The following is a 68,505-nucleotide window of genomic DNA, read 5'->3' as shown; positions in this document are numbered from 1 at the left end:
TGCCTTAAAGCTGCTTTTCATGTCTCGGTAGCAAAGTCCCCGCAAAAACCCCACAAAGAGGCCCATGGCTACGACTTTTTTTCAATTGGCAGCACACTTGTAGCTGCTGCAGTTTGTGGCTTATACTCGTACTATGGCAGTGGCACAAAAAAAAATGGAAAGACAGAATCAAATCACTGCGTTGGCCGTTGTGCACTTTTTTAAGATTTATTACAGGCGACAGACACATCACATGTGCTGTCAAGTCCTGTCAGGCCCTGCGAGGTGGGCATCGCGTCAGGACTTTCAGTGGGCGTGGTCGTGGTCGTCACAGAAATTTGCTCGTTTGCTGTCACTTAAAAATGCCGCAAGCATAAATCTATTTTTGTTTTGTACACGACATTCGCTGCTGTAACCAAACAAACCTCCGTCGAACAGTGCTTCCAATTCCCCCTCGCAATGCCGTGCCCAATGCCAAACTGGGCTGAAACCAGTTCCAGTTTCCGTTAACAGTCGACAGTGGCTAACCTCTGGCCGGCAAAAAGTGCAATACCAAATACACTTGTGGCAGGGGAGTCGCAAAAAATGGTGAAAATACAAACAGAAGAGTCGAAAATACCTTGATTGCTGCAGATGTCCTCCATAAAAAAGGAATTGTTCAATGTTTGCGTGTGTTCGGGTTCTGCAGCTAGAATCTGTGTATCTAAATTGGAATGGTGATAAAATGACACGTGGTTGAAAAAAAAAATAGTTAAAATATATGTACCAATTTTAATATTATAGAGGTATTCTTTCATACAAGTAACATTTCGGTTTTTTAAAAATGTTATGAAATGTACTAAAAACTATTTAATTTTCAAACTGAATTTTCCCTTTTTTAAGCAAGAACCTTTTTGTAGAGCTTATATCGTTTTTATTCTCCTTAATTATGCTCAAGCCGCTTAATAGAAGGTATTGAACCAGCTTGCATTACAATCCATACCCGTATTCAATCGACTGATAGCCTCTACCAATCGACGATTACCGAGAAATGGAGAACAGAATCCCAGACACAATCTTCCTGTGCGACAATCAAGTCCTTGCCATCATTCCAATTTCGACCCGCACTAATTCCACAAATATTGTCGCAGGACATTTTCCAGGATGCTCTGCCCGCTCTCCCCGCTCTTCCCGCTCTCCCCGGTGGGTGGTGCAATCAATGGCTCGCAACTGTTCGACAATGCTGCCACTTCAACAGTAATCCTCTCGGCCACCATTCAACCCCTTAACGAGGCTTCATTAACGGCTAATTTTCAAGTTGTTTACACTCGCAGTCAGCTCACCTTTTTTCTAGAAAACGTTCTATGGAGTCGGAGGCGGAAAGAAAAGAAAAGAATGTCACTCAATGTCCAGGCCACCGCGTCCCACCTCCCGAGCTAAATTATTGTTGACTCAACGCGAGTCCTTGTGGCACTTAACAGCTGCTTGACTCGACTGCTGGCTTTTCCGGCTTTCCTTTCGCCAATATTGTCGCCACTCAATTGTAATTTAAATCAGTGCTCGAAAGGAGTGGAAGAAGCTGTTATCCCGGACAAATGTTTGTCCTTCCACTTGTCCTTCCAGTCGGCAGTGGGCAGTCGACAGTCGGCACTCGGTCCCAGGTTTCCCTTTTGTGTGGGCAATTAAAATGAATGGAAATAAAGGAAACGACAACTTCAAGGTGCTTTCTGCTTGACTTTCGCTTAAGCTGCGCTCAAAAGTTGTCTTCTGGCGAAAAATGAACAGAAATTATATCAATATGGCATATCTGTGCTGCATACGAAATAAGTGGATGTGAGGGAAATGTTTCGCTTTTGGTTTTTGCCTTGGACGGTTTCCTTTGGATTGGGACAGGTTAAGGGTCGTTTGCAGCATATGTTGCCCTTTTGCCGGCGAACTTTTCCGTTTCTGATTTTGATTCTGTTCCTGTTTCTGTTTCTGTTGCTAGTGCTACAGCTATAGCTGTTTCTGTGCCGGTTGCACAAAGGCAACAAATCAGTATGCAGTCAGAAATATGTACATATAAGAACCAGTCTCACTCTCTCTCTGTCTCCCTCTCTCTCTCTCTCTCTCTCTCTGCCTCGCTCACTCTTCGGAACCGGAAACAGAAACTGAATTTGTTGCTTCCTGCTTGCTAAGCAACGCACGCCACAAAAATAAACGTATGCGTGTGTGGCCCGATGTAAATGTGTGTGTGTCCCAGCCAAAGGACATATGCAAGCTGTCACAGTTGTTTTAACAAATTGTTCGAGCTCTTCCTGTGTGTGTGTGCGAGTGTGTGCAAGTGTGTGCTTCCCCATAAGTTTGAAAAATCAAAGAAAAATCCTCGTGTTTTTATTAAAGAATCTGCCAATCAAAATATTATTGGTAGATTGGGAAATCCAAAGGCAAAGATGGGAAATTGGATTTTCCTTCTCTTCTGTTACTCGTAATTGGTGTGGATAGCCATTTGAGTACCAACTAACCCACTTGACCCAACTCGCTGACAGGCTAATTAAGTTGCTCACTTCGTCACACTTAAGCTTGTTTTGGTAAAAAGGATTATGCCCAGCTCTGATGGCGCTGAGCAGCTCATCAAAAATACAAAAGATCCACGAGATACTTTTCATAAGCGTACAAAAAAGCCAGCAGCTCCGACGCTAATTTGTGTCCAAGCTGATTAAAAATTCAATTGGACCATCGGGCGGAATCCCTTTTCATGCCATTTTCCGTTTGCCTTCAGCTTAATTGCCAACTCTTGGTGGACATAAATCAACAAAAGGTAAAACAGGCAGACAAATGACAAGGCAAAACAAAAAAAATATACCAGAAGAACAGAACATCCATTGTGCCCCTTAATGATGATGAAGATGCCGACGCTGCTGGGATGGTGACAATAATGATAGGAAAACGTAGTGCTCGAGTGTTCATTAGTCCCACTCTCTGCGGCATTTCCCCATTTAATATCTTAATTAAAACTGTGCGCCAAATGCGCCTGAAGTGCGGGAGGTTCTTATGTTTGGTTTCTCGAGGTGGCAAAGGTTGGATTTCCATAGATGTCCTCGCATATAATTGCAAAGGTGCAGGCGGTGCAAGCTGGGAGCCGACTCAAGATGGCAAAAAATTCCGAATAATGCTATTCATAAGATTTCGTTGAAAGAAAATAGTTTCTTTTTTTCGCTTTATGCGAGGCTTTCGAGAACTTTCTCTTGGTGACTCGGTAACTCGGCTTGACTTGCAATTTAAATGAAAATCAGTCTGAGCAGAAAATGCCTGCTTAAATCAAAACTAAAATGGAGTATTTGCATAAACCTAAGAAGGCAGGCCACATACATATATATTAAACATATACATATATACATTTTGGTCTTGAAACTTTGTTGTTTGTCAATAAAAAAAATGGGAAAAAATACTTCCGAACTAACTCAAATGAATTATAGAAAACTTGACCACAAGTTTGCTTCCCAGTTAAGTTTATGAATTTGCTGAGTTGAACTTTTTTGATAACCGAAATGTCCGAGCGGCAGTTGAATGATAGAGAAACGCCAATTAATTGAATGCAGAATTTTAGGTAGGGCTCCTATGGTATCTTAACTATATAAATCTGTATACGATTCGTTTTAGTTCCCCCAATGCTGCTTATACCCCATCAGCTGGTTGGTGCTCCAGAAGGTTTCAACGTCACCATCGAATGCTTCACTGAGGCGCATCCCACATCTCTGAACTATTGGACACGTGGCGAGGGACCAATCATTCACGATTCGCACAAGTACAAGTGAGTAACACCATACAAAATTCGTAAATTATTAAAATAAACTATGCATTTTATCCTGTTAATATGATTTCCATTCATATTTTCCGCCGCAGAGTGGAGGCCACAGTCGGATTGCCAGCTTATAAGACCCATATGAAGTTGACCATCATCAATGTGAGCAGTGGCGATGATGGCATTTACAAGTGTGTGGCCAAGAATCCGAGGGGCGAAACGGATGGCATCATTCGATTGTACGGTAAGTTAAGAGCAGCTAAATAATTTAACTTGAATCAGTTACGTAAAGCAAAGTGCCCATGGCGCAGACGAAAAGAAAATGCATTTCTTTCTTTAAGCCCTTTCATTGCCAGTTCAAACCCAACTAATTAAGCTCTCCAGTGTCCGGTGGGTCCAATTCGGGGACTCGAGGCATTGAAAAACTACCGCATTGGCCTTAACACAAATTGACAAATCTAAGTCATTTAGATGTTTGTCCGTGCCAGGGACAAATCCAAAGCAAAGGCCAAATGAAAGGGGCGTGCAAAAAAACCTCGTCCACATTCGTGGCCCGACTTAATTGCCTGTCTACGAGAACTCACTCTCCTCCTCTTTTTGCACCATGTGCAACTTGGCCCGAATGAACCGAAAGAGCCGCCCAGAAATGTGGTAGTTCCAGCTCGTTGAGCGGCCATAATCAAGCCAGTGAAAAATCAAGTCACGTCCCTATGCCAAGGTGTGGAATTTTTGGCCAGGCTTCTCTGGCTTATCCTCGCCCAGGAGCGCTGAGAAGTTTCGGTCTCATATGAGTCAATGGCGAATCTTGGCCTTAAAGTTGAAATGCGTGTATGCGCCATAGGATTGGTGGCAAGTTAATATCACGTATTTAGTTTAATTACGTGATGGATTCGATGGCAGCGAACGTTTTTAAGTTATCGATTGGGGAATGGTTATTGCTGTTTCTTGGCAGTGGATTGAAAGTCAGACTGAGATTAAAGTCTGCAAAAAAACGAAACAGAAGATGAAGTACACTTCTTTTGACAAGTTTCCAAAAGGTGTAAAAATACAATGTTATTTTTTAAACTGACACGTTATAGCTGTTACATATAACATCCAAAGGGAAATGTCAGCTAATAAAAATGGCCTGGCATAAATTTAAACAGTTCAATTATATTTTCCACAAATTGAAACGGGAAGCGAACGAAGCAATAGCCCTTTATTATTGACGGTATTTATGGCGTTACCCCGCGGCAGACGAAAATATGCATATTGACATATTATTATGAAAATACAAAATAATTAGCATTTCGCATAAACCACTGGGGCGTATGAAGTACTCAGAGAGAGACAACTGCAGAAATTATTCAGAACGATACAAAAAAATCTGTGAAGTGGAACTCCATCAAACCTTAAATAAGTTCAGAACCAAACAGCGCATAAAAATAAAATTGAACGGAACGTGCAGCAAATGCCAAATAAAAAAATGTAAATTATATGAAAACAAGTACAGTTTTCCACAAATAGAATTCTTATGTTTGCCATTGTTCGGCGATGCATTGGACAATGTCAACAAAAAGTCAGTACAATAAAATGTCACAATGAAATAAAAACGTTCTTTGACAGCACATTTTAAAGGATTTCAAAAATGTTGATCCTACTGTTATTTTTAATAAAATTTGTCTACAGATATCAACAGAAATATAGAAACATTCTATTTACTAAAAGTTATAGTTATCCAGTTTAGTTTTTGAGTACGTAATAATACACTTTGTTGCCTTAAATATTTTTCAGTTTCATATCCTCCAACCACTGCCTCATCGGGCATATACTCCACGGATTCGCATTGGGCAGAAAATGGGATCAACAACAATTATGCATATGGTGGCCCCGACTCCACGCGATCGATTTATGCGCAGGATAAAAGTGAGTGTATTAACTATAACTACATACTTTCTATACCCGAGCACCCTACTTATATCACTGAGTCACTCCTTCCAACTCTCACGATTTCTTCGGCTTCTATTTGTGCTCTATTTCATTCCATGCCCACCATTTCATGGCCATCCACTCAGATACGCGATATCAATCGAATTTGAACGAAATCGGCTTATCTGAACAAAAATCCTTCCTAGATAAGACGCAGAATCCGCTGTTGGCCAATGGCAACGCTAACGGGGAGGCGGATGCGGAATCCAGCGGGGTCACCACCCGGGGTCACAACCCTTCGATGGCCATTGCGTGGCTGCTCGTCGTCATCGCGACGTTGTTGTTAACAATCCGATCTGCGGTTGGTTCTAGCCTTAGCCTAAGTCTATGTTAGTTAATGCAAATCTAGCTTATAGTTACCAGATTCAACTATGTACGGGAGTAGCTCTAAGGCTTTACGTAACACGTAACACGTAACGTTCGCGAATAGCATTTACGTACGTACGTACGTACGAAAGATGTATGTGTAATCAACTAGACCCTAGTGTAAGAGACCCTAATTACAATCCGCCCTTTCCCCATATACGTCACAAGGTATACATATATATACCTATATATATATATGAGAGACCAGGTCCGACTGAGCTCGTTGCATATGTATAGCCATCAGCCACCAACCATCAATCACAAGCCCATTCTCGGGGGTCTATGTACACTCATAATCATCTATTTCTAGAAGGTAAGATGAACCAACCAAAGGGTAAATGCAATTCCATTTTGCTTTCCATGCTGTGCTTCAAACTGAGAAAGTTTCATAGTTATCATATCTTATAGCTATGCATCTATACACATCTATATATTCGTGCGTTAAACGCTGCTGACTCACACTTGCATATAAGATTACATACACCTAATTATATTATTATGCATATGCCTTAAGGATTGCAAGCTGAGAAATGCAAATTAAACTAAGAAAAATAAGCCATCACACATATCGATCATGGAAATTGTTTAATTAAGCCAGAAATACCGAAACACGTATACAGTTTTGTAGATATAGGCAAATTGCATTTGGGGTCAAGTTTCGAATGCGTTTAGTTACTTCAAGCTATAATTTGAATGATTTGAAAACCTTAAACTTAATTATAAATAAAATGATATAAAAATCGAGTTAAGTTGAATACAACCCACACTTAACAAGGGGTATAATCTATATATGTCAAAGTATAATTATTTTATTCGATTTATCATTTATTTATATAATTAAACACACCTCGTTTTAATATGGTCCACAAAGTATTTACACCCAGGACCGTCGGATAAGATCTTGTTCGATTATTAAATAGCAAAAAACTAATTACGATGTAACTTATAACAGAATTATTAATGTACTAATGTAAAGGCAAAACGAAATGTTAAACATTTAAGCTAAAATTAAATATATTTAAATTGTGTTGCTTTAAAGAGAAATTAAAGTAGAAGCAAGCAAGCATGTTGAGTGTTGAGAAATATAATTGAATTGAACGCAGAGCTATGGACACAATGGAAAAAGGATATACAAATATATTACATTATATACCATTATAGACTACGTACGTACGTATATACAAAGGAACACACGCATACACGAACCACACTTATGTAACATGTATTTAAGCATAACATATAAAATGAGTTGTAACTGAGGCATTAAATTAAATAAAAATCCCAAAAGGACAAATAAAGCTACTGAATGGCATTCAGGGGGCAGTCACGGAAAGCAATGAAAGTAATGAAAGTGAGCAAATTGAAATAAAAACGAAATGCATCGGCAAGGCACAAGAATGATGTATTAAATGCTTAATTAGCAACCAAATTAAATAATGCCCATGCAAACACCAAACATTCATATTACACAAAATAAAGAAAAAAGAACCCTGCAAAACATTAATAAACAATTAACCTGGTTGATATTTTTTTCCCTCAGTTCTAGCAGACGGCTGCAACAGGAAAGGAGGTCCAGTTCACTCTGACCGCATTTTATTCGTTATGCAATTTTATTGTATCCATTTTTCATACCCATTCCGTGAAAAAAACAGAAACCATAACAACGTTCCTATTCACTCAGATCGATAAGCAGAAGTCCAAATACCCTTGAAGTATTTAAACTAATGAATTAAGACATTACTTCAATGGATTTCAGAATTGTGGTGAAGCTCAAAAAACAGAGTGTGCTGAATATTTGCATTTAATATGTGATTTTTTCAAATGTCTTGCAAAAATCATAATACCCTCTGAGAGGGCAATGAAACATGGGAAATTGCGTAAAATTGCCATATTCAATTTAATTATTACGCGGACGTGTGATGTCTGAGGGTTTAACAGCAGGGATTGCGGGATGGGACTCGGTGTGTCACTTGAATTTCAATGACACAAATGCACCAAACTTTAGCATGCATTTTTCATCACGCTTTTTAATCATTTGAAAGTGCAACCTTTGTTGCCATGGTTAATGAGCCATCCCAGCGGATGTGGACGTTCACGATAATGGTTTACCGAAGCTTACGAATTATTGTCGCCTCCGGATGTCGATTTTATAGATGAATATTATGTCAATAAAAATGGCACTCCAAAAAAATGGTATTAGTTATTAACGAAATTTTGTATTTTCAATTGCAGAAAGGTACTTACAAAGCTTGGAGTAATAATGCAAGTAACACCATTTGTTTATGCCAAAAATTGAGTTTATACTTATAGCAGAGATTAATTGATTTTTATGTGCAGTGATAGGTAAGGGTCAGAAAATGCGAAAATTGAATTGATAGCGAAAACAACGAATGAAGGACAAAGAAGGATATTACAAGTTACTTTTAACCTTAAAAGGAAAATAGAGTGGTTGTGGAGAGTCCCAAATGCCTGATGAGGAAATTCGCAAACTCAGGAAGCATAAAGGAGTGGAACAAAAATGAAATCAGCTTGAAATCGCGACACAAAATGTCAATTTCATTACATAAAAGGACACTGCAAACGGGACTCATCTGCATAAAAGGGAAATTATTTTTCCTATTTTTTGCCGGTTGTTCTCCTTCTCCGTTTTGCAATTGCAATCTGCTTGGACAAAGTTTTCGCCAAGAATGATGGCAAAAACGATGTATAAATTATTCCTAGGAAAAACTGCTGAAATGAAGTATTCAAAACAATTTCCGCAATGCGCTGCTAAAGGCACTGAATTTACGTAAAGTTAATAAACTCAATCAAACAAAATAAGCGCCAGATGAACTAAATTAAGTTCGCAGAAAGTGGAAAAAAAAGGGCCTCTAAGGCCAAAAAATGTTGAAAATATGTGAAATGCTTAAAGAAATCGCAGCCCCATGCCATTATTAACCCATTGCATTGGCTGCGGCATCTTTTTATGCGCCATCCATTGTTGAAAACTTTGAAAAGCCCACGGAATCTGGTTCGAAGTATATGCAGCTGCGACTGCATACTTTTTGGGCTGCCTTGAAACAGAATGGAAAAACGCGAGCAGGCCAAACTGTCTTTGTGGATGCCTTGCGAGCCTAACAACAGAGATAATTCCTTGGATACTACGTGTTTTATGCGCAGGATGGCGCCAACATATGGCAGTCGGCGGCAGTCGGAAAAGTTCTTGTGAAACATGCCTTCCATACTTTTGGTCCCTTTCAAATGGAATGAGCGTGCTTTATTGTGGAGCAAGTACAAAACCAGCCCAAATATGTGGAATCATGGGTGCATAAATGGAACTCATCTTATGTAGACAAATAAAAACAAATAAACTTCCGAAAGGGTTCAGAAAAATTATTCAATTATTCAATATTTGATATATATTTGTCATAGACTTCAACTGAACTTTAAGTAATTCAACTTTCCTTTGTCCCTTTCCCCTTTATCCCTTGTAATTGCCGCAAATGAGCCATATCAAATTTGATTTGATTTCAGCATTTAGGCCACAGTACCGCAATACCACTGAGGATAACAATTGAAGGGCAACACTAAAGGCAAATCAGTGGGAGACGGGGAGAAGTAAAAGTGGAGGAATGATAAAAATATCAACAAGCCAGCAATAAAACATTCAGGCGGTGAAGTGGGAATAAGAGATCTGAGCCGAGGCAGCCAAGTGAGCACTGGCGGAGTATTGTCCAAATGACATCAATAAAATATTTAAAGCCAGCAACAAGGCACGGTTAAGAAGGGAGAATTGCAGCGTCGAATGTCCTTGTGCCACGCCCCCTCGAATGGTATGAGGAAAATATCCAGAAGGGGCAGGCGGCGGATAGGAGGAGGAAAACTCCACTTGAGTGGCGCCGTAGCAAACGAGCTTAACAGGACAAACAGGAATAAGGATGTGCATGAAAACTCACTTGAATCCGGAGCTGGATCTGGAGATGGAGCTCAATCCTGGCTAGAGTCTGTCGTCTCGGTTTCATCTTGACTTTGAAGTGGCAAGACGGAATTTAAATTCAATTGCAAACGCTAACCAATCCCTCTTTTATATTCCCCCCTTGGAACGAACAGCCATAACTGGTTTTTATTGCGGCTTCACCCTTTTATTTGGCCCGAATCACTTGTCGGCACAAACACGCCTTGCAAAAGACTTAACTTGTTGGTTGAATGGAGAGGAGAGGACTCCACAAGGAGGGTGCAAGTTTGTTTTGCCAATGCCTTGATCCGCTCAAGAAACCGCGAACGCCAGGCAAAGGAGGAGCCACTGAAAGGACGCATGATGGGTTCTCGATGATGGGATAGCAATTGAGATGGCAGATAGCAAATGGACAACCCAGTGTAGAGTCCTTTAAGGATGTGCTGCCCTGGTTTCCATTTCTCGTTTCTTGATTTCTCATAATTTGTGCACTGCTATTGGAATTTGTTCCGTTGCTGTAATCATTCCCCTTTGAAGAGCTCGTATCTCGGCGCTTCAGTTTTGCTGCCACAAATTTACATATTTTAATCAGAAATTGTCGATTTCCCAACGGCAATCAATTTGAGGCAACGTTTCTGCTATACTTTCTGCCTCTGATTCAGTCTCGTTTTTAGTTCAGTGGAGATTTGCTCTTTGATTTGGCTGAAGTTCATTTCGTTGGACTGTTGCAAATTGGTTTTTGAGAGTTTCAACTGTAGGCTAAGCCAAAGTGGAATTCAAAGGTGTTTAGAATGTCAGGTGTCCGCCGACCAAAACTCAGAGGTGTCCCCGGAATGATAAATGACCTGGGCGGAAATTCATGCTAAAGTGGATTTCTATTAAATGTCCACCCTCGCAGTGTTCAGAGTCAATAAAGTATCAAATTACCTTTTAATATGCCACATGGCTTAATGAGCCGCTCGTCCTGTCCTTCCAGAACAATCACGTTAAGTGTTTTACAGCATTTTTCCGCATTTTTCCGCATGCCTATGCACGGTTTTTATTGGGTCCACAATCTGTTTGTGGCCTCGTAATGTGTTCAGGAAATTTTACAATTTTAACGCGAATTTAATACAATTAGGCGGCAACACGGAAGCGCCGAGTTTAAAGTGGAAATGGGCGAAACGGAGAGGGAGGGGAGGGAGGCAGAAGGCTGAACACGAGGAAAACCAATAATCAGCCTGAGCAAACTTTCTTTGAGGTTCGTAGAGATAGGGGAAGATAACGAGGGAGGGGGAATGGCGGCAAACCCGAAAATGCAATTGGGACATAAATTTCCATTCCATTTTCGGTTTTATGCCCCCGAGAGTTCGCAGTAATTTAACGCTAAGTTTTCCGCTCCGGCCGCCGCCTGCCCTTGGGGCCACAATAAAATAGTAAACATGAATAAGAAAATAAGTCGCGCAAAAAATGAGAAAAGGAAATTTTTGCTAAGTGTCCTGGCTGTCCTGTCTGACTGGGTCTCCAGTTGACCGCCATCGCCATCGCATTCTGGGAAAACTTTTCCCCTCGAAGGACGGCGGGGGGATCTTCAATTTACGCAGCTGTGAGTGGTTTTTGTTTTCCTATTTATCTTGGCCTGGTTACCAACTCAGCTCTTAGCCCTTTTCCGCTATTTTTTCTCTTTTTTTTGTTTTTGTTTTTGGCCGTAGCGGCAATTTAATGTCATCATAAATACAAATTCCAGTTGCTGAAAGCTTCTGCCTCCATTCGTGTTCTTCAACTTGAACTTCACGGTTAGCCACTCTATTTCTCTGGGCGCCACATCTACTTACTTTCCGCGACTTTAAGCCTTTGTCCGGCTGCAATTCTATTAAGCGCCTTCAGCCGCAAGTTGGCCGACCCTCCGGATTGCCTATAAATTTCAACTGTTATCAAGCTAACCCGTCCACTTATTCATACCCCCAAAGCAGCAGGCAGCTGCTCGGCAACCGGAGCTCCATAGCTCTACTTGCTTGTGACTACATTATTTAGCATTTTATCCCAGCAGCACATAAAACTATCAGGGTGCAAGGAATGGTTAATGACACATGGCAATGCTCTTTATACAAAATCACACAAGATGCCACTTGGATGTGACACACCTCACCCTTATAAATATGAAAAAAAAATATTGGTGAGATTATTACAATTTCAAAAACCGATGAACAAGAGGTAAACGTTTTTACATTTAAATAATATTTGAGAGATTGTACGTTTCTTTTATATGAATGATTTCAAAATACAATTAAATAGAATAAATATTTTGTTGTCTGCTTTGTACCCTGAATTGTCTAGAATTCTGAAAATAAATTTAAATAACCCTAGAAGGGCATTCGCAAACCAGAAATCCCCAGAGGGCAAGCCTCTTTGCGGAAGAGGAAAAACAGACGCACTTGTGCCTGCGCCATGTCCTTGCACTTGAGGAGCACTAACAAATGCAATCAACGGAAAAACTCTGCAACGGCAAAAGGCAGAAGGCAAACCACCAGGGCACGTACCCACACCTACACACACATACATACATATGTATATAGGTGGCACATCCGGAAAGGGGAATCCCCATCGCCGGCAAACTAAAGCGCTACAAGTGCCGACTTTGCCTTTTTGGTTTGACTTCGCCTCGCGTTTTGTTTTACCACTGAGTGCAAATTATTTATGCCACATGGGGGAATAACACACCTCAGACCCTTTTGCACCTGGCAATGCAATCAAAGCGAGCGGTGAGAGGCAAATAACAAAAGCCACAATGCCACAATGCCACATTGCCACATTGCCACTTTCCACTTGCTACTTGCTACTTTCCACTTTCACTCGAGTGCAATTCGGCTACGGCAACGTTTTCCCTCTCTCTCTCTCTCTCTCTCTCTCTCTCTGCCCCCAGACCGGAAGTTGAAGTCTTTTGTTTTCATTTCCGTTATTTAATGCGAGTGCCAGCCAAGGCTGTTTGTTGCTATTGTCCGTGCTGTTTTTAGGTGCCAGCTGCCTTTGCTGCCTTACTGCCTCCGACTAACATAATATATGGGGAAGGCCCCGCGGTGCCTGCACCATCCACCATCCACCATCCCCATGATGAAAGTTGCCCCCTTTCAACAACTTTTAACGCAAACTTGTTGGCACTTACCTAGTTGCCTTCACCACTTGAAAAGAATTTGCATTTTAGTCTCCGCCCGTGTTTGTTTGTTTGTTGGTTTTTTGACTGCATTTTGAAAAATGCTTACCTTCTTCTACCTTCTACCTGGCGAACTTTTCTTTGGCCTGCTCTCATTTTCCCACTATACTTTTCGCGGTTCTTTTCTAAACGAAGTTAACCAGATTTTCATGTGCAGATAATGATTTTGGCTTTATTTGCATGCCATTTTTTCTTCTTCTGCAGCTTCCTCTTTTATGCGGTTTCCCAACCCCCTACTCTCTTTTTTTTAACGATTTTTCACTTTGCTTTGAAGTTGGTTTAGTGGCTGTGCGGAATTTATTGCATACTTTTGTGCGCGCAGCAAACGAACTTGGTCTAGGACTCTGGACTGCAGTTATAAGGTAAAATCTGGATTAGGGAAGTGCAAAACGAAACGGGTTGCTATTGAGACGAAATTTATAATCCCCTTTTTGAATATGAACTTTAGTAATCAGCGACAGAGTTGCGGATCTCATTGATATTGCGATTACGAGGTGTCCATTAAACTAGAAAACTTCGCATTGAAACAGCTTTATAAAGGAGTTTAACTAACATATCAAGCATTCGTTCATAGCATTTTATTGAAAGGCTTAATCACTGGTATGCTCAGATGTATAAATATGTATATTGCTAAATAAGAACTCTTTCTAAGCCTTTTAAAAGTACATTTACCCCTTCCCGGCAATTGATTGGCTCAATTTTGCTGAGCTGCTTACTTAACCCTTTGATGCCCATCTTCGTGCTGGCAAGTTTGCTACTGCAACTTCTTCGCCCAGCTGCTCGCTCAATCTGCTGCCACACACATTCCCAAAACTAGCGACGGCCACAAATTGCTTTTTAATAACTCAACTAAGCCAACTTAAAGCAAGTAAAACAACCGCCGTGTGGCAGCACCCAAAACAACGAGCATCAACCTTCAACGGGAAGTTAAAAGGAGGCAGCAACTATAAAATCAGAGGCAAATTCAAATTACACTAAAAAGAAAGACGAGAAAATCTTTAGCATCTTGCTTCACTGAAATCTGGAGCAAATAAAGAACAGGGAACTCTTTTATTTCAAGTGTAGGCAAATCTGCATTCCCAACCAGAACCGCACCCCACTCCTTCTGTGGCTGCTCCAAATCTCTGTTTCTGAATAGTTTCCCGGCCTGCCCACACACACAAACACCCTTGATCCTGGATGAAGTCCAACCCAGTTGCCGTCCTTATCCCCCCTGTCGAAACTTTAAAACTTGAGCAATTTGTGAATTTAGTGGCAAAGTTTTGCATCAATTCTGTGGTTGCCACTTTTTCATTATCGTTAGTTGTTCATGTTGTTGTCATCATTTCCAATCCTCATTCCGATTGTTGTTTTTCGGCACATTGCGTCTATCCTGATTTCTCGCCAGGCAACCGGAAAATGATAAACTGCTTAGAGAAATATTGCAATCACTTCGGTTCACAATCCCCATCCATTTTGTTGCTGTTGTGCAGAGAAAAGTTTGCTTGTGGCAGCTTGTGAATTAAGATAGGTAAAAGGATAATCAGGATGATCGTGGCAAAAAGAGTTTTGCTCAGTTTGATTCGTATTTTAGGAAATAAACGGACAAAAGAAAGGATTCATAATGAGTACAACGCTGGTGTTAGTACTGGTTACCAGAGGTAAATTAGTTTATAAGCTGAACAGTTAAATTACTTAACTTTATCCCAGAAAAGTCGCCTAATGGTCTCTATCAACGGTACGTATGAGTAATAGGCTTTTAGGCTCATTTCTATTTATCCTTAACAATTTGTTCAAGGATTTCTCAATAAAAGTGTAAGCAGACCCGCCATTCACTACATCAAATAATATTTAAATAGTTGTGAGTGGCAAGGATGTAGTTTTATACTCAAAAGTATGCAACATAAAATGGAACTATTAGGAGCCGCCATCAAATGGAAAGAGAGAGAGAGAGAGAGAGAGAGAGGAAAGTGTCAAAAAGGGACAGAAAACAGCAGACAGCCATGAAAAGTTCCACATGCAACAACAAACATTCTTCCTCCCTTTTTTTGTGCTCAGTTGTGGTAATAAAAACTAATTAAATCTGCACGAAATAACATGGAAAACCCGGAAAGCAAAAGAGCAGATTCTCGCCCCGTCTCTCTCTAACTAGCCATATCCCTCTCTTTCTCTTAACAGTAGCTGCTGGTGTAACATGTTTTAACACTTTGCGTCTAGCCGGAAAACAACAGGCCAAGTGGGTGGTGGTGATGTCGAAGAAGAAGGGGGTTGGGGGGGGCGAAGCGAAGGGATCTGGCTGCTGGAGAGCAATTCAAATTCCCATTGAAAATTTAATAACCGAAAATGTTCGGTGCACAAGTGGATTTTCCTTGAATTTTTTTCACTTCTCCTTTGGATTTTCCCTGCAGCTGCCAAATTGCAAAAGCGAATGGTGGAGTCTATCAGCCTCTGTCTCTGTGTGTCTCTGTCTGCTCTTAGCTGCTAATTGTTGTTGTTATTCATTTATGTTTTATGCCGCGTTTCTCTTCCTCTTTGCATTTTCCTCCTGGTGGCACTTGCTGACAAAAAACTTTTCCCGTCTGGCAGGCAAAGTGTTGCTGCTGTTGTTGCTGCTGCTGTTGCAATTATTATTGTTGGCACTTTCTGCTAAGTAATAAGCAACCGCAACAACTAGCAAAATCAGTGCGGAAGTGTCGACAAACGAAAATGTAATAAAATTGTTGGCAAACTTCCGAGGCGAGACGAGTGCCAAAAAAGCAGGCGGAAAGTGGGGTGGTTTGGAGCCACCCCACTCTCACCCCCACCCTCAAACACTCATATTCAAACACCTCTGTGGTGAGCAGGTGTAATTGAATGGCCTAGACTTCCGCCATTCCCCAGGGAAACTCCACTTCCCACTTTTGGCACGAGACTCGCAATGAGCAGCACATGCCAACGTTGTCTGTCCCTCTCTGCACACCATACTCCGTCTCCCTCTAGCCGTCTGCTGGCGCGGCTTTTCCTCAGGAAATTTCCATATGCATTGTGCACGGGCATTAAATGAGATAATTGTATTAATTGCGCGACGGTTTCCCACAAAAGCCGGGGAAAACAATGTGCCTGGAACGGAACGGAAGGCAACGATTTGGGGGGAAATTCAACTAGCGAAAGTCTGCGGGCAGGAAAAACCTCTCGATGAAGAAGCAGGGCTGGCAAGGAAAATACATTTTAAATTTTGACGTTTATTTATGCTTTAAAGTTGTGCGGCTTTATGATAAATAATGAACGGCACCAAAAGCATTTTTAACAGAGTTTACTTTGATTAATAAAAATGGGATATCTTGTAAGGGAAGTCAATATTTTAATTTTAAAATAGTTATACTTTGAATAGGGTTTAAAGGAGTTTAAATAGGGAAAGTACCTTAAATGTTTATCGATTACCTTTTGTTTTAATTTCAAGTATCCTAAGCACCGCTACCGAAGAGCATTGAAACTAAATTAGCAAAAATTAATAACCCATCCAAAGCGGAGAGCTCAACTTAATTATCGCATAACAACGGCCCTCAAATGAAATTGTAACTAGTTTATGACTTACCCCGAGCCGAGAAGTCACGCCTGCGGGCATTGCGAGGCAGATCAAAGGCTTACAATGGCCCATGGGCTGAAATGCTAATTTGATATTTTATTGACTTGGCCATGGCAACTCAGCCTGCTATTCATACCCCTGGCAAGTAGCCACGGATGCTTTAAAATTAAATGCAAATTTGCCAGCAAGCAACAGACAAACCAACTTTCCACAGTCGTTTATCATTCTGCGTGGACTTCTGTAAGCTTTGGTCGCGACGATGGCGGACAGCTGGCAGCCCGAAAATCCGTGGCGGATATCCAAGGCGTCGACACGGGATTAGATCAGTTTTAAAGCATCCTTGACGCCTTGCAGCCTAGCACATCTAGCACTTTCCAGCACATCTTGCCGCAGGCCACGAAATCAAAGATTAAATCTGCAATAGTCTTAAAAATGGGAGAGAAGCGATGCCATACAAGCAACTAGATTGCCGTTGGGAAATCGAACATTTCTGATTAAAATATGTAAATTTTTGCCCAAAATAAATTGTGCAACGAATCGATTCTTTAAGAGCAATGTTCGGATATACAATTATGGCAAAGCAACCACAGTAGAGCCATATCCACAGTGGACCAAACCATTTCCTGGCTTGTCCAATTGCTATCTACCATCTCAATTGGTATCCTATCATGGGCGACCCATCTATAAGTCCTCTCTGGTGCCCCTTCCCCTTTTGATTGGCCTTCGCGATTTCTTGAGCGGATCAACGCAATGGCAAAACAAACCTAAGTCTCTCCTCTATTCAACCGCCTAAGACCCGTAAACAGCAGAAAGACCTTGCTAACAAGTCTGAGTCCTTGGCAGAGGGCTTCTATCCGCACAAATGACTCAAGCCACAAGGAAGCCGCAATAAAATCTCTGTTATTGCTGGTTAAAGGGGTGGACAGAAGTGAGCAGAGGGGCGAGAGCATAAAAAAGAGGGATTGGTTAGCGATTGCAATTGAATTCAAATTCCTACATCCCACATCCCCTCCACGGCATCAAAATGAAACGGAGACGAGGAGCAAGTGCCTCTGATTGAGCTCCATCTCCATTTCCAGTACCAACTTCAAGTGAGTTTCCATGCACATCCTTATTCCTGTTTATCCCGTTAAGCTCGTTTGCCACGTCGAGTCTCAACCGGAGCTTTCCACCTCCTGCTGCATCCCCCACTTGGGTGTTTCTCAAAACAAGGACTTCTCCTTTTTTAGCCCAGCATTGTTATTGGGTTTAAATGTTTTATTGATGTCATTTGGACAATACTCCTCCAGTGCTCACTTGGCTGCCTCGGCTCACATCTCTTATCCCCACTTCGCCGGCTGAATGTTTTATTGCTGGATTGTTGATATTTTCATCCTTCCTACATCGACTTCTCTCTCATCTGCCTCATCCACCACTTATTGTGTTTTAAGTGCTGTCCTTCGATTGTTGTCTACAGTGTTGTTTTTATTCCAAGCCCTGTTATGGCTTAAATGCTCAAATCAAATTTTATGCGGCTCATTTGTGGCAATTTCAAGGAATGGAAGTGGTGATGGTGATGGTGAAGAGGAAAGTTGGCTTATTCAAATTTCAGTTTACTGTTAACTCGATGAAACTTTGCTGGGGTTAGCCGAGTTGACCAACATCGAAAATATTTATCTTTTCAATTCCATAAAGTTGTTCCTCTGGCCACGTTTCGAGTTTCAATTCTTTGTGTTTATCTCGATAAATTGAACAATTTCCCATTTATGCGAAATGCACTTACAACTTTTTCACCCCTCCCACGTTTGCCCCTTCCACACATTTCGGATTCTTTTGTGCTTTCTCCTTAATAAACTCTCGTCCTTTCCCCCAAAGAAGATAAAGAATATGGCAAGCATGTTCCACAAAAAAAAGTTTTACCCATATGTTCTACGCCCTCTCCATTATATGGCTGCCACGCCCCCTAACCAAAGGGGCCGAACTCGGTTGTTAGGCAGGAATGCATAAAGAATTTTCAACGCTTTTCCGCATTTTCCCGTTTGTTTTTTCTTGGCTAGCGGCGGAAACTATTTTTCCGCATGTGATGGCGAAATTGACACAGAAATTTTAAGGATCCTTGAAATGGTAACGCTATGAATGCAGTTAAATTCCTTTTAAGCCAAAATCTGTTTGCATAACTATGTTACAACTAGAAGAACAAAAGTGGTTCCTGCAAATGCCTTGCCCATATATGTTTCAACTATTTTTGGTAGATTTTTGCAATACTATTTCAGGTCTAGTTAAGACAGTTTTTTCTGATATTACAGTGACTTTTTCAGAAAGCGAGCTATGTAGAATTGACTCACTTCTTCTTTCTATTTCTGTTACCCCTTAAAGGCATTAAAGAGTGCCTTTATAGGCATCTTTTCCACGGGGCTCCACCGCTTTACCCTCTTTTCCTTCTGCTCCTCGATAATCGAAAGCTATTATGCCCACATTAGTCTGACTCGCAGATTTTCCGCTGCTCCCGTTGTTGCTGTCTGTGGGCTGCGATGGTGTCGCCTCTTCGCAAATATTTACATATGCTCAACGACGACATTGGCGGCTGTGGCACACTTCTCTCGTGTCCTTGTCACTTGGGGGGTATTTCTGCACCACCCACCGCCCCCTGCGACATTTATTTTTCGATTGTTTGCCGAGGCTGGCAGCTTTTCTCCATCCCATGCCACATGCCCCATGCCCCAAACGAAGAAAAAATGCCCGTCTCGCTTGTCTCGTATTTTATTGTTATTTTTCCTATTAAATTGCGTCGGCTTATCGCACGTTTAAAACAGCAGCAACAAAAACAGTATCAGCGGCATACTGCAGCCCCGCGGAAACCGTTTGAATTGTAACTTTTAACTCCATTTATTGTAAATTGCTGTCTGTACAATACACCCCCACACGCCCAGCGGGCATGTTGCGTGTGGGCGTGGCATCTATCATTACAGATAAGAAGCGAAATAAAATGGAGCGTGTTCTTTACGGCTTTTCTTGGGGGGATGGGCGGGAAAAGGGGGCGGAGCATTGAAGCTGGAACCACGGCCATCGATTCCGATTTTCCATAAGTGTATATAATTTTCGATTATTTTTTATAGAGGAAACATAATTTATTGCTGCTGTTCTACAAAAGAAATCCCTTTACTTTAGGAAACGTTCATTCTATAAACAATTCATTTTTAATTCCATGTAGGTAAAAGTTAAGAAAAAATGAAAATATATATTTCAGTATATATTATATTATATTAAAGAAAATAAATAACAATCACTAGAAGACTACATCAGTACAGCACACGAAAAGTCACTTTCCTTTCAACCTAATTCTTAGGTCAAGAGCGTAATTATTTTGCATATTTCATTCAACTGCTGAAAGGCTAAGGGGATTGAGTAGTTGGGTGAAAGGCAAACAAGCTGAATGGCTGTCGACTTGTGGCTGACTCCCTAATACCCACTTGAAGGAGTGAGACCCACTCAAGTTCACAACTTGTCTACGTCTTCAGCTGCCCGCCCAGGCATTCGACTCTTTTCAAATTGAATCAACACAATTTTCTTTGCCAGAATTATCATAATCATCATCATTATCATCATCATCCTCGTCGCCGTCTTCGATGTCTTGCGCTCTTGTTGCCAGTACATATACATACATACATATATAAGTGACCAAGGGACTGGAGGCCCTCTGTGCAGAGAAAGCAACTTTTTGAGACAACCACTGTGACAACCACTTAATTACAAAATAATAAAGATTTCGGCTGCAGACGGTGGCGCTTTCATTAACACGATTCCAACGTGTCGCCCCGCCTCCTTCGCGTTATATTCTAATTTCAGACTCGTCGTCGTCCATGATGACCTGGTTACCAGGATCACATCCCCATCTCAACCCGGCCATCTCAACCCGGCCCCTTGCTAATTTCAATTTGAAGAGTCCGCGTACTGACTTCTGGGACTCACGTGGCAGTCGAGGGGTCGAGGTTCGTCCGTGGCCCGTTTGTCTGATTTGATTATTAATTGAAATTATGTTCGCCGCGGCAACGCGCATTGAATTTCTGACAGTTTTGTGGCAGCTCTGTGGCAGGGATTTCCATTTTCCAGTTCCACCCCGAAAATTACCTTCGGGTCGTCGCTGGCAGTAAGCCCATTGTGAGGTTCGGGCCAATGAGAGCCGATTATTACGGCCCTTTTAGGTGAACATTGAGTCTAAACAAAATGTTGGAATCGCGATGTTATATCGATGTTTATGCCTTAATGAAGTATTTCTGTCGTATATCATTCGATATCATATTGATGCAAGTGCCGAAAACAGATATGTTTTTACATTACAAGTTAGCCATGTACCGACACTGGATTCTCGAACAGGAAACTAAAAAGTTAAGACAGAATTTAGATGGTTATCCGAACCACTTAAGCACAATGTATAAATATTAATTATAACTTACTTTTACTTGAAATAAGCAAAGACTTAAACAAAATATTAACCAAAATAAAATGCGGTAAATATCCTGCTATGATATGAGCAAACGGCGATGTTGCATTTTATTGGAAGGCCTATTCCCAAAAACGCCTTTGTCGGATCTCACTTTGATATGCAGGCACATGTCGGATGTCGGAGTAGGTTTCATCTGGCGAAGCGCCGGAGTTGCCCCATCCCATCCGACATTTATGATGACAGGCGGTCATGTTGGGAAGTGTGTGTTGTGTGTGTGTGAGCGTCATTCGTTACCATTCCAACTGATGTTGACACGTGCTACATCATCATAGATGGCGATTCCCCCAGCATTCCCGCCACCACCTCGTCGTGTCTCCTCTGATGCTTTCCTCGGAGGCACGTACAAAACATAAAAGTAACTGCACTGCGCTTTGTTGAAATAGTTGCAAAAGGAAACGGGTAGCAAAGCACCAGAGGACCGGCACAGGGCAGCACGAAAAAAAGCCAGAAAAATTAGAAAATGAAGGGAAAAACGCAAGCCAACACACAGGACGTCCAAATTCGACTGGACTTCAAAGTGTTCAAATTGCAGCGTCACGGAAAGTGCGAGAGAGATTTCCGCCGAGTGCAATGCACCCAGAAAAAATAAAAAAAAGAAAGAACACAAAAAAGGATAGCTTGAGTAAAGACAGACAGCGAGCGATAAGCCTGGGAAAAAAGGCAGAGCCTAATGACGAACACAGGATACCAAGAAAATAGCCCACAAAAGAATCTGGATCTGTTTGAAGTGCGAGCCCATACTCATGCAGGCTAGATCGAAGAATGTCGGCGAAAAAGGCAAAAAACTAGAACCTTAACATCAGGAAAAATTCTTAATAATTCTCTATATTTATTTTGGGCATAATCACCAGCCTATATTGGAACCCTACACTTTGAATGTACACCCTCAAGCAAAAAAACACTTCCCACAATCAAGTGCAATATTTACAAACACTCAGAATTGCTGATTAAATGCGGCTCTTTAAACTCATTTCAACTGCCGTAACCCAATCACATCAGCAGTAAGCCACTTTAGGTAAACATTAGCTTTAGAAAGCAGGATACACAAACTTACATACATGCATGTAGCCAAAAGGTTGCATCTCAATGCTTACAAGGTCTCTGGAACCACCCACAGGATTCGCAGGGGAGCAGGGCGGCAGGGGTGTGGAGGTCCTGGGAGAGAACACCGATGGCAACTCTCACTTGACTGCCCTGAAAGTGCATTTCATGTTCAAATCAAAGTAAAGGTTGCCAGCAGTCAACCCGCTTTACTCGACTCAATCACCCACAAAGTTCAGTTTTGCTGGCAATTTTTCAATGATGATGTGCCAGTGCGACCGTGGAAGCTGGGCTTTAAGAATTTATGAAAATGAAAACGATGGTTGCCATGGCCATCAGATAGGATGAAAGCAACCCAAGGCAAAGGCAAAGGCAAACAAAAGTCGCCGGGTAGGGCGGCAAAGATCCTTTCGCTGGGTTTGTGGGAAAAGGTTGCCAATGCCATTACCACAATGCAGTCATCGTTGTTGTGCTTATATATCCTTGCAATGATTTCCAGCGTTCTGTTTACTCACGTCGCCCCTCCCCCTCCCCCCTACGTGGCAGCCCCCCTTTTCCACTCCTCTGCTGCCCAGTGAACTGAACAGTGCGAGGAACTGGCGGAACTGGCGGCCCTGGCCGGGAATAAATTATTAAATCATACAATGTTTTAGTGCGCCTTAAACCCGGTGATTTGCCTTGTTATCTCTTGGCAGGATTTTCTACGATTAGAAGGGGTATAAATACATACAATTTTAAAACATACATACTTACAAAATAAGACCAGAAGGATGTAAAAAATAAAAATTAATTAAATTATTTAAAAAAGCTCCTGCATACTTTAACAGAAACATGGATATGTGTCTTAAAGTTTTATTTTTTTGCTGAAAAATCTGTGAATATTTTTCAAAGCGCTTTTCGCTTTGCAAAAATCCTCATCCAACTTAAACACAAACGCAGACGAAAAGTAGGAGCATCCTTCGCTCAAGCGCTTAATTGAAGTCGGATAAGGACGCTGAAAGAGAGTGAAAAAGTGTAGCATACCTACGGGGGCTGGGGCCATAAATCCTCGCCAATTCGAAAAGCGAGTGGAGTGAAGACGCCCAAATCGATAAGCGCTTAATTGGCCACACGAAAGACATCTTGATGCAGTCGGAGAGGCTGAGACTGAGGCTGAGACAGCTTGGGCAATTGGCTTAGCCGTGAAATCAGGATCTGAGACCTCGCCAAATAAAGTGGCCCATTGGCAGTGGAATTGTCAGATTATAGGGGTTTTCCTTGAGAGGGTAGCAACGAGCTGCCAGCTCTTTAAATGATTCATTAAAATGTAGCGGGCATGAAACTTTTACGCCTGACCAAAGGACCATAATTGCGGCAAGTTTTTACTCGACACAAGCTGGTTTTCCGCACACATATGCCCCAATTTTATGAGGACAATGAGTGGTGGTAGCGTGGGATCAGATCACATTGTAAATAAAACATTGTAGAAAATGACAGCGAAGCCGTACCGTAAAATGAGCAGCGACCAAGAGTTCCATAAAACAAAATTCCCCCCAAAAAAAAAAAAACTGTGAAAAGGCAAAGGCAAAGTGCCGCGAGTGCCGTCAAGTGCGAAATTTAAATTTGCATAAATTATACAATGGACAAACCCGCGAACAAAAAACTGACAACGGAATCCAACCACAAACACGAGAGACAAAAGCTCGAAAATGTTCCGAACGAATTTTTTGTGTTAAGTCATGAAATATATATGCGATAATCATGGAGGCGTGAGATTTGAGTGGCCATAAAGTGTTTGACAAGGGAGGAAAAAATGGGATGGAATGGATTATGAAGGAAGGAATTAGGGGTCACCATAATGACCAGCGAAAATATTCACGGACGAAGAAATAAATTAATTTTAAATTAAGTTAAATTCGCCATTTGAAGCAGCTGTGTGCATTTATATGGTATATTTTGATATAGATTCAGCTTACTCCTCACAAATAAATTTGAATATCTTGGTTTTTCTCTCTTTTGCTTGGAATTTTATGAAGTAACGAATATAAGCCTTATGATTCACCTGAAATCTTATAATTCCAGCTCAAGAAAGGCATAGCTAACAGAGCTTGCAAAAACATTTACGAAAAGCAACAATTGTCTGGAATATTCGCCAACATTAATCACGATAACTAGCCCCGAGCCAACGGAAATCTGCTGCCCACAGAAACGAAAACAGAAACCCCAAAATCCCCATAAATATGCGCAACAACAGCAAACTATTAAATATAAGCACACACATATGCATACATGACTGACTTATTCCAGGACATTTGGGCAAGGCAAGGGCTTTCCCACAACAAAAACCCAAAACCGCAACTTGTCATAATAAAGAGGAGGGTGGGTGCACGTTTATATTGGCCTAGGAATCAAAAGGGGGAAGGTTGAGGTATATGATGGACACGGGCTAGTCGAGGTCCTGCCAGGACCCCATCTCTGGTTCTGTGGGACGTGACTTTGTGATTTTATGAGCGCCGAGAATGCCACACGTACTCGGCAAGGATTTGCTTTGCCCGGCACTCCGCCCTCCTTTTTCAAATCCCCCGCATTAACACTCAACTAGTGGGGAGTCCTGGCAATGCTTTTTATGGCTGTGTTTAGTGAAAAAAAGGATTCAACTTGATTGCACCCCCAGGAATCTCGGCCTGTGTCGGCATATTGGCCTTATGGCGAGTTTAATTGGTTAAAAGGACTGAGCAAGTGGGCTAATCCCGGCCAATTAGGAACCTTAGACAGGCACTTGAAATGATTCGGCATTACTGGAATGCTGGACCACATTTTTTTATTATTTCGTCGAGCCGAAACGAAAGTAATTCCATTTGTTTGTGGTCAAAAGGCATCAGATCGCAGTCAAGCTATGCAACTAGGGGCAATTTAATGCAAAGTCGTCTGTAAAGTTTCCATTTCTTTCATGCTCTTCGTGCTCCTCTCTGTTCCTCCGCTGGCTGGCTGAATTTTTTAAAGCCCGGCGAAATGTTTCAAGTGCACAGAAACAAAGAGAACAAAATTCCGATACAGAGGCCAAAGCCAGGAAAAAGGCGTTTTTTCAACGAGCACCGAGCCCCAGAGAAAAGAAATTGAAAGACAGCAGTAGCTGGAAACTGGAGCTGGAGCTGGGCTGTCTGGCTGCGGATTTCCTGATGATTTTATTGGGCCGCCAGCAAACATTTTTGAGTGTTGCCCAACAGCGGCGGACTGCGGAATGCGCCAAAGTATTTGGCAACTTTTTTTGTTCCCCCCCGCTGCCATCATTCTTCACCACTCCTCTTGCCCGCGGCCAGCCAAAGGATGCGGCATAAAGGATTAAGCATGGGTAGCCGGCAGGCTTGTAAATTGTTAAGGAACTTTGCGCTGGGTGTTTTTAAATTTCATTTTTTCCTTAGCCGCACACAGCCCAGCACAGCCCAGCGAAACCGAAGACGACACAATAAAATGTGGCAAAATATTGAGCTCTTGTAATGGGCATGAACAGGACAACCACCCACCCAGCCACACATGAGCTGCAAATGCATCCTTGGGATTCTTCTTTCCGTCATTCCCACTACGGTTTAGTTCCCTTATTGCTGCCGACAGCCTGCAGGCTACTTATGGTTGCATATATATAGTGAAAACCAGGCCGGAACCCCCCGCCACCCGCCTGCACCCCCTCCCTTCACGATTCCTGCCTTCAGCACATGTGTGTGCTATATATTTTAGCCAGGGTTCCTGCTCCTGCTTTTGCTCCTCGGGCTTTACGTATCGCTGCTTATAGACTGTGGCATGGCTTCTGGGCAACTTACTTAGCGGTTGAGTGCAAATCTTATGCGAGTGTGTTTGTCTGCACACACGTGTTGTGTGTGTGTGGGAGTGTGTTTCGAAGGGGGGGAGTTTGTGAAGTGGCTGTTTTGTAGGTTTAAGTTGCATTTGCAGCACGGGTATGTTAAACATTTGGTCTGGCTGCAGCGCATTACCTGTATGTGATTGAAATTACCCATAAGGGCGCCGTAATCCACAAATAAGGAACTGTTAGCAGGGGCACTTGATGAGGGAAGTAAGCAAAAGATCAGTTGGCTTTTTTTGAAAAGGTTCAACAGCATTAACGTTAAGCAAATTGACCATAATAACATAAATGCCATTAAATGTTCCAAAGTGTTGGCAAGGTTTTTCTTTTCATCTGATAAATATAAGTCATCACTAGTATTATGAGTAATTAATGCTAATTGTAATACAAAATGTATATCTTTTGCCTAACCTACTATATACTATTGCTACTATACCTAACTATATCAAAGAACTATATGTGGAACTCATTGATCAACCCTTTTTAAGTTCATATCTCATCGAAAATACTTTTTAAAACTTTCAACTTAAGGTGGAAAAACTTTAGCCAATAGCTCCACCAACTGTTTCTCATAATCATCTCACACAAATAGTTTGTAAAGTCTAAGAAGCAAACTTATTTTTTAAATTCTATTGAACTCTTTATTTTAATCATTTTTTTATGCTACACTGTCTACACTTTCTCTTAGCTTTAATGCTCGTTTTAGCGGTCAGACTATTGCCCTGCGAACAAATGCTTCACCCTATTTTAATGTCATGAAGTCATAGACCAGACGAGGCGGCACTTGAATCGTTAATCATTTGCGGCAAGAAATTACGTATACGTCAAGTGTAGCCGGTCAGATAAGCGGCACAAGGAGAGTTTGAAAGAAAGCGGGTAAAGGAGCGAAACAAGGTTAAGGTTTGAGTGGGACAAAAGGGTTTATCGTTTGATAAATGGCCCCAGAAGTTCCCCGACCTCAGAGCACTGCTCCTTCCAGCCAAATTTTCATATGTTTGCGGTTGAGTTCAAGGTGAGTCCGTGAACTGGCTTGTTGCCCAGAAATGGGCAAAGACCTGAGATGAGATGAGATGCGACATTCAGGGATAAAATTATGCAAATGAGCGCCCACGTCCACCTCCACCTCCACCGAGCCGAACAATTTGTCAGTCGTTCGGAGGAGAAGCAGTTGCCAAAAAACTTTCAAGACAATTCAATGGAAGACCTCGATTGCAATTAAAATAGTTGGGCGAAAGTTGTGCCGAACCAAGGACGTGACTGAAAGGGATTTACCCCTTAATTAGACACAGGGGAAAATCAATATAAGCTTTCACCCGCAATCTATGCCACATTTCCACTAATCCAGCTTCGTATCAATCGCATAGACAAATGCAATTTTACAAGCAACTGAAGACAGTCAATGGATTCTCGGCGAAAAAGAAGTGGATTTTCGCAACCCACAAACACAAGTCGCTGCACTTACGTATGTATCTGCGATAAGACGCAGTCAGTTGGCGATATTGCTGAAGTGGGTGTTGCACATTTTTATGCAGCCCTTAGTCTGTCTGGCTTCGCAGCTCGAATCGAGCCACCCTCCACCCCCCAGCGAGCACCCAACCCCTTTGATCAACCCCCAGTGTCATTTAACTGTCAGTTGCGCTGCTTGTTTGTGTCGCCCCGCTGTCGCTTAAACGTCGCCCCAGGAAAATCGCTGGCGGGGGCGGCGGATAGGGACGGGGCGTGGCCGAACTACAAATGGAGGAATTCTTCTGGGCATATGTACAGGCATGCATATATGCGACTCTTTGCGGTGATTATCTCCGCGGCCTGCCGGATATTTTGACTCCAGCATGCGGGAAATTGGCCATCAGATAATTGATAAAGAAGTAAGTAAAGAAAGTAAGTACATGTTGGATAACCCAACTTGAGTAGGCTTTCGAAAGTTGTATGACATTAAGGGAAAATAATACCGATGTATTATCTTCCCATAAATATTTGAACAAATCACTGCACTTCACCTATAAAGTAGTTAAAAATGCTAATAAAATATAGCTACCCTGTAGCATCCGAAAAACTTAAAAATGATTATTTAACAATACAAGTTTCATTCAAAATGCTAAACATTTTGCATTCTCGTTAAGAGCGCTTACATTTTGCAACCAAAAATTCCAAATTCCGGCTCCCTTTCAGGCTAATTGATTTCATTGCAGCCACTTGCAGGCCGAAAAAAGGAGAAATTTAAATAAACTAGTTAGCCAAGAGCCATGAAAAAGTGCATAAAGTAAGGGGATGGACTAAAAGCCAAACGGGAAACATATTTTAGCCATGAAATTTATGCCGCCACACACTAAATGAATTTCGCAGACCAAGGACCTTCAGCACGCCAGGACGAGAACAGCAGCAGCAGCCACAACAACAATAGCAACAACAATAGCAACAACAATAGCAACAACAATAGCAACAACAATAGCAACAACAATAGCAACAACAATAGCAACAACAGTAGCAACAAAGGACAAATGCAAACAATGCAGATAATTTAGTTGGCGGCGGATAGTTTTGCAACAAAACAAAAGCACTACCGGGAAAGAGATCAGGCTGGCCTATAAGCAACCAGAGAGGAGCGCGGCGAGGGGGGAAAGCGCGGAAAATTCGTTTGCCCAACTAGGCCTGCCAACTTGTTTAAATTGGCGCTAGCTCAACGGAAAAGTGGGTGGCAGTGGTGGGTCGGAAAATCCATTGGCACGCCACAAAAATAGTTAACTTTGTGCAGGCAACGTTTAAATTATGCAAGCTCCGCAGGACACTGGACCACGAACCTCGCATGCACCCAACCACCCATCTGCCCACACATCCTCACACATCCTTGCACATCCTCGCACATCCCCAACTCCCCCACCTCATCGTCCACTCATTTGTGAGCGTTCGCTTGTTTGTTCGTTTGTTTGCTAAACGTCTGTCAGGCTTCACAAATGTTTGCGTTTGGCATTCAAAAAGTTCATGCAAAATGAAATTAAGTTGACTCCGCAGTGGCTTTAAGGATTTACAAGTATCTAAGCCTTATCCGTATCCGCATCCGTATCTGTATCTGTATCTGCTTGTGCCTGTGCTTTTATGCTTGTGCCTGTGCCCCGGCAAATGCAGCTCATTTAAACACATGTCACAATACTTTCGCACAGCTGTCACTTTGACAATTTTCTAGATGAGTTTCTTGCGATTTCGTCGCCGCTTCCGCATACCGCGTCCCGTCCCGAATCGGGCAAAAATGCGAATCTTTAAGCCATCTTTTGGGTGATGTCTGCGTAGGTCTGTCAACGTCATCATCTCGCTCGTAATGTGGCTGCTCACAGGACCCCAGAATCCAGAAAACGGTCTTCTAGGACATCCACGCACAGACATCACCAGCCGGCTTCTTTAGCCTCCAGACGCGTAATGAAAACTTATATCACGAGTATTAGAGAAATTGCGAACACATGTGGCTTGCGACTTGGGTTGAATGCCAGATAAGTGGTCTTTAAACGGGATGTGAAAGTGCTTTCAGGTGGATTGAACTATTAGATAATCCATAACCGTTCACAATAAAAGGATTCGCATATTCAAATTGTATATTTGTTCTGAAAACCAAATTGAAAATGCGGAGAAACCATTCTTCGAAAGGTTATTATGAATGTCATTAGATCAACAATTAAAAATATGTACTTACAGCTTAAAACCAAAAACTTTAACATCATTTTAACATTTTAAGTCCCATCAAATATTCCTTTCCCTGACTTTATGTAGTATGAATCCATCAAAGAAGTCCGCTTAGCCACTCGAGATTATCTAATCTTAAAAAATAAATTTAATCACGGGTACACGAGTAAGCCCAAAATATACACGAAAAAATCCCTTCGACTTTCGTTGCATTAGCGAAATTAAAATCCATGACCGAGGAGTGCACACTTCCTGCGCTTCCCTAGTAATCCTATTCCACTAGTTGGGTGGCATAAAATTTCATAACAAGAGTCCTTGCCCCAAATGGGAAGGATGCGCTTTGTGGCACCCACATCCGCATCCCGATCCGCATCCGCGTCCGTATCCGCTCCATCTTCGTGCTCGCGGTTTCGTAGGAAGTAAATTTCGTTATCGTTTATTATTATTATTATGCGCGATGTGTGAAATGTCTAAGTCCGGCGTCTTCCCGCCCACTTGATTCTTTGCCAGCGTCGGTGTTTGTGTTGTGACGTGGGAAATAAATTTATATTCATAACACACAGGACGAGCCAGGAAGCTAAGACCAGGAAAATGGGCGAGGAAGGGGGCTCCCGACATGCATACAAAGTGCTTTATGTGTGCCACAAGATGCTGAAAGATGGGTCCTCCTAGATGTGGCTGTGGCTCTGGCTCTGGCTCCTGTAGCATTCCATCAACAGACTCGGCAAGTTTTTTGATTAAACTCGAGTGCCTCGACTGACTCGGCAGTCAGTGGGTTCTTTTTGGGCCTGTCCCTCCGCTTGGTAGCTTATTAAAGCCACGTCAAGTGCGTGTCGGGAGTAAAGTGCTGGTGTGGAGCATGTGCAGCTAATGGGATTAGCGATGCATCCACAGAAGGAGTCCTTCACAGGAGTATCCGGCCAGGGTTCCTTCAATCTCCTCATATTGATTAGTAATTTACCTGCCACAGCACTCTATCAACTTTCCCCTAAACTTCCCCTACAGTGGAACACCCGATCGTGCCTTTGTTTACTTTTAGTAGCAAGTGTTAGTTTTCGTAAGCCATGAAGTACAACATGTTTTATTTTAGCTAAATTAAAGTGCACCATTTAAGTGGTATATATTTATGTGCTATTGTTCTAATGGTTCAATCCTAGGAGTATTGACTGTACCATCAGACCAGCTGCACGGGCAGACAGACGCAGATAACTCGATTTTAGCTAGCCAAACTTGGCATTAACATGACGACCCGACGACAACGACCAAAGTTGAGACATGCGTCTGGAGTCTGGAGTTTGAAGTCTGGAGTCTGGAGTCTGAAGTCCCGTCGCTGGACAACTTTGGCGTAATATAAAATGTACAAAGCACAGGTAGTACATAGTTTTTCGCTCAGCAGGGGACAGTCTGGATGCATCGAAATCTCGGAGTCACGGGATCCGTTTCCCATCCCAGCAATGCCTTCCAGCCGCATAAGGTCCAACTTCCAACTCAACGGCATTCATGCATAAAGTCAAACGGCAGCCGAACATCGCAGCACAACAATCAAAAAAGCGTTTCTGAAGTCAAAGACGCCGCTGGGCAACTGGAACTACCTAAAAAAGAGGTGGAACTGAACTGGTCATGGAAATGGGCATGGAAATGAGTTGGGAATAGGCGAGCGAATGGGTATTGGCCGTGTGCGGCGCAATAACTTGCCCAAACTGACACCATGTCCTTGGGGCCTCCTTTTTTCGGGATGAGAACGCGTTGTATCGATAACTGCTGGGCTACATCTATAAAGGGTGGTGCTAGGGGCGGTTGAAATAGTGTATCTGTTCATCATATGTACATATGTCGGTGGACATCCAGGGGATTACACAGTGCCAAAATGTCACCAACTTTGAGTTTATTGGAATCACTTTGGGTATTATTTACTATCCCCCTCATCTGGTAACGATATCCTAATTTTAGTTTACTTATAGATTTATATGACAATATGTATGTCAAATATCTTTAGACTAATTGGAAAACTTTTGTTAAAAAAAACTAATTTCTTACAAAATAATTAAATGAGAGTTAAATAATTTATTGATGAAGTAATAACCACTACTAATTGTTAATTAAAAACTCATAAGCTAAAAGAATGAAAATGTATATTAAACCATTGTTGATAGAATAGTAGCACTTTCTGGTGTACAAAAGGGTACTATTTACATTTTCAATGCTAGTTTTCAAACCTTAAATTTCCCAATATTATTTAAAACATAAACGTTAACTAGCACTCTGCATTTCTCGCAGTGCACTTGCCTTGGCAAACAATGAGAAATCATGCACAAATCGAGAAGATTGCATATTTCTTATTTCTACGCTGGCGACTTTTAATTTTTTATGCGAATTGCAGTTGAGACACGACTGCGACTGCGACTGCAGATCCTTACCCGTTTTTCGCCGCCATTTCCATTCCGATGCCCAAAAAATGCATTCCCCGTTGGCCAAAAGAAAAAGATGAGGACCAAAAGTTGAAGCCCAACCACACTCCTTGCCTTTGCCATTTTCCGAGTGCCAGTGCTATGCTATATTTTGTACGCTCGTGTGTGACTTGTAAATTTCCCTTGTCGGACTCTTAGAGGCGCCTGATTGAGCTCACGTCCTCCAACTCCGACTCCTCCGGCTCCAGTTGCAGCTTTTCCGTATCCGTCTTCGGTTTGACTGTCAGACGGAGTGCACACTTCGTTCGACTTTTTATTCAAAATATATGAAATGGAGTGCATACCCGAATAAGCCCTGAAATTAAACCGGGCAGGGAGAAGCGCTCTTCATTTCCCACGTGAATGCGAGATAAGTTTGCCGCAATTTTCGTTTAGTTTTTGGCCTGCGAGTCGGACGTGAGCCCGGAATTCCTGGGGCCCAAATGAGTTTTCAAACTTCGACATCATTGTCTTTAATCAAAGAGCATTAAAATGTGCATGCGTTGAGCAGAACCCTAATCCCGAATCCAACGCGAAGCCCAGAACCCCAATCCCTATTCCACTCTTCCATTCTTCCCATCGAGTTCGTAGCAACATTTTTGCATGTCACACGGCGTATTGCGAAACATGAGTATGTAAATTTTTTGCTCAGTTCCCTCCTGTTCAGCGTGGCATTTCTATAGCGAGCTCTTATGGGTGTTCCCTATGCCATTATACTATATTAAGTACAGAGTTGATTTCACATGTGTCCCTTCAGCAAGGGTGGCTGCTGTGAAAAATGTTGCAAAGATGCAAAACAACTGTTGGCAGTTTGTCAAATTTGATTTGTCATACATCAAATGGCTTTAAAATGACAAGGCGACGTCTGATGTTGTGCTGACAGTGGGTGGAAAACCTTGGCCGGGTTTTTGCCCCGGTTTCCCATTTCTATGCGCTTCTATTCAGGGAACTGCGGAGATGGGATAAAATAGAGTGAGGGCTGAGTGAAATTCTATGGCAGTCTGCTTATTCTGCTGTTGGAAAAAATGTCCTGCAAATAACTGAAGTGTTGATGTGTAAACTCAATTGTGGGTTCTTTTTTGACATGGGACTGGTCAGTCAAAAATGTGCACAAGATAAGGGTTCAGCTAATGAAATGAGTTGTGTTAGCAGAATATTAAATGGTCTAAATGTAACTGGAAACTAAAACTTAGTCAGTTTAAATAAACATGTGTATTAAATATCCTTTAAATATTAAGTCCGTTTCGTTTACTTTCTCTTTCTCATTGAACTGCCATCTATCAGGGTTATTCTGTACTCGGTGAGCTTCTCGACTTAATAGCCAAGTCATCAGTCACAGGGGCAACTCCAAGTGCGGCCAGCTTAAGCCACAAATTGACGCCACTTCACCTCACTTAAGAGCCCTGCTCATTGCCGTAATATTCTAATATAAATTTAACGCTCTCCATCAGGATACGTCAGGATACGAAAACGGGAAGAGGGAAGACGGACTGAGCAGCCGGCGGCAATGAGCTAACTTATGAACAACGACCTGGGTAACCCGACGCCAAAAGGTACTTCAGGCCAACAAGGCAGGCAGGCATTCAAGGAGCAGCTGAAGGACATGGCAACGAAACTCATTTGCCTCATCAGGACTGCGAAGAGAGTAGGGCGCTCCACAGTTGGTTGCCACCAGGACATGGCATGGTCTGCATTTGTGCAGCGTGACAGGCAAATTGCCGGGATACACACCTAGCCACAGACAATGTGGGGTCCTTCACTCCTCTACTCGCGTGTTAAACTTGGCTGAATGGACTTCACTCCACTCCTCTCCTCTCCACCCACAGCCCCACAAACAGCCCAACGCCAAACACTGCTACATAACTGGGCCAAAATAGCTGGGATGGGCATGGAGATGAGGATGAGGATGAGTACTGAATATGGGGCTCACAAAGGGGCTGGGACTGGCCTGTGCGACCATGACTAATTTGTTAGCAATTATGTTGGATTGACGTCCCGGATTGGGCCACATTAGCATAATTGTTGTTATGAGATCGCCCAGGAGTCCACCAGCACAACCGACATTTTGATATGGGGCATGGGCATGGAAAGGGGAGTTCCTACATGCAGTGCACTTGACATTCATTAACATGGCACTCGGAGCTTCATTAGAGGGTGGCTAAAACAACGTGGCTGCAATGTGAGACGAGGCGAAAAATAACCACAGAGGTCCTTAAAGAAACTACTTACAGGCTGCTTGTTTCGCAGTCGCTCTATGGATCATATCTATAGGGAATATTAATTAGATGAACTGGAATAAATATATGTTCAAACTTAAATGGCTACTAGCATAGACCATAGACCTGAATACCCATTAAAGATGAAAATGAATTGCATTAGCCTTGATTACGTTCCTAATGCTATGTTATAAGAGGTTTCAGGTTTCTATGAGCTACATTTTATAAGCTAAAGGTAAATCTAATCCTCATACTACTTGGCTTTTAAGTCAGAAGCGAAAGTGCTTGTTTTGTTTTTCCGACAACATGTTTTTGTTTAGACGAAATTCGAAATTTTCTGTCGTTGGATGGCGGTCCCCTTTGAAGTGACGGTCCCACTTCGTCCACTGGCGCACTTGCAATTCTTGGCTGGCGCATTGTCGGGCTTCATCGAGATCATCTGCTTCCATCCCCTCGATGTGGTGAAGACCCGGATGCAGATACAAGGTACCCGAGCATTGCACGGCGAGGTGGTCTACAGTTCTCCACTGGACGCCTTCGTTAGTATATATCGCTATGAGGGGTTTTCTTCGCTGTGGAAGGGTATTGTGCCGCCGATCTGCGTGGAAACCCCCAAGAGGGGTGGCAAGTTTTTGATGTACGAGCTCTTCAAGCCCTACTTCCACTTTGGCGCCCCCCAACCAACTCCGCTGACCCACGCCGTCTCCGGTTCGGTAGCCGGCATCCTGGAGTCCTTCCTCGTCAATCCCTTCGAGGTGGTAAAGATCACCCAGCAGGCCCATCGGGAGAAGCACCTGAGAACACTGTCGGTGGTCAAGTACATCATCAAGCACGATGGCTACGGCATCAGGGGGTTGTATCGAGGCATCACTGCACTAGTGGCCCGCAATGCCGTCTTTCACTTTGGATTCTTTGGCTTCTACAATGCGATCAAAGACATTGTGCCCAGCCCGGCGAATAGCACATATGACCTCCTTCGCAAGGTCATCATAGCTGGGCTGGCCAGCTCCCTGGCGTGCGTGATGAGTGTTACGTTGGACATGGCCAAGTGCAGGATTCAAGGACCCCAGCCAGTGAAGGGCGAGGTGAAGTACCAGTGGACCATAAGCACGATCAGGACGACCTTCAGGCAGGAGGGCTTTCGGGCGTTGTTCAAGGGTCTGGGGGCCATGATATTGCGGGCAGGTCCCGGGGGCGCCATGCTCCTGGTGTCCTACGAGTACTTATTTGAGTTCCTTAAGAGTAAATATATATGATCTATTTGACCATTTGAACATATCTTCTAGCTGATCTGCTGGTCTGCTTTTAACTCAGCAAACTTTATATATCTCTAATCATTAACTGTTATTAATTGATATAATTAAGTGTCGAAGTACAATACATTAACAGCTTAATAAAACTAGAAATTATTATTGCACACAAATTGCTCAAGTACTCCATACTCCAATCTAGTTACAAAACCCGTTCATAATTACCACCCAAAGAACATAAATTCATCTTCGGCACTCGAAAAACTCCCTTTAATAGTTTTTTTAATCGGTTTGTTACAGTCACAGTTTCTGTTTCAACTTCCGTTTCCGTTTTGGGACTTCCTCACACACACACTTACACACAGGCACACACACACAGGCAGAGACATGACCGCAGACCGCAGCTCAGCATGTTTTACACTTTACACTTAATTGTTTAGCACGACAACAGCAGAGATACCGAAAACAGCAACTGGAACGGGATCAACAAGAACGACAATTATAAGCCAGCCATAACAACAATTACAATTACACGGAGCACTTACACACAGAGAAGGGGAATTATAATTAATTTATGCCGGGTGCTGCGCAAGTGTTTGCTCGGACGCCTCTAAGTGAACTACTGACTTGGTTTTCTTCCTAATTTCCCACAGTTTTTGCGCTCCTCTGTTCGTTTTTTACTCCACTTGACACTCGCACCTAATTGCACGGTAATTGAGGAGTCCTTGCAGGACGTACGGAATGGCAATTAAGAGCCATTACGGTGAGCAAAGTGGTGGAGAGGCGGGAGAAGGATCCTGCATTATCATATCTAAAATCAAGACCCAATTAAGCCGCTTAATTCCTGTAATTCCTATAAATCAAAGTTGAATGCCTGGCAAATTTGGGCGGCTGCAAATCAACATTCGTTGCCATCAATCAAACTCGAACTCCGAACCGAAACTTTTCCCCATCGCAAAGAGCAGGAGAGTGGGTCATCAAATACAGTTTCATGCTTAATTAGTTTTAATGCGTAATAAGCATATTTCGGCTGAATTAGCCAAAAACATCAGCCGTAACTGCGAATGCAACGACATCAGAGCCCAAACATTCAATTGTAATACCAATTTGGGCCTTAAAGTATGCTGTGCACATTTTCAATTATTCATAGCCGAAATTGCAAATGCGTAATGAAATGAAATCAAAAGCAGAATTTCCGATATGTGCACTACAATTTCGATTCCTCCCACCACCCACCAGCCCCAACCCATTCGTTTTCGTCCCCAATGGAGTGGAAATGCCCTTGAGCCGTTTGCCATGTTCATGTCGACGTCATTTTCCATGGTATAGTAATTACACTAATCTATATTTCGAGTATCTGTGTGTATCCCTCTGAGCAAGCGAATGTGTGTGCGTGTGTGTGTGTGTTTGTGTGCGTGTGTGTGTTTGCCTATGTAAATGCATTTGAAATTGACCCTGGAGACATTTTCGTTGGCCAGAAAATGCATTCCAAACAGAGAACTGCATGGGTAGCCTTTTTTGCCACCTTAATCACACTCAACAAATTTGGGTATCGGGTGCCACTCACGCCGGTCACGGCGGGTACTTGCAAACACCCGCTCAAAATATTCGGGTGTCTGCAGGCACCCTGGTGTGCGCGCACCCGAATCAAAGCGGCACTCTAGGTAGCGGGTACCGATCACACTCTCCACTCATAACGAAGGATAGGGAAGGCAAACATGCAGAAAAAGGCAAGTGCCCAAAAAGAATGAGTGGCAAAAACACTCATTTATTTCTCGGAAACACCCGGGTGTCTCGCCAAACACCCGGTGTCTGGTAGACACTCGAGTGCCGGTGGTAGCATAATTCCTGAAAAACGAAATATATTATACCCAAAATCTCCTATTTTTGCATTCTTTTTACAGCAATTTAAACAACACGAAATAGACTTTTCTTTTTTATATATTATATTATATGTTTTGTTAAAATTTTTAGTATCGGCTTCCTATATTTAACTTTATAAATGTATAATTTTAAAATAATAATAAAAAAAATTTATAATAAATAAAATTGTATAATAAAAAAACAAGCGAAAAAACAATAGAAATAGAATAGTGTTAATAATGTATAAATATTATTTAATAATATATAAGATTGTTTTTTGTTAAGACATTAGGTAGATCAAAACGCAAAAACATGTACCCGACCTTTTTCTTGGGTGTTCCCTTTCACCCTTCATTTCTGAGACCGTCTCGCTTCCACCCATACAAATTTTATGCATACAGAAAAGTACCTGCGGCCGATCGTTGCTTGCGCGTCACTCACCCTAAATTTTGTTGCTCAGCAGACACCCGGGTGTTTTTGTGCAAGTAACAAAAGACACCCGGGTGGCAAAACACCCGGGTGTTTGTCTTTGCTGAAAATAGAGTGTCTACAAATACCCGGGTGCTGAAACACCCGGTGTTTACCGGGTGCACTTAGGGTGCCGGTGGCTTGCTGCAGTTCTCTGATTCCAAAACGCATTCATTGTTTTGTGCCCTTGTTTGTTTGTTGTTTGCTTTTTGTTACTCAGCTTGTTTAATTGTTTGCCAGCTTCAAGTGTTTCGAGCTTGTTGGCAATTTGTCAAGCAGTTTAAAATTTATCGTACACTTATGTACATACGAGTATATTGGGCAAATTTAAATGATGGTTTTCGCAAAATGCCTCATTAATTGAGTGAAACATGGCGCAGTTGGTAATTTATAGTGTGCTCACTTACGGCACAACTAACTAATTTGATTATATCGCCAGTGAAGCCATTCAAAATAAAAGCCAGTAACATAATATTGCCAACGAGGGATCATCAACTTTTTCACTCAGTTGCTCAATCAATTGCTAAACAAATTTAGCTTTGAAAAATTTCGAAAAACAAATTGAATTAACACAGAAGTGCACAATACAATTTAATTGCACTGGTCAGAGAGTTGCCAGTCAGTGTTTTCCGTTTTCCTCCCTCTGCTGGTCGGCTCTAGTCAATAAAATATGAATTATTTGAAATATTTAAGCGTCCCAAATAAATCAAATGCCAACACTCAACACCATCAAAGCCAGAGAAGGCAAAATTTACAAGTATTTTTTCGTGTTGCCGAATTGTCGAGAATTGTGTGTTGTTGGCTGCCACAAAAATTTTCCAACTGAGGATAATATTTTTTTTTGTATTTATCAGGAAACAGCAAAAATTTGTGTTGCCGTTGTGGTTGTCTAAATAAATTTTTTATTGACCATGGTTAACGCTCCACTGGCCAATAACCAGAGACAGGCCAGGGGGGCGGGATGCGGGAAGTGGGCGTGGGCGTGGAAAAGGCAAAAACCACTGGAGAATGCCAAATTGTGGGATTTTCCGGGGGGTGCTGGCGGTGCAAAGGAGTGCTCAAAGTTCTGGCTTCCCACACAAACGCCTCAAAGCATGCCACAAGTTATTTCACAGCCCAGCTCACTCACACAACAGGCATTCAAGTGTGTGCGTGGCTGAGTCTGTGTGTGTGTGCGGGTGTGATTGTGTTTGTGTGTGTTGTGTGCGAACGAATAAATGTATGAATGAATGAATGAAATGCTCAAATTACACATGTTATACAATTGTTGGCAGAAAATATGATTATGCTCCGGGGGAAAAAGGCCAGCAAAACCCCGAGCACGCTCAACAAAATTTTGAAATGTCTAAACGTGGGTTCTGTGCGCCTTCTTCGAGGTGTTAATCTGGAAAATGAAAAACGACTCAACTTAAATACCCTTCTCACATGTATAGCTTACTACCTTTGGTACGTAAATATGCAATGTAAAAAAGAAAAACACCAAAAGAAACAAGTGTTGATCAAGTTAAAGGATTGGCTTTATCACAAAATCTATGAAACATGGTTATGTTTCATTTATTGCTAGGACATTCAGCATTCGCTCTCCTCTGGAACGATTCACATTCCATAAATTCATAACACGTCTACCAGTTACCTTATTTCGCCTAGCTATCGACTGTTCGGTCGGATTTTATCCTTCTTGACTGGCTTTTATTCTGGCGTTTTACGTGTCTCATGTGCGCTCATTTTCAACTTTAAGGCAGTCGAAGGACGAGACAGAGGGCTGGTTGAAAATGAAATGAAATTAATATGAAGTTTGACTTAACGCCTCATAAATCATTGTCCAATTTTCAGACGACAACGATACGGGGACAGGGGACACTGGACTCGGTACTGGGAACTCGGGATTCCAGGATTCGTAACTCTGAAGCAGAGCGATGGGGAAAATACGGGCCATCCTGCGGTGGCATCGCTGTCCTGCTGACGTTGTAACACAAACACACTTAAAATGATTGAAATATATGTAGAGTCGCATACATACATATATGTATGCGTAACATGGCACGACATTGCCTCATATATAGTACACATCCCGACTATATATTGGCTGGCTAGCGTCCTAGACGGGCGAAGACTGAAGACTTCCTCATTACACGCTTGTCACGTGCACATTTAACGTTCCGTTGCACACACACACATCCACATAATTATACGCACACACTGGCAGCACCACCAACACCCAGGCATGACAGTCATTCATATTAATATTGTTGGTCAAAAAAAAAACACGAGATATACCACAGAGAAAAAACAACGGCACGCTTTAGAAGCTCTTTAGACGCTAGAACGTCAGACTTGCATACCAATTTTAACATTTTAAAGGTCTTCTTAAAAGTTTAAAATAGCTCAAAATATGTGCAGTCTTACTTTTTTAAAAATAAATGATATTTATATTAATAAATCTTAAAATCTTAAAATGTAGATAGTTATAACCAGTTTCAATAACAAACTATGCACATTTAGAAGCTTAAACTGCTGGACCAAAAAAACTAAACTCTACTCCCTGTGAACAACTTTACGCCATGGAAAAACAAACTGCTGAAAAGAAAAGCCAAGCAGACCATATCAAGTTCTAGTTAAGTTAGTCAAAATGTTCATTCCCACAACTGCTGGGATATGTAAATTTATCCAGTGGACAAACTGAAGAGAACAATATACAGCAGTACGAGTATAAGCAATGCATGGCAAGTGTTTTTCAATTTGCTTTGCAAATTATGCAGCAAAGTGGGAACTCGAAAATGAAAGTTCCCAACCCCAACCAACCCATGAGCGAAGATATTGTTAAAGCTTAAGATTTAAGCCAAGCGAAACTACACAGTTCCACCCTCTAAAATGGACCTAATCAAATTTTCAGTTTGGAGATTTCATTTCATTTCATTTCGAATTTCTGCACTATTTCGAATTGCAGCCAACATGTTCATGTGTAATTTAATGCCAACTAAACAGACCCAGATCCGAGCCGGGTCATTAAGCTTGGACTTGAAACGCTGACCACATGGGCGGCAACCACATGACGCCGTGTTGCCCCACTCGGCCAAATATCCGCATCCAGGCATCCACATTCGAGATAATTAAACATGCTGCGCACGTGCAGCGGCTGCTTTCAACATTTTATGCTCGAGCAAAAATGAAATAAAATGTTTGGGGTCCTGCGGGGGCAGCCCAGAGGATTGGGGCATAGATGGGATGGGGGGGGGACTCATGTCTGGCTCTGTGTTCCACAAATTGAACCGCAAGTAGACGGAGCAACTGCTGACCAACAACAGCAACCATTTTATATATATTAATTAAAAGGAATTTTACGCGCTAATGAAATAAAATGTGAGAGTATGTGTGTGCGAAGGGAAGTTTAATAAGGATATGTGTGTGAGTGTCTGTGGGTGTCTGTTGGTTGTCTGTTGGGTGGCGCATATGCAGTGGAGAATAATTCCACAATTTAATTTGGCAAGAAATTAATGCACACAAGAGGAAATGCACGTTACACATACGCCCCGTGGCACACGTAATTTTTACGTTATCTCCAAGATGCGAAGGAGCGTAGTCCTTGCGGAGTCCTGGCAGTTCCAACAGCAGTTGCCGAGGAACTAAAGGAGTTTTCAGATGGCCAAAGCAGTTCGGCTCGAACATTGAAGCAAGTTGCATGTGAAACAGGTTCGATCGAACCACTGTTAAAGTGGGCGGTATCTGCTAACATTCGCATTCGTAACTGCAGGCGTAATGAAGTGTGGCCATTGGTAATTGAATATGTGCGGAGTTCAGGACAGCAAAAATTAATGGCAGACCCACAAACACTCAGCTTTCGGTGCAGCTTCCCATTCATTATAATTAAGGAAATCATTTTATTTTTGTATTTGGCATTGCATTTGGACAGCAACCTGAAAGCAATCCGAGATCCCATCCGCAAACACTCGCATTCAAGCCATATCCCTTTCCAACTGCCCATCTGCCGCCAATTGCTGACCCATATCGTGCGGTTCTCTCAACATTGGCTGACAAATATTGTGACAGCTGTCACCGAAAGCGAAAGTGACAGGCCAGTGACCCGCACTTCCGGTTCGCTGTGGACTTTCCTGCTTCCCGTCTCCCAGCACAACTGTACATCGATTCTCTCGCTGGGATTCACGTTGACGCATCTTTATAATTGAAAATTAATAGTCGCTAGTTGCTTGTTTATGCATTCTCCGGCGACCAACGGCCGCTTTTTCTGCCCTGCATTCCACTGGCATCCATTCCGCATTTTCGGTGGCCGTGTTGGAATGATGGGTGTGGGTGGCAACCATGGCCATTCCCGGAGACTGGACACGCGTTCAGGCAAACAATACCAATTACCAGGCGCGTAACGGTGCGGCACTGGATATGTGCCAGGTTGGAGGATACGAGGATATGAGAGCTCATACGTGTGTGTGTGTGAGCATTTCCTGGCTGCCCTCACATATTCATATAGATATATATGCACGTGGGTGACCGGGTGTATGTGTGTATGGGTGTGTCAGCCATGGCCAATGCAGATGTCTGCTTGTGTTTGTTTTTTGCTGTTTGTTCGTTTAACTGACATTCGTCCAGTGTTATTTCTCCCCCCGCCCAACGCCCCACAACTTTTTGGGTTTTTTGTTTGGAGTCACTGCCTGACCGAGAGGCCATTGTACAATTTTAATTGGCGTTTCAGTTATTGAAATGTTGCACCCAGATCGATTTATATATGCCCTACGCATCGCGGTATCATCACAAAGTGAAAAGGATATTGAATAATGCTAGAAAAGATCATTACATTAAACAAAATGCTCAGACGATAAAAGTTTTATTTTAATGTTCCATGTTAATATCCTCAAAGCAATCTTTTATTTTATAATACATTTTTATTGAATTGAATAGTCTTTTCATTAAAGCAAAAAGTGAATGCGCTAAACGAGTAAGAGTATTCACACTTCACCAATCAAAAGAACGTTGCCCTCACTGTTTTCCAGGATATTAACAGTCAATAATGTCAGGTTTTTGTCGAACATATGCGGCAGCGATTTTTCATTGTCGCCTCCAATAAAACCGGTTTTTTTCTCCCAGTCTATCTTAATATTTTAATTTTTCCTGCATTTCACTTTTAATACGGTTAAATGCTGCTAAAGAAAAAACAATAACTGTATGAAGTATCACTTTTACGGGTGCAAGTAATGATTGATTTTCAGCTTGGGCGGACATTCTGTAGAGCCTGAAACACATTTTCAGCCTAATTGAAATGCAACCGACTAGTAGTGGGAATTAAATTCGTTGGCCTTTAGTGTCTGCTTTTGTTTATCGTTTTCGAATTTGGTGTTAATAATAATATAAGCAGTGTTTTGCTTCAGCGATTGTTTCCTAATAACAAACACGACACACTCCAATTCCCTGTCCCTGCAAAATCTCTCGGATTTTCTCCCAGAATCTGACAGCTCACGTTGGCGCCTCGCAAGGATTAAGTCATGCTGCTGTCATGCATAAATTCTGCAAGCTGTACAACGAAAAAGGACTCGACTTGGCTGAGAAATAGTTCCGAATTTAATGCAGTGGAGGTATTATACTCGTATAGTGGGGGATTCAAGTCGAACAGAGTAATAAACGAAGTGGAGTTCATCACTGAAGAATGACTAAACCCTTTATTACTACGAATCGCTTATTTATCAGCTGGAAAATGAGAACAATGGTCAGCAAATGAAGTTAGGCCAGCCCAATTAGCAATTTATTAAACTGACTTGAGTTATTTGCTAATTCGAACGAATTCAAGTGTGAATCAATTCTCTGTCAATCAATTCAAATCTCTGTGACCTTCGCACACACACACTGTGCCCAAGATCTGAAAATGATTAGCTTAATCTTGGCTCGGTCCTCACATCATTATTAGCATAATAATAAAGTTGTTGGGTCGACACAAAATCACCAGCATATAAGCCAAATATCTTTTTAATTACTTACAAACAAGTCCGAAACCAAAACCCAACCCGAAAACAAGACTGAGCAAAAGTTACATTGGCAGCAGAAACATGAAGCCATTTGCTAATCTCTCAACAAAACCCCAAATCCAATCCTTTCTCAGCTCGTTATAATGTACTTTACGGCAATGTGATAAACGTTTTGGGCAAATATTACAATTATGATTTTCAGAGAGTTTCGAGGAATTTTAAGTTGCAATAAACCAGATTTTGCCCCACTTATTTCGTTGGGATTTTCGTTTTTATTTACGAATTCTCGGTGTTTATACATTGGCTGATTCTCATAAATTATAAATTCTCCAAATTTATATGATGTCTATTTGTATATACTCGTACTTATAAACAATTGATAATGTATGTGCGCCAAATTCTAAATATACCAAGCGAATGTGTAAATTTGGTCCACTTGTAATTGGAACTGATTTATTTGTTACATGTTGAAATTTTCAATTTATGGGCCTGCAATCCTTGTGCTGATTTTGGGTAACACTTTCGCTCAAAGTGCTCACGCTGTTTTTGAATGTGAAACTGTTGAAATGAATTTAACTGTTTTGTAATAATAATAATTTATACTTCGATTTGTACCGAGTTTTAGCAAACAATTTTAATGTTGAATTCAATCAGATTGTTATAACAATTCACTTAACTGCAGTATTTATGCCAACATAATGGAATTTAAATTTCCATCTTAATCAGTTGCGTAGAAAAATTAATGGGAAATGTGAATAATTCAAACAGGCCCATTTATTCATTGAAAATTAAATGCCCATGCCATCATGGACATAAAGCAAATCGTAAAGCAATTCGAAATTTATGCAAAATATTGCATTGCCTATTTGGTCTTTAGTATCAGCATGTCAAAATTTAATTCAGATTGCAGCATCATTATTCAAATTGCCTTTCTTTGATTTACATACCAAAAATTCACAAAGCATCAAGCAATACCGCAGACATTTTGCGACAATTTAAAATGATAATACATATTTAATTTGCAGCATTTGTTCAGAAAAAAAAATCCAAATACAAAGGAAAATGGAAATGGAAACATTCGAAAATGTCAGGCATTCCGTGTCAAATTAAAATAATAATATAATCACATAGAAAGGGCCAAAACTAACCATGCAAAATTGATAAAAGTTACCAAAGAAGAAGCTGAAAAAACCAAATTAACCGCGAATTACAAATCAATTTAAATGCGCCAAACTTTTTTCCAAAAGCCAAACAATGAATCTCCGCCATCTCGTTATTCTATTTCCGCGCAGAAGGACAAAAACTTTTAATTCAATTCCTGTCTCAGGCATGTCAATGAGTTTGTCTTTGCGGTGGGAGACAAGTGTCGCGTTTCGGGCCTCTTTTGGCCTCTTGAATGCAACATTTTCGCTCGTCGCGAAGAATGGAAATTTGTTTAGTAAATTAAAAGTACTTAAAGTGCAAGTCAAGATCCCAGCTTCCCCCAACTAATACCACGTCTTGTAGTCTTTTAGTCCCCCGTCTCAGCTGTGGCATTATGTATACTTTTTTAAAACATGCAAAATCACGTCTATGCATCTTAATAACTTTTCGTGCTCGTGCAAACAATGCGAACGTGAAAGTTGAATAGGTTTGGCTCAGTTATCAGAGGGTTCCCGTCTACGTTTTCGAAGCAGCAAATTTTCCGGGGTTGCGGGCAGGTTGCTCCATGGTCTCTCAATGCATAAATCAAATGTACATATTGTAGTTGAAGCTAAACTTAATTTAGTTTCCGGGAGTTGCGAACAAGTTTCCGAAATCGAGGGTGGATTTGAAGCACAGATAAGGGAAAAGTAAGAAAATTCCTGGTGGTGCGGATGCTTGATTTTTGAATCTAGGTAAATTTCAAATGTGGCAGTAGCTCGTAATAAACAATTAAAGACTTGATTGCATCATAAGTGGTGACTTCCCATTGTTAACTACTAATATCACACCTTTTATTTTGCGTAACTTGAGGAACCAATAATTTCGGAATCCTGCTTCTCTATAATAAAACTTTGGTATGGTATAGCCCATCCTAAGCCGTGACCATAGCCATAACTTTGTGCAGCAAACACATCCATTCCCATGCCGAGGCACACATGAAACAATTGAATCGAAAAGAAACCAATCAGTCAACAAGGGGATTCCCCACGTAACCCACCGAGGGCGCCAAAAAACCAGTCAAAAAACAAACTAACAATACAAAAATTAATTGATGACGTGCACACACACACACACATACCCACACACACACGCAGCCGCACACAGATGACGCACCAACACTAATTGGCAGCAGGAAAAACGTGGGGCATACTATATGCATGTATGCGAGCACATAGCCAGGAAGTCGATTTGATATCCGTGCAGGATATGAAGGGCGGCATGGATCCCTTCCGTTTTGGTTATGAAATATCCGAAAGGGGACGCTGTAACGGGATTTTGAGAAGGGGGAGGGGTGGGGGGCGTGAACACGGCCAAATCGATGCAGACATAGACGAGCAACAATCAATCAATTAAATGCCTGAATGCAGCTCCAAACAAACGGAGCCAAACCGAGCCACGATAACCATAACATGACCCACCGGATAATGTTCGGCATGCAAAAGTGAGCCTGCCTTTCAGGCCTTTCAGGCAGCCGGCAACACTATTAAAGATTTATTCTTGTTTCTCGGCTCGTTCGAAACTCTGACTCCGACTTTCTCTGGGATAGTTTGCCAATTTTAAGTGACGGAGTGAAACTTTTAGAGCTCCCAGGATGGCTAATGCAGCAAATGGAATTGGCATGTTGCAAGATGTGGCAAAGCACACACTTTCTGTGCACCATTTTTATATTGGCAAGTAATTGCACACTTCCATCTGTTTAATGGGTTAAGTGCGAAATATAACATATGTAAATATTCAAGGCAAATATTTGTGTGTGTATTTGCCAATCCGAATTTATTAATTCTATGAGTTGTGTGTAGGAGTACTTAATGGACATTTATGGCTTATCAGACTTCCATCAACTGCTCAATTAGTCTGGCCATATGAAATTCATTTCAGAAAGCTACGCTAAGCTATGTGAAACTTGATACAATCATAAACTTGAATCATCAACTGATTAGTACTTGTAAAATATTGAGAAAACGTGAACGTCTGGAATGGCCAAGAAGCCAATCTAATCAATGGTGATAAGAAACAAAATTCTATGAGACATACGAAAAAGAAATAATTTATTATGGCATAGCTCCGACTCCGAGCTCATCTATATTAATAGTCGCACTAGGCATAGATCTTGACCAGCAAGAGACCCAGAACGCTGGCCGCTATGGTGCTGGTGCTGCTGCTCATCTTTCCGGCCGGATTCTTGTTGCACTTGTCACCGGAACAGGTGAGACAACGAGTCTTATTGTAGTGGCCATAGGCCGGCTTCAGGGCCAAGCTGCAGGCTCCAACATTTGGATGCACGCAGCCATGGAGCTGATGGATCACATCGTTATCTGCGGAACGGAATGTAGTTTATAAATCCATCTAGTCTGCTTGTGGGGGACCATGCTACTCACTCCAGTTGTACTTCAGAGCCAGGCAATCGAATCGCGAGCTGGTTAGGTTCTGAACATTCTGATGATAGACACCTAGGTAGTAACTAGTCTCATTTGCAGCCGCATTCGTGCAGGTGACTTTCTTGGGACTCTTGCAGTCTTTGGGCGTTACGCAGGTGTAACACACCAGAGAATCAGCTAATCCATGTTAAAAAATAATCAGTTGAATTTGAGTTTCAACTTTTACCCAATTGACTCACCAATTTGCACACACACAAAGGCTGCTATCACGCTGACGATTAATGCTTTCCTATACATTTTGATTTGTATATTGGTTTCTTAACACTTCGCAGTAATACAACTTTTCAAGTCGTCTATTCGCTTTAAACTAAACTCTTTTTTAACGTCAAGAACTCTTTTATAACGCTATGCTCTTCGGATTTCGCACATTGCTCAATTCTTTGAGATAAGCGTGTATGTATGTACCTATATTTTCGTTAATCTTATCACTACGTTTATTGGGTAATAAACTTAAATAGAGCTTCAATGGAGAAGCATTAGGGGTTTCCCCTTCCGAAATTCATTCAGTTCATACATTTCTGTATTCCTAGGCTCATTTTAATATAACAAATACTTTCTGTGCACCATTTTTACATTGGCAAGTAATTGCAAACTTCCATCTGTTTAATGAGTTAAATGCGAAATATTCAAGGCAAGTATTTGTTTGTGTCAGAGTGTTTTAGGATTTATATAAATAATGGTGCAGTATTTGTCAATACGAATTTATTAGTTCTATGACTTTTGTCTAAAAGTCATTTCAGGAAGCTACGCTAAGCTATATGAAACTTGATACAATCATAAATTTTAATCATCAACTGATTAGTACTTGTAAAATATTGAGAAAACGTGAACGTCTGGAATGGGCAAGAAGCCAATCTAATAGCTCCGACTCCGAGCTCATCTGTATTAATAGTCGCACTAGGCATAGATCTTGGCCAGCAGGAGACCCAGAACGCTGGTCGCTATGGTGATGGTGCTGCTGCTCATCTTTCCGGCCGGATTCTTGTTGCACTTGTCACCCGAACAGGTGAGCCAACTAGTCTTATTGTAGTGGTCAACGTCCGGCTTAGAGGCCAAGCTGCAGGCTACAACATCTGGATGCACGCAGCCATGGAGCTGATAGGACTTGGTTTCTGCGGAACGGAATGTAGTTTATAAATCAATTTTCTTCTGGGGACTATGCTACTCACTCAAGTTGTAGTTCAGAGCCAGGCATTCGAATCGCGAGCTGGTTAGGTTCTGAACATTCTGATGATGGACACCTAGGTGGTAATTAGTCTCATTTGCAGCCGCATTCGTGCAGGAGACTTTCTTGGGACTCTTGCAGTCCTTTGGCGTTACGCAGGTGTAACACACCAGAGAATCAGCTATTCCATGTTAAAAAATAATCTGTTGAATTCGAGTTTCACATTTTACCCAATTGACTCACCAATTTGCACACAGACAAAGGCCGCAATCACGCTGACTATTAAAGCTTTCCTATACATTTTGATTTGTATATTGGTTTCTTAACACTTCGCAGTAATACAACTTTTCAAGTCGTCTATTCGATTTAAACTAAACTCTTTTTTTACGTCAAGATCTCTTTTATAGCGCTATGCTCAGATTTTCAGATTTCGCACATTGCTCAATTCTTTGAGATAAGCTTGAATGTATGTGCCTATATTTTCGTTAAGCTAAGCTTATCACTACGTTTATTGCGAAATAAACTTAAAAAGAATTTCAATGGAGAAGCATAAGGGGTTTCAACTTACGAAACGGATTCAGTTGCGATAAAGTTCTGCATTCCTAGGCTCATTTCAATATAACAAATATAATTGGAATTCTTTGGAATTTAATCAAAAATGGCCCTATCGTCTTATGACGATAACATTTTTATTTTTAAAATTTTTCAAAGCTAACAATCAAACATTTTTCAACTTCCAGTATGTATATGTACATATAATATATACCATATGTATATCTAAGCTTTCATTATTTCCTGTTTTATTTGTGAAAATTTTGGACCTAGCCCACAGTTTGAAGAGCTAGTCACAGCTGGCATTATCACACCTGAGCGGCTTTAATAAATACCTCTTATCTTAGTCCGCGCCCAATCTATATGCAATAAAGTGATAAGAGCGTTGCATATAATAAGTAGCCATCAGGAATGGGAAGTTTTAACCTAATTAACTTGAAAAGCTGATTAGCAGCTAGCAGAAAAAAATATATATACTTCTTACTTTCTAGCCAGCAGTACAGTACAGTACTACATTGGATACCTTAAGTCCATTTTATTTAGTTTCTGTACCTGTTGCTTTATGTTATAAATACCATATAAATAGTATTTATTTTGATTAGTCCCAACGCAAACGTTGTAATCTTAAAGAAATGTAGGTGTGAACTCATAAAACTCAAACAAACATTCAGGAATTTCTTAGAAGAGTTATAGCGATACATGCTAGGTTCACCAGATAAGCCAGATTATATTGTGGAAATAAAATCAATTTGTAAATAAAACCAATGTAACACATTTCTTCAGAACCTCTAACGCATTAACTAGGATCAGGTTCCCATTCTTTGTCATCTTAAATGATTTTATTTTTAATTCAAATAAATATTATACATCGAAAAGAAGTTGAAATACTGCACAGCTCCGTCGCCAGATGATGACTTGGGCATCTAGCTCAGAACCTTGGCCAAAATCACGGCCAAGGCGGATCCCAGGATGGTGTAGACACTGCTGCTGAAAGTTCCAGCCGGATTGCAGTAGTCGGTGCCGCAAGTTAGGCACTTCTTGGACCAACCACTCGCGGTGTTGTTCGGGGCAAGATTGCAGACATTCGTCTCGTTGAAGACGCAGCCCAGGAACTCAAAGGTGTGACTGTAGTCTGAGGGAAAATACAAAATAAGGTAAGGATATTCCCTTTCAACAGCATATATCTGGAAACAACATACTTGCTGCATGGTAGTAGGTGAGATTGGCACAGGAAAAGTTCAGACTGCCATTCACCGTGGGCACATTACTATGGTAGCCTTCCAGGAAATTCTTGTTGGCGTTGGCCGTCGAATTGGAGCAGGTTTCGGAGGAGGGACTCTTGCATCCAGACGGCGTGTTGCACTTGGAGCAGGTCAGCGAGTTGGCTAATATATGAAAATATTCCATAAGCAAAGATTCAACTTTGTGGTCACTGTTTCTTCTCACCGAACGGCACTGCCACAAAGGCCACAAGGACCACACAGAAAATCAATTTCTTCCACATTTCGATTGGGTAATATTTTTGGTAATAATTATAATCGCAACTCTTCGTCAGGCTGCCTCAGCAAAACTGAATGAAGTGAAGCCGATAGCTGCTCAATTTGTAGTCCAACATTTTACCATAATAAAAGCGAACTTTATGCCGGCTATAAAGATTAGATATTGGTCGCAATCCAACTTTGAGTCAGATATTGTTGACTAAGCCCCAAAACGGGGACTCCTGCTGTTGAAGTGCACTTCCAGTTTGGTATATGTATGTAACTTGTTTATCAACTAAATTCCAATACGATAACTGAAACTAGAATGGGAACAGAACTCTTGACAAGTTTTATATGCTTTTCCGCAAGCGATTATGAAAAGTGACATCATATGCACGTATTGCCATATGATAGGTGCCATAAAATGGCTTATTCAGCCCGATGTCAAACATCCTTGTTATTAGCTGATAGTAATACCTGGCTTATTTTTAAGTTTTATATATTTCAGACTACACAAAGCTATCAAAAAAAGATACCATATTAGTATTATTACTATGTCTAAAAGTAGTTTGGAGAAAGTGAATAAAGAAAATTATTCTTCAATTAATTTAGAATATAAGAATTAGTTAGACGAAAGAAAACACGTAGCTTATCCGCCAAGTAAACTCACGATAAACCACAAAAAATGTTTCCATTTTATTTTGTTTTTTTTGTTGCCTAAGCCAAGGAATAATTTCAACAGTACTAGAGGAAGACTCGCCGCAGGTGGAATTGAAAATCATACATCACAATCGTGGCCATCGCCCCGGACATGTCACGAATAGCTAAGCAGCTATAACAACAAGGATGCTAAGCCGCTGTCAAGGATGCGTAGCAGAATATAACAAATGACAGGACCAATGACTGACTTTGCATTGCATTCGGAAGGAGCACTCCAATTTGGCAGGCAAAAAAAAGCAAAAACACAAAATAAGGGATCGCCTGCGGTCGAGATTTAAAAAGTACGTGTATCCGAGTGTCCAAACAGGTAAACAACAGAATTACAATATGCTTTCTTAAAAATTAAAAAGGAAAAAAGCAGCAGACAACAAGCAGCAGCGAGCTCTTTCCGACAGGACAATAAGCAAGGATAAGCATCGAAATGATGATGATGATGATGATGATGATGATGACGATGGTAGTGGTGCTAAGAGCTGGCAAGACAAATACAAGCAAAAACATAGATACAGATACGGATACGCGACAGGCGACAACGATAGCAAAAGTCGAGGAGTCTGACAGATACATTTTAGTCCTGTTGCGGCTCCTGTTTGTCTACTTTTTCCGCTTTTTGTTCCTGCCCTTTTTGTCCCGATTCGCGCAGGTCCTGGCCACATTTCCGCTTGCACATTGCACTCGTATTCCGGTCACGTATCCTTTTTAATCCTGACAAGAATATTATTTCCATAAAAAACATACACACTCTCCCAGCAAGAGCGACTTGCCGCACCATCCCGGCAGATCAAGCATACGCCGCGTTGCCCACCTAACTGAGTCGTAGACATAGACATAGACAACCCGCAACGGCCCTAGAGCAGATGTATTTAATCTTTCGAATATATATATTGCCATGCAACTTCCGCCCTATAAACAAATTTAAATAAGTAGAAAGAAGAATTTGCTGCTACAAAAGTAATAAAACTTTTTGTTTTTAAAGAAAACATACCTACATTTTAGAATAGAAAACATATATGTAAACGGAATATTTAAGAAGAAAGTTTAGACATTAAATAAATATGACTCAGATAATTAATATTATTTTTAAAATATAGTAAATAATATACTTTTCCTTGCTAGGATAGAAGTACAATGCGGTTTTACGAAGCTCTTTTCTGTCCTCATCAATATGCAGTCTGTCAATGGGAAAGCAAGGATTCAATAGATTTTTTATGCTCTCGACAATATTTGTTGTTCACATAACAAATTACAAAAGCTGCAAAATAATTTATAACAATCGATTGTTGTTGCACCATCTGGCCACACCCACACACACTCGCTTTCGGACTGGCTAAGAGAACAACAATGTGGACTACAATGCAAACAAATCGACAAACTATAATAATAAGACAGTCCCCTGGCATGCCAGCAGATAAAATTAGAGTCCGAGGAGGGACTGGAGATATGGGCGGGGAAATGGGACCCGACTCGGGTCCATTGCATTGTCTGCAGCAGCTGCAAAAACTTTCAACATCAATGAAAGGAAACAAACAAATTTTACATTTTCTATGTCTATATCTATGGCTATGTCTATGTCTATGTCGGTGGCTCCAATGAGCAACAAGAAGGGGAAATGAAAAAAGTGCTAGTCAGAGGGGAGATTCAGCAAGGAAAACAATAACAAAAGCAGCTTAAGTACTGCCACAAGTCGTTAGTCGAGGTCGCCACTCCTGGAAAGGGACCCTTTAAACTTTAAAGGATAAGCTGAAGTATCCTAATTGCATCTTGAAAAGTAAAATGAGCAAGTATGATTGCGACTTATAATGTAAGAATAATGTATGTACGTATTACAGGACGAAAGATTGTAAAATGCAATATAATGTTTCAAAAGGGAAGTGTACATGAATAATAACCAAAGATGTAGTTCCTAGGATACTAATAAGCTTAATAACAATAACAAAAGATTTTAATATACCCAAATGAAAGAATATTCTACATCTTGTGTCAGAAATAGTAGAGTTAGGCCATTCCATTCCCTCTGTTGATTAAATACCCCTGAAAGTGTGCTGCACATCGACCCACTTGAGTTCATTCGAAAGTTGAAACTTGTACCCCATCTCTCGACATAACCGTTCAATTTGCAGTTCATGTCTTGGCTTCGTTTAGTTCGCTTTTCTATTTTTTGCAGCTCCTTGCTGTTAACAAGTTCACGTGCGAAATTGCAATGACCCAAAGGACACAACGACACACCTGCCGGGCGGTTTGCCACCCGTCCCACCCCTTTTAGCACCTGTGCTCCCACTGCCAACTGCTATGACAACCGTAGATGGTGCAGAGTAGCCGAAACGTCAAGGGAAAAGCCAGAAGAAAAGCGACAATGGGTAGTGGGGAACCTCGCAGCAATTTGCAGCATTTAATCAACAATTAGTGAGGCCAGGAAAATGGCTAGGAAAACCAGCAGAGACAACGCCGTGCGACTACAGTCGCAGATGGAAAACTTCTTCTCTTGCTCGAAAGGGATACTTATGCCACTCTGGCCAGCCAGTTCACTTTGCCTATGCCAACTCTGTGTTTTTTCCTCTTCCCGAAACTTGTATTTGCCTTCGGTCCAATCATTAGGTAAATTTGATCTTGGCTCTCTCGTCTGTCTGCAGTTATTGATATGATGTGGTCATCCATTCGACTTCCTCCAACCAGACTATGCCAATATTGGGTCCTGGGGTTTTTCTGGGTCAATTGCTTCAGTGGGCGATGATAAATGGACCGAAAGAGAAGTGCAGCTGCTGCAAGGCAATGTTGTAAATTCCTCGGTTGCATTGGGTTTGAAAACAATAAAATCTGTTATTTTTAGATTCCCAACTTGATTTACTACAGCGCTTTATGGTTCCCTTAAAAGTAAGCTAGACCACAACAAAAATGTTTTCTTTGGTAACTATGAAAGCAATACTCAAATCATGAAGTATTTCCATATTTTTTATTCATTTAGTTTAGTTTTGATGATTTAACGATCTCAGATGCCACTAACGGAGCCAATCCAATCGCGAACCGCAGAGACGCGCGAGTAAACGCCGGGATAGTTTGGCCTGGCGCAGCCGTAGCCCCAGGAGACCACGCCCCAAAGGACACCCTCGGCAGCCAGAGGACCTCCTGAGTCCCCTTGGCAGGCGTCCTTGCCGCCCTCCGGCAATCCGGCGCAGAGCATGCGATCCGTGATGCTGCCAAAGTTGCCATAAGCCTCTGTGCACTGCGTCTGACTGACTTTGGGCACCGTAACGGACCGCAGGATGGCTGAGGTCTCCTGGGCGCTCTGCGTGTTTCCCCAGCCGGAAACCAGGACCGGAGTACCATCGGCAATGTCCGCGTCCTGTTCGGGAAGCCCCACGAAAGCCTGCGTCACGTTCTTGGCACTATATTCCTCCAGCTCGAGGAGCGAAAAGTCAAAGTCAATGGTGTAGGCATCGAATTTGGGATGTCGATGGACTCGCTTGATCCCCACCAATTGACCGCCTTCAGACGTCCGAGAGGATCCAATTCGAACCTTGGATGAGAGTATGGCCGATCCTTCAGTGCAGTGGGCAGCTGTGAGTACCCAGCCCTGAGCGATCAGGGAGCCGCCGCAGAAGTGATAGCTCCGCTGCAGGGAAACCTGATAGGGAATGTCCTCTATGCTAGCCACCTGGCCGCCCACAATGCGTCCATCCAGGCGAGGGCGCCTCACAGTGGCACCTATGCTCAGGTTTACCAGGAGAATCCCGCCGAGAAAGAGCTGAAGAATCGTCTTTGCCATGCCGGTCAATCCAATGCTCGTTCGCATTTGCTGCAGGTGCAAGCAAATCCGTCTTTATATAGAGTTTGCCAATCGATCAAGCTATTATCGACTGCGCTTTCAGGGTCAATTCCTGCACTCTCGCCTCACCTCGCTCTGTCCACTTGGCCTAGTTCGATGAGCAGGCACTTCGACGATCATAAACTTTATTGCCGCCAAAATAAACGATGTTATCTAGGAGGGGGTAATCGCCCAATAGCCTCAGCCTAGTGCACTACTTTATAGCTTTAGCCAGGTCAGGAACTTGTTGTTTGACGGCATCTCCACCAGCTTTTCCAGCTGCAGGCCGTTTTCGGCCGCCAGTACCTTCAGGTCCTTAATGTCGCGAACGCCCCAGGAGGCGTCCCTCTGTCGAAGACTCCGATCGAAGTCCACATTGCTCTGGGGAGCGAGGATGCCGTCTTGTGCATATGGACCATAGGTGAACATCCTTCCGCCCTTCTTTAGCAGCTGTCCGGCGGCCCGGAATAGTCCTGTAGAGCAGGCCCACGGACTGATGTGCATCATGTTGGAGTTGAACATGTAGTCGTAGCTGCCAGGTGCTGGGGGAGCCTCCCAGTCCCTGGGATCCCGTGTGATGTCCACATGGAATGGTGGGCGAATATTTCCAGTGGGACAGTCCACTGCATAGGCAGCAATCGAGCCGAACTGGTTCCTTTCGTACTCCGTCGGCTGGAAGCTGATGTTGGGCAGCAGGGGCGCCAGGAATCCCGCATGTTGTCCTGAACCCGAAGCAATCTCCAGCAATTGCAAATTCTCGGTGGTTTTGTCCACTTGAGAGAGTAGCGCCTCCGAAATCGGTTGCGAATTACGATCCGCCGATGGATGAGAACTCTTGGCGAAGCTGCAACGGTGAAGGATTTGCAGAAGTCGCTTGGTCAGGCTGTGTTTGTTCAGCATTTAATAAATTAAAAGTGTCGATATCCAGATTGTTTACCTCATTTTACTGCCAAAAAGGATAAACAAGAGTGCCGGTGTAAGACTTACACTGTAAGTGATGGGCAGCACTGTTCGAGTCCAGGGATGGCCAAAACTATTACAGCCGTTACGTAGCAGGGAAGCAATCACGGAATCTCAAAACTAAATGTCGGTCATTCGGAATAGAACTAATATATTCTATTTATTTTTCAATGGAGTTCTGAAAGATTATTTTTTCTTTCTTTGTTATTAAGAAAAATGATTTTACGAAATTTATCGGCGTGTTGTCGGAATTAAAATACCGGCGCGTGCTGGTGGCGTTTAATATTCCATTTAGGTTCAAATTTTTATTACATTTACCGTGCTGCACTGCTTGTTTGACGACCCAATTCCGATTATTATTCCTATATTTTATTGATTCAAATTTTGGAATGATATTACAATTAATATGAAACTGTCAATATCAAGTTTTATATCAAACAGTCACTTTTTAGGTTGGGCATCTCTATCAGTCACGGTTATCGATTTCAACAGCTGATGGCCACATTTGGCAGCCATATTTTGCTCGTCAGTGAACGGTCACACAGTTTTTGTGCTTTGTGTTTTTTCTAGCAAAAATATTCTAGATTGGCAATTATTTACTCATAAAGCGTAATTTACAAAGCCAAACCCTGAAAAATGTCCGACAACGATGATGATTTTATGTGCGACGACGATGAGGATTATGGATTGGTAACTACTATAGCGATTCGGCTGATTTCGCCGAATTCAAATAAAGCCGGCTTCTGTTGACTCTCCGCTTAAAAAAAAAAAAATATAGGAATATTCCGAGGATAGCAACTCGGAACCAGATGTGGATTTGGAGAATCAGTACTACAACAGCAAGGCGCTAAAGGAGGAGGAGCCCAAGGCGGCGCTGGCCAGTTTCCAGAAGGTGCTCGACCTGGAAAATGGCGAGAAAGGAGAGTGGGGATTCAAGGCTCTGAAGCAGATGATCAAGATCAACTTTAGGCTGGTATGAACGCGTGTAGTTAGTTGACATATCTTCCAAGCTAATGGCTTATCCTTCCAGTGTAACTACGATGAAATGATGGTGCGCTACAAGCAGCTGCTCACCTACATCAAGAGTGCTGTCACCAGGAATCACTCGGAGAAGAGCATCAATTCGATCCTAGACTATATATCCACATCAAAGAACGTGAGTATCCGAATAAAGTGCACTTCCTTTGGATTTCTTGCAAATATACCTATTTCAGATGGCACTGCTTCAAAACTTTTACGAGACCACACTGGATGCTCTGCGGGATGCCAAAAACGATCGGCTGTGGTTTAAGACCAACACCAAGCTGGGCAAACTCTACTTCGACCGCAGCGACTTCACCAAGCTGCAGAAGATACTAAAGCAGTTGCATCAAAGCTGTCAGACGGACGATGGCGAGGACGACCTGAAGAAGGGCACCCAACTCCTGGAAATCTATGCCCTGGAGATTCAGATGTACACGGTGCAGAAGAACAATAAGAAGCTTAAGGCCCTCTATGAACAGTCACTCCACATCAAGTCGGCCATTCCCCATCCCCTCATCATGGGTGTGATCCGTGAGTGCGGAGGTAAAATGCATCTACGAGAGGGCGAGTTCGAAAAGGCACACACGGACTTCTTTGAGGCGTTCAAGAACTACGACGAGAGCGGTTCGCCACGCAGAACCACTTGCCTAAAGTACTTGGTCTTAGCCAACATGTATGTAAAACAGGAAGAAAGAGAAGGCAATCGCCCTATTAATTGTTCAACTCGTTTTCAGGCTGATGAAATCTGGCATAAATCCTTTTGACTCACAGGAAGCCAAACCGTATAAGAATGATCCAGAAATCTTGGCTATGACCAACCTGGTCAACTCCTATCAAAACAACGACATTAACGAGTTTGAAACCATCTTAAGGCAACACCGCAGCAACATCATGGCCGATCAGTTTATACGGGAACACATCGAGGACTTGCTGCGTAACATTCGCACCCAGGTGCTTATAAAACTAATCAGGCCCTATAAGAACATCGCTATACCCTTCATAGCCAATGCACTGAACATAGAGCCAGCTGAGGTGGAAAGTCTGCTGGTATCCTGCATCCTAGATGAGTAAGAATTAAATGTTAAAGATGATGTGAACTTAGCTAATGTTTATTTAATCCCCAGCACAATCAAGGGACGCATCGACCAGGTGAATCAGGTGCTGCAGCTAGACAAGATCAACAGCAGTGCCTCGCGGTACAATGCCCTAGAGAAATGGTCCAACCAAATCCAGTCGCTGCAGTTCGCCGTAGTCCAGAAAATGGCATAAGCACAGATATTTCCAACACGATGAAAATTATTAAATTTGCTAGAATTTATCTTAAACAGTTGGACATGAATCGTTGGGAGTAGCTTTTAAGGTCGGTACATCCACCATCTTTTTGCCACAACAGTTGTACATTGAAATCCGCAACCTGTAAATTCCAAAGGCCACGAGGGAAAAGCAACAGATCAATGCCAAACTCGCGCAAACGAATCCAATCGCCAGACCAGGTCGAGCCCAGTCCAGGGCGAAGTAGATAAAGCGATTTCCGTCGCTGCAAAAGAATTTTTAGGCTCAGTAAAGTTGGATAAGATTGCTCAGCTTTACTTACATGTCAGTTCCGCCGGCCCAATAATAAATCAATGAATGCACCAGGAATATAAGCACAACGGAAAAGGGATACACAAAGTGCATGAGACGGTTAGGATAGGCCACCATAAAGCAGTCGAAGACCATGCAAATCGAGTTGAAGGCATGACACCACAAGTTGTAAAGCTCACCTGCCACTTCAGGCATGGCTAAAAGACGTAAAAAAGGTCTTTAAAAAATGGTTACGTTTTGAGATCTTAGCTTACTGGATGAAAGAGCTGCCCAGAAGACGGTGGTAATCAACATGGATAGCACCGATGTGGTATAGTGTGAGATCCAGTAAATTTTCAGAGCACGATGTCCGGCAGCTGAAATTTGTTAGTATAGGCTGGCCGGTTTAATACTAATATTACATTCACTTATTCTATAAACATTATTACAAAAAACTGATACCCATCGAAAGTACAAGTTTCATCAGGTTTGCAGTATTAGAGTTTATTACAGTGACGAGGTTAAATTTTAGATCTTTAAGGCCCTTATCAACGGCAGCACTAATACTCACCAAAATAAGACTGATTAAAGTAGTAAATAGTAGCGATTACAGCCCCGTAAGTGCAGGTAAACAGGCACAATGTAAATCCCCAATCCGTGAGATAAATAAACCATCGACCTCCATTGAAATCCTGCCTCATGCTGCCAATGACTCCAGCGGCAAAGAAAGCAGCCAGAACCCATCGATACAGAACCCAGATTAAATTCCGCTTCCCCTTCTGCCATTGCGATCGACAGAAGACCCCGGGGTCTTCATGGTACAGCGAGAACTTTGACCGCTGAAACTCCTCCTTTAGGGGCTGGCAGCAGGACTCTGTGCTCGGATTAGCCATTACTCGATGGACTAGAGCAGAGCTAGTTATTACTTTGGTGGTAAAATGTAGACTGACGAAGAAGCAGGTGTTCCATTGGCCTAACAGCCACATTTACCGCACTGAATAGAGGTAATCGTGTGGTACAAGCCGTATGAATTATCACGATCCTTATCATCCTGTTAGGAACCTTTTATGTCTGATTCGGCAGCAGAGCTCGCCCGTGATAAGACCCCCAACGTGGACAAGGTCGGCCAGAGCGGTCGACTGAATCGAACTTTGAGGCGAGGAACATGCCATTAATCTTACATCTGGCGCAGCCGCGTTAGAAGCTATTGGAATTTGAAAAGTAATTTTCGGAATTTCCTAGTTACCTTTACTGATGGGGCACAAAACAGTGCGTTATTATTGAACTCCGAGTGTCGTACGATTTTGACTCCGTAGTACTACTCTTTGCTAATAGCAGAATCACAGGGAATTCTTGATCAGAGTCCATGATAAACCTGATCGGTTCATACCACATTCCCCAGCAGCGAAGCACGGAAAGCCTATCAGTATTTGTTGTTCAGATAGAGAATAAAAGCACGATTCTAGCACTTGAACAGCCACTATCGACCTGTCTACCAAATCGTTTTCAGATATGAAAATGAAATTTTATAGTGGCCATTGATACTGTCAAATCAAACCGCATTACATATGTTTAGGGGTACAATGGCACTGAAAAATTCGTATATACATTTTATTTATTTTATTTTTACCCGCCCTTTTTAATATGAAAAGATATTTTACTTTGGTTTGTTCGCTATCTATTTGTAACATTAAAACAATTTCAATGTGAAGTTTTAAACAATAATTCATTCAACAACAAACTCGTGGCGAAGAGCACTCTGTGAATTTTCCGTTTACAACAGGATCTTTTGCTCAATGTTAAGAAGAGTCTTGAAGTGCTTGGTTTCATAGAGGTAGATTAATGGAAAATATATAGAAGAGCCTCTGCAGGTCATTCAAGCAATGACCTAAACGTAATAGCTTTTCAGAATCCACAGCCTTCTTATTGGGAATACAGCTAAAAGCGTTATAACTAGGCTCAAACAGTTTGTGCTGGTTCTTTGGGTGGAGCAGAAGTAGCTGGAATCTCCTCAGGTTTCTTACTGCACGACTCGTATATAGAGATACGTAACCTGTAGAATCCAAAGACCAACACACAAAAGGCGCTGACCAGAAGCACACATCCACATACAGTTCCAATGGCCAGACCAGGTTGCTCCCAGTCCAAGATGAAGTAGATGTAGCGATTTCCCATTCTGTAAACACAATATGGAAATAATAATTTGTTTGACATTTCGTAACGCCTTACTTACGGGTCAGCACCACCAGCCCAAAAGTAGATCAGGGAGAATATTCCATAGGTAATGCCAGCGGTAAAGGGATACACGAAGTGCATAATTCTGGTGGGAAAAGCCACCATGAAGCAATCGAAGACCAGGCAAATGGAGTTAAACGCATGGGCCCATAAGTTATACAGATCAGCACCCATTCCAGGCATGGCTATAAGAATCTGTCATAAGTACATATTTGCAGATTATTCATTGGCAGAACTCACATGGATATAGGGCGGCCCAGAAGACCAGGGTGATCATCATGGCTAGAACTACAGTTGTGTAGTGGGATATCCAGTAGATCTTCAATGCCCAACTGCCAGGAGCTAAAAGTAAGTGTAAGTGATAATAGTTAAAGTTCACTATTGATTTTGGGGTATTTCCAGACAAGTATTGTTAAGCCCATTCTTACTACGAACCTGCGGAATATTCCCAAAGTTCGAATTTATATTTGGTAATTACGCCTTATCTTGATCAATCGCCTATTAATAGTTACTAAACAGCTATGTGTAACCCCATATGAAAAGGCTAATTTTATGCAATTTATAACAGAACTTTAGAATAATAATATGATTAGAAATATATTTATAATCTGGTTGCTGCTGAAAAAAAGGTGCCCTAATAAACATTTGTTTCCAACAATACTCACCGAAGTAAGAGGGCTTTATGAAGTAGATGGTGGCGATTACGGCGCCATAGGTGCAGCAATAAAAGCACAGGGAAAATCCCCAATCCGTGAGATAAATGAACCAGCGACCACCGTTGAAGGACTCAACCATGCTGCCGATAACACCGGCGGCGAAGAAGGCAGCCAGAATCCATCGGTATAGCAGCCAGATGAAGCTGCGATCGCCCTTCTGCCATTGCGAGCGACAGAAGACGGCAGGATCATCGTGGTGCAGCGAGAACTTGGAGCGTTGGAACTCCTCCTTCAGGGGCAGGCAACAGGGCTCCTGGCTCTTGTCACGCATCTCGGTGGCTGGGTGAACTCGTCGTCGGTGTCGCTGGACTAGGAGGGCCAAGAGAGTCCAGAGCAGGTGGCTTCCTTGCCGGTAGATCGCAGACTGACGAAGCCAAGCGGCACAGGTGTGAAGTACTCTGAATGCATGGCCATTTTTTCCGCAAATCGTTTCGGCTTGAATCGGGGTAATCGACTGTGATAGGCAACGCTTCAGTTATCTGGATCCTTATCACCTGGACAAGTACCGTTTATGTCAAATTCGTCGGCAGCACACGCCTGCGATAAGCCCAAATACCTGGACGTGGTCGTGGCTGTGTACAAGTGCGGTCAGAGTCATAGACTGAATTGAACCCAGACGGGTGGTCCGTGAGTGGAACTTTTCCCGCACCATTGCCATTAATATCCAGATTGGACACAGACCCACAGCAATCGATGGCCCTGAATTTTTAAACATTTTTGGGAATTTTCGCATATGCAAGCTAATAAACACATTGATAAACAAACGTGCTACTCAAGTGCTGGCGGTTTTTCCTCCTTGACAAGCCGCCAGTCGTATACCCCTCAGACTCAGACACGATAAGAGTTCGCCGAAAATAATCAATTCAAACTCACGTATTTGATTGAAAGCCCTTTAAATTGCAAACCGTAAACACAATGACTTTTCTTATAGAAATTCACAAATAATCTTTTTGTGTCTTTTCAAAGAATCAAATATTGATCGTGATTTTACATTTATTCTTTTTTCTTAAAAAAATGGGATTAAATGATAAAAGGTAAGACATGACTGATAAGCCGCGCAATTTTCAAATGATTACTTTTAGTGGTGAATATTATATTAGTATTGAGAATGTCAAGAAATCAGTAACTCTGTTATGTGAGTCCATGTGTCTAAAGGTCTAAAGGCATACTTATTTCTTAAAAGGGGAAAGTCTTCACACTCATTCTTCCGATTTATTGGTTTCACTATCATTATATGTTCAAAGTGGAGGAAATTTGATTGACGTGGTTTCCTTTGCTGATACTAGGTGTTGAACTTCCAATCAGTTGACTCAAAGCAAATATTTTGCCAAAGCTTTAGGGAATGTCCAAAAGTTTGAAAAAGAACCATAAAATACTATTTTACTTCAACTTCGTTGAATGAATCACGGGTTCTGCGATAAGGGAAATAGTAAGACACACAAGAGCTTTACGGCAAAACAGGGTGTTATTTATTCATATAATAGGTATATTAAAAGTAGTCGATCTGTAATAAGAGCTATCAGCTATAAAAGCATAATTATAATAATTATGGGGAGTATAAAAGAAGGTATTAATTTATTTTGTTCATAAGTTAGTATTAAATTAATATACGCTAGATTTAAATTAGCCTATTCTTTCATTCATTAATGGAAAGTTTTGTTTTTGATAATTCTAGGGGGATTCCTAGATTTCCAATGCCGAGCATTCAGTTGATAAATCCAGCTTATTTGTAAACAACCTATCTCTGATTTCAAAACACGCAAACTATCGCTCATTGGAAGTTTTGCAGAAAAACCTGTCGGTTGTCAGCGTATTCCCACAGAACTCAGCCAAAGGTTAAATTCATACATCTCCATTGAAATTGGCTTTCAATTACAGAGCAGAATTAAATTAATTCGAGAACGAGGAAGTTTCTTCATTCACAACAAATGCCAACGACACTTTCGATTTCTTGTTGTCGGCCAATGCCACGGACAGATATAGAGTATCAATCTAGTTGATCTCTTGATGATTTACGATCGGCGTGTAAATTTGTCCAAATGGGTATGCAGAATAAGTATCCACGGAATGTCCAATGTAATCGATGCCGCCCGTTTGCTAGGCGCTCAAATTGCTTCAAGTTCAGGCAGAAATTCAAACTGCAGTGCAGCTTGCTGGCCAGCTCAACAACAGGGTATCAATAATAATAAATAAAGTATTAATTCGCTGTTGAAAATTCCGTAAAACCAGAAATTGATAATGATTGCCCAGTAGGTAGTATTATTATTAAGCTGCAAATACATCACTAATGGCAACTTCCCATTAAATCTTTCACTATTTTTATCGATAGAAAGTGACTCCTACTTAAATAGATAAATAAAGCACAGAGCTGATAGATTTTTGCTTATCTAATGCACAGAGCTTAATTTAATACTAATTGGCGATTTTGAAGTGCAAAGTAGGCGTGCTCTTCGATGGATTAGATAAGAGCCAGCCCACTTGGCTTATCGCTCTGCAAAAATCCACAAAAATATAGGTCAGCTGGAATTTCGAGCATCCACGGCTGCACGCCAATTGGGGTTGTGGAGCTTTCGGGTGTCACTCGCTAATGGAGACCTTAATTGGCCGACCTCGATGGCTTCAAGTTCAGTGCTGGTCAGCTGGTCAATCGTCGTGACATATGTGAGTGCTGTCAATAATGCCAGTGATACTTTTAATGCCGCTCGTAAAACGGTTCCCACCGACCGACCGACCGACCAGAGGGCGGTACTTGCTATTTGACACTCTTTCGGCGGGCGAGTGCTCCACATTATATTAAATTGAATTTGGGGGGCGATGTCTCGCTATAAAGCGTCATGCGCCCGCAGTCAATGTGTCCAATTCCCGTTAGGAAACCGACTGGAGTCGAGCGATCCACCCATTCTCGATCGGGTTGCGAATCGATACGATCCGATACGATCCGAAACGATACGATTCGAACCGATCCGATCCGATCCGGCATTCAGTCCGCTGATTGAAGAGCTCGAGTGCGCGTGCCAACTGGATCGGCTCCCCAAACCCATCCCATCCTATCTGTGCCTTAAAAAACATATATATTACTTTACTTTTTCAAGATCACGGCAGAGAGCAGGGCATCGCTCCTTACTCGCCTAACTCTTACAGCTTAACTCTCTCTATCTCTCCAGTTCGGCGCTCGTGTCGGTCGTAAACATAACTCAAAAAGCGCTGGTGAAGTCAGTAGCCGGCTAAACGCGACTCGGTTCGGAAGTCTCTGCTCCTGGCAATCAGTGAACCCCCTCCGCGCGATAAGGGTGTACATAAGGAGACAGAAAAGCAAACAAGCAAAAAAGAATAATAAGTAAATAAAACAAGTTAAATAAATACATAAGAAAATCATATGAAATGCAACTTTTCGACGACTTTTGCAAGAGCTTCAACAAGGAATTGCAAAGGGCGAATTTCGGCTTTGCGTACAATCGAGTTCATTTGTTCTACAGATCTCAGGTGAGGACAGTTCCACGTAATATTCCTCCAAACACAGCAGTCTTTATCGCTGCTGTTACAACTCAGGTGGTATCATGCGAGCAATGCAAATAGCAGTAGCGAAAATAAGTAAATACATAGTAGTCACTGCCATTAGTGCTCCGTGCAAAAACTTCGTGTGAGATCACAGAGGCACACGTGTTCCATAAATATGAAAAGCCAAGGGGTTAGTTGGGTGTTAACCCAATACCATTAAAGTGATGTTCCGCAGACAGATATTACCAAAATTATTATTTTGTACAGACGACGCACTTCGAACCCAGCTATCGCAATTTAAGTAGATAAGTGCAATTAAAGGTATGATAAACATGATAAGCGATGATAAAAAGTGAACTATTAAAAACTCCTAGAACAACAATATAACAAGGCGTCGAGCATTAGTAAAAACATAACCTGAGTTCCCCAGGGCATTGTATGTCTGTCGTCCATTAGAAATACACTTAAAAGGTAAAAGTGTAAAAGCGTATATACCGAAATTTCATTACAGTGTGCTCAACAAAAAGCGAAGTTCACAGAGAACATAAAATGTTATGGTGAGAACTCACCATACACGCAGGCATTGTTAATTAATTCGTGTTTAATTAGCACAGCTAAACTAAAAGCTGGGCTCTTTTCAGAGTTGTGCTGCTCCAAACAAATATCACACATAGAAAAAACAAATGTGTAACCCACATAGATATGGAACCAAGTTTTTTACCAACTGTTCATGAATGAAAGCAAAGTAGCAAACCCTAACCATTTGGAGTGAAAGAATGGAGTTTTATTATGTGTGCACTCATAAGCTAGTATAATAGTTATATGGACACAAGGTATCTATGGTAATGGGACGTTAGCTAACAATGATGTATATAGTTTGGAACCCCTCTTCATTCTGAGTTTAAGCAAGCAGAAATATATAACACTAAAGTATGTGTCAACATTATGAGTCATTTTAAAATCACCAAAATAAATTCCCTTGAGTTCGCCCAGTACTGGGAACCACTGATAGTTAGTGAAACTCTTCCATAACGCTGATTACACATTTCTCACGAATGAAATACTAATCAAAACAAAACAGGAACCAGAAAATAGCTTTGGAGCTTGCCATAAATTTGCCGGGTAGACCTTATCAGACAGCCCACATGTCCATAAACATCCAAGGAGGACCACGTATCACCGTGGAATCACCGATTTTATTTCCGCAATATTTAAGTTCTAAACAAACAAATTTGAAAAATACTACGCACGCGTCATTAAAAGTGGTGATGCCAAGGCGTTATCAGTTAGACAGGCCCTAATTCTGACGACGTCATTTCGAGTGATAAGCATTTAGCTGTCATTAGCATATGTGTTTTTTTGCTAATTACGCGAGCAAAGGTGTGGAATATTTTAATTAAAAAATATTACATGATCATTAATCGGTGATCACGTAAGGGTCAGGCTGTGGCATGCGATGCGATAAGGATTCGCTATCAGTCGCTGTCGTAGCAACAATGTAATAATGCATTATCGCCCATATATAACATTTTAAAATTAATTAATTTTAATAGCTAATTTTATATCATTTGCGTATTGCAGTGGCAAAAAGATGAGATCAACACAATATACTTGCTCTACCGATGGATTTGGGCCCTGTTTTTCCTGGGCGTGTACATCATGTGCATTATCGTTCAGTTCTGCGACGGAAAGTTCTTCATCTACATGACCAACTGGGGATTCGGACTCTGCACGATCACCATGCTGATCTCGGCCGTACAAGTCACCTGCTGGCACTTCGATGTGAGGAGCACCCGGAGCCTGGTACAGGAGTCCGGTCACAAGGCGGAGACCTCGCGGGGCCTGAAGATCTACTGGTGGCTCTACAACATGACACTGGCGCTGGCTCTGATTATATCAACAGTGTACTGGGTGTTCCTCCATGGAAAAATGAGTGAGTACTGCCATATCGCGTCGCCGTTTATTATTTACTTTGTTTGAAATGGAAGTAGTGGGTGTGCAAGCTGTTACATACCTTACGATATTTTATTTTATTGTAATGACTTTCCGTTTCTTTCAGACAAGCCCGTGCGATTCCCTGCCATCAGCATACTCACCCACGGAATGAATTCCCTGATGATGCTGATCGATTTCCTGGTCGTTGCATTTCCGCTTAGGATACTGCACATGGTGTACGCGATGAGTCTGGCGATATTCTTCTTCATATTCACGCTAATCTACCATTTATGCGGGGGCACAGATGAGTGAGTACTTGGAATGTTACCCGTATACCTTGCCATTTGAAGCTAATCACCTCCACAATTCTCCTGCAGATTTGGCAACCACTATGTGTATCCCATACTGGACTGGAACAATCCCAACCGCTGCATGGTGACCTTTGTGGGCATCTTCGTGCTCATCATGTGCTACTGGGTGCTGCTCTTTGGACTCTACAAGTTGAAGAGAATGTTCAACAGGGCATTCAGTGTGGTTTGGTCTCCGCATGCAGTTGGCCTGATATGAGGGATTCAATACACACTATAGACACCACACACAGTCATGTAATATCACCTCATCGGCAGCCACCCGCACGTATACCAAGTTCTATATGCATCGCCAGCATTATGTAACTCCCATTAACAATCCATCCAAAAACGACACTGAAAGGGAGTCGCACACTTGCATGCATTTATTTATATCTAGTATTTCGTAGTGTAAGTTTTAATCATCTGGTTCCTTAACACTGAATTGGTTTAGTTAGGTTAATGCTTATACATTATGTTGTTATTACATATTTGGATTAAATAGTATAAATATGAAATTTGTTGAAAATACTCCACCTAAGGGATAGACCAAGAGAATAATGGAATTGTATAAAAATATATAACGAATACAAAAAATTGGAAGAAACAAAAGTGAATAAAAAAATGTGGCCTTATTTAATTTAATTGTGGGAATCGCATATATTATTATTATGGCATGAACAATATTTTCAAGGTCTAGTGAAATTGTTGTAAAATTAGTATCTACGTGTGTATCTTTTGGCAGTTTGATCGTTAAACAATTATATCATTTATTTAAACGAATTATATGTCATTCAAAAGTGACACAATTATAGCAAGACGTAAAATTGTACTTATTCTGCATCTCTAAGGCAATCTGAAAATAATTTGCTTAAATGTTTTTAATACCATTTCTCG

The 68,505-nt window shown here is 41.8% G+C and overlaps 11 protein-coding genes and 1 pseudogene across 13 annotated transcripts in view; 5 read left to right on the top strand and 7 right to left on the bottom strand.

The window, feature by feature from the left end:
* LOC122626436 (lachesin) overlaps positions 1–6,044 on the top strand; it is a 13,633-nt gene extending 7,589 nt beyond the window's left edge. Inside the window, exons 6-9 of one of the 2 annotated variants that reach the window (XM_043806698.1) lie at positions 3,601–3,751; positions 3,844–3,986; positions 5,516–5,647; positions 5,857–6,044. In XM_043806698.1, coding sequence (XP_043662633.1) covers positions 3,601–3,751; positions 3,844–3,986; positions 5,516–5,647; positions 5,857–6,044 — 614 coding nt within the window. Of the gene's footprint in view, positions 1–3,600; positions 3,752–3,843; positions 3,987–5,515; positions 5,648–5,796 lie in introns of both variants that reach the window. The other variant, XM_043806697.1, reaches the window with a different exon arrangement.
* A 28,650-nt stretch (positions 6,045–34,694) lies between these two features.
* On the top strand, positions 34,695–35,715 carry LOC122626264 (mitochondrial 2-oxodicarboxylate carrier). Its single transcript, XM_043806459.1, has one exon. It carries the CDS (start codon positions 34,789–34,791, stop codon positions 35,695–35,697), a length of 909 nt encoding a protein of 302 aa, XP_043662394.1. The 5' UTR covers positions 34,695–34,788; the 3' UTR covers positions 35,698–35,715.
* Positions 35,716–47,207: 11,492 nt separating this feature from the next.
* Positions 47,208–47,916, bottom strand: LOC122626450. Its single transcript, XM_043806721.1, has 3 exons — positions 47,794–47,916; positions 47,555–47,731; positions 47,208–47,491 (listed from the first exon to the last, which is right to left on the bottom strand). The coding sequence occupies exons 1-3, from the start codon at positions 47,849–47,851 to the stop codon at positions 47,274–47,276; spliced, it is 453 nt and encodes a 150-aa protein (XP_043662656.1). The 5' UTR covers positions 47,852–47,916; the 3' UTR covers positions 47,208–47,273.
* A 529-nt stretch (positions 47,917–48,445) lies between these two features.
* On the bottom strand, positions 48,446–49,192 carry LOC122626628. Its single transcript, XM_043806950.1, has 3 exons — positions 49,023–49,192; positions 48,784–48,960; positions 48,446–48,726 (listed from the first exon to the last, which is right to left on the bottom strand). Exons 1-3 carry the CDS (start codon positions 49,078–49,080, stop codon positions 48,512–48,514), a joined length of 450 nt encoding a protein of 149 aa, XP_043662885.1. The 5' UTR covers positions 49,081–49,192; the 3' UTR covers positions 48,446–48,511.
* A 956-nt stretch (positions 49,193–50,148) lies between these two features.
* On the bottom strand, positions 50,149–50,924 carry LOC122626454. Its single transcript, XM_043806727.1, has 3 exons — positions 50,778–50,924; positions 50,531–50,716; positions 50,149–50,463 (listed from the first exon to the last, which is right to left on the bottom strand). The coding sequence occupies exons 1-3, from the start codon at positions 50,833–50,835 to the stop codon at positions 50,255–50,257; spliced, it is 453 nt and encodes a 150-aa protein (XP_043662662.1). The 5' UTR covers positions 50,836–50,924; the 3' UTR covers positions 50,149–50,254.
* Positions 50,925–54,515: 3,591 nt separating this feature from the next.
* LOC122611729 (trypsin-1) lies at positions 54,516–55,321 on the bottom strand. Its single transcript, XM_043785011.1, has one exon. It carries the CDS (start codon positions 55,317–55,319, stop codon positions 54,516–54,518), a length of 804 nt encoding a protein of 267 aa, XP_043640946.1. The 5' UTR covers positions 55,320–55,321.
* Positions 55,322–55,460: 139 nt separating this feature from the next.
* On the bottom strand, positions 55,461–56,541 carry LOC122611730 (UPF0585 protein CG18661). 2 transcript variants are annotated; one of them, XM_043785012.1, is made up of 2 exons: positions 56,269–56,541; positions 55,461–56,214 (listed from the first exon to the last, which is right to left on the bottom strand). In XM_043785012.1, the coding sequence occupies exons 1-2, from the start codon at positions 56,271–56,273 to the stop codon at positions 55,551–55,553; spliced, it is 669 nt and encodes a 222-aa protein (XP_043640947.1). In that variant the 5' UTR covers positions 56,274–56,541; the 3' UTR covers positions 55,461–55,550. The 2 variants fall into 2 exon arrangements, with proteins under 2 accessions (XP_043640947.1, XP_043640948.1); XM_043785013.1 differs by having other exon boundaries at positions 55,461–56,175; positions 56,269–56,531.
* Positions 56,542–56,807: 266 nt separating this feature from the next.
* On the top strand, positions 56,808–58,639 carry LOC122618553 (COP9 signalosome complex subunit 2). Its single transcript, XM_043795084.1, has 6 exons — positions 56,808–56,981; positions 57,070–57,264; positions 57,322–57,447; positions 57,506–57,987; positions 58,049–58,381; positions 58,439–58,639. The coding sequence occupies exons 1-6, from the start codon at positions 56,928–56,930 to the stop codon at positions 58,581–58,583; spliced, it is 1,335 nt and encodes a 444-aa protein (XP_043651019.1). The 5' UTR covers positions 56,808–56,927; the 3' UTR covers positions 58,584–58,639.
* LOC122618562 (protein rolling stone) lies at positions 58,635–60,001 on the bottom strand. Its single transcript, XM_043795098.1, has 4 exons — positions 59,449–60,001; positions 59,153–59,254; positions 58,909–59,095; positions 58,635–58,851 (listed from the first exon to the last, which is right to left on the bottom strand). The coding sequence occupies exons 1-4, from the start codon at positions 59,861–59,863 to the stop codon at positions 58,635–58,637; spliced, it is 921 nt and encodes a 306-aa protein (XP_043651033.1). The 5' UTR covers positions 59,864–60,001.
* Positions 60,002–60,527: 526 nt separating this feature from the next.
* On the bottom strand, positions 60,528–62,200 carry LOC122626147 (protein rolling stone). The gene is made up of 4 exons (XM_043806296.1): positions 61,778–62,200; positions 61,353–61,454; positions 61,111–61,297; positions 60,528–61,053 (listed from the first exon to the last, which is right to left on the bottom strand). Exons 1-4 carry the CDS (start codon positions 62,097–62,099, stop codon positions 60,837–60,839), a joined length of 828 nt encoding a protein of 275 aa, XP_043662231.1. The 5' UTR covers positions 62,100–62,200; the 3' UTR covers positions 60,528–60,836.
* A 2,300-nt stretch (positions 62,201–64,500) lies between these two features.
* Positions 64,501–65,169, top strand: LOC122614934 (annotated as a pseudogene).
* LOC122614925 (protein rolling stone) lies at positions 65,056–68,253 on the top strand. The gene is made up of 4 exons (XM_043789685.1): positions 65,056–65,311; positions 66,908–67,259; positions 67,386–67,569; positions 67,639–68,253. Exons 1-4 carry the CDS (start codon positions 65,210–65,212, stop codon positions 67,826–67,828), a joined length of 828 nt encoding a protein of 275 aa, XP_043645620.1. The 5' UTR covers positions 65,056–65,209; the 3' UTR covers positions 67,829–68,253.
* Positions 68,254–68,505: the final 252 nt, after the last annotated feature.

Source organism: Drosophila teissieri, chromosome 2L, assembly GCF_016746235.2.
Source record: "Drosophila teissieri strain GT53w chromosome 2L, Prin_Dtei_1.1, whole genome shotgun sequence".
NCBI lineage: Eukaryota > Metazoa > Arthropoda > Insecta > Diptera > Drosophilidae > Drosophila > Drosophila teissieri.
This window is presented reverse-complemented; position numbering and strand designations above follow the sequence as displayed.

Coding starts and splice junctions, on each gene's coding strand:
- LOC122626264 (XM_043806459.1), top strand. CDS start 34,789: ATGGCGGTCCCCTTTGAAGTGACGGTCCCACTTCGTCCACTGGCGCAC.
- LOC122626450 (XM_043806721.1), bottom strand. CDS start 47,851: ATGTATAGGAAAGCATTAATCGTCAGCGTGATAGCAGCCTTTGTGTGT. Junction 47,732..47,793: donor CTTTGTGTGTGTGCAAATTG/GTGAGTCAATTG, acceptor AACATGGATTAG/CTGATTCTCTGGTGTGTTAC. Junction 47,492..47,554: donor GGCTCTGAAGTACAACTGGA/GTGAGTAGCATG, acceptor TCCGTTCCGCAG/ATAACGATGTGATCCATCAG.
- LOC122626628 (XM_043806950.1), bottom strand. CDS start 49,080: ATGTATAGGAAAGCTTTAATAGTCAGCGTGATTGCGGCCTTTGTCTGT. Junction 48,961..49,022: donor CTTTGTCTGTGTGCAAATTG/GTGAGTCAATTG, acceptor AACATGGAATAG/CTGATTCTCTGGTGTGTTAC. Junction 48,727..48,783: donor GGCTCTGAACTACAACTTGA/GTGAGTAGCATA, acceptor TCCGTTCCGCAG/AAACCAAGTCCTATCAGCTC.
- LOC122626454 (XM_043806727.1), bottom strand. CDS start 50,835: ATGTGGAAGAAATTGATTTTCTGTGTGGTCCTTGTGGCCTTTGTGGCA. Junction 50,717..50,777: donor CTTTGTGGCAGTGCCGTTCG/GTGAGAAGAAAC, acceptor TTCATATATTAG/CCAACTCGCTGACCTGCTCC. Junction 50,464..50,530: donor CACCTACTACCATGCAGCAA/GTATGTTGTTTC, acceptor ATTTTCCCTCAG/ACTACAGTCACACCTTTGAG.
- LOC122611729 (XM_043785011.1), bottom strand. CDS start 55,319: ATGCGAACGAGCATTGGATTGACCGGCATGGCAAAGACGATTCTTCAG.
- LOC122618553 (XM_043795084.1), top strand. CDS start 56,928: ATGTCCGACAACGATGATGATTTTATGTGCGACGACGATGAGGATTAT. Junction 57,265..57,321: donor TCAAGATCAACTTTAGGCTG/GTATGAACGCGT, acceptor TTATCCTTCCAG/TGTAACTACGATGAAATGAT. Junction 57,448..57,505: donor ATATATCCACATCAAAGAAC/GTGAGTATCCGA, acceptor TACCTATTTCAG/ATGGCACTGCTTCAAAACTT.
- LOC122618562 (XM_043795098.1), bottom strand. CDS start 59,863: ATGTGGCTGTTAGGCCAATGGAACACCTGCTTCTTCGTCAGTCTACAT. Junction 59,255..59,448: donor CTTTAATCAGTCTTATTTTG/GTGAGTATTAGT, acceptor AACAAATTTCAG/CTGCCGGACATCGTGCTCTG. Junction 59,096..59,152: donor CTGGGCAGCTCTTTCATCCA/GTAAGCTAAGAT, acceptor TACGTCTTTTAG/CCATGCCTGAAGTGGCAGGT.
- LOC122626147 (XM_043806296.1), bottom strand. CDS start 62,099: ATGCGTGACAAGAGCCAGGAGCCCTGTTGCCTGCCCCTGAAGGAGGAG. Junction 61,455..61,777: donor CATAAAGCCCTCTTACTTCG/GTGAGTATTGTT, acceptor ACTTACTTTTAG/CTCCTGGCAGTTGGGCATTG. Junction 61,054..61,110: donor TGGGCTGGTGGTGCTGACCC/GTAAGTAAGGCG, acceptor TTGTGTTTACAG/AATGGGAAATCGCTACATCT.
- LOC122614925 (XM_043789685.1), top strand. CDS start 65,210: ATGCAACTTTTCGACGACTTTTGCAAGAGCTTCAACAAGGAATTGCAA. Junction 65,312..66,907: donor ATTTGTTCTACAGATCTCAG/GTGAGGACAGTT, acceptor TGCGTATTGCAG/TGGCAAAAAGATGAGATCAA. Junction 67,570..67,638: donor TTATGCGGGGGCACAGATGA/GTGAGTACTTGG, acceptor ATTCTCCTGCAG/ATTTGGCAACCACTATGTGT.